Source organism: Centroberyx gerrardi, chromosome 13 (assembly GCF_048128805.1).
Source record: "Centroberyx gerrardi isolate f3 chromosome 13, fCenGer3.hap1.cur.20231027, whole genome shotgun sequence".
Taxonomy (NCBI): domain Eukaryota; kingdom Metazoa; phylum Chordata; class Actinopteri; order Beryciformes; family Berycidae; genus Centroberyx; species Centroberyx gerrardi.
Genome location: NC_136009.1, coordinates 18,657,558 through 18,729,646, shown reverse-complemented (window position 1 = coordinate 18,729,646; position 72,089 = coordinate 18,657,558). Strand labels below are relative to the sequence as shown.

General features: G+C 39.0%; 3 protein-coding genes across 4 annotated transcripts; 2 read left to right on the top strand and 1 right to left on the bottom strand.

The window, feature by feature from the left end:
• Positions 1 to 25,725: 25,725 nt before the first annotated feature.
• Positions 25,726 to 42,778, top strand: st18 (ST18 C2H2C-type zinc finger transcription factor). The gene is made up of 18 exons (XM_071926498.2): positions 25,726 to 25,906; positions 30,061 to 30,777; positions 31,650 to 31,784; positions 32,667 to 32,757; positions 32,852 to 32,944; positions 33,551 to 33,762; positions 34,150 to 34,349; positions 36,368 to 36,610; positions 37,608 to 37,720; positions 38,392 to 38,454; positions 38,789 to 38,857; positions 39,107 to 39,169; positions 39,847 to 39,927; positions 41,417 to 41,638; positions 41,799 to 41,887; positions 42,065 to 42,168; positions 42,262 to 42,408; positions 42,559 to 42,778. Exons 1-18 carry the CDS (start codon positions 25,732 to 25,734, stop codon positions 42,697 to 42,699), a joined length of 2,958 nt encoding a protein of 985 aa, XP_071782599.2. The 5' UTR covers positions 25,726 to 25,731; the 3' UTR covers positions 42,700 to 42,778.
• Positions 42,779 to 47,399: 4,621 nt separating this feature from the next.
• On the top strand, positions 47,400 to 55,286 carry pcmtd1 (protein-L-isoaspartate (D-aspartate) O-methyltransferase domain containing 1). 2 transcript variants are annotated; one of them, XM_071926504.2, is made up of 6 exons: positions 47,400 to 47,590; positions 50,229 to 50,694; positions 50,912 to 51,014; positions 51,302 to 51,473; positions 52,036 to 52,159; positions 52,519 to 55,286. In XM_071926504.2, the coding sequence occupies exons 2-6, from the start codon at positions 50,388 to 50,390 to the stop codon at positions 52,890 to 52,892; spliced, it is 1,080 nt and encodes a 359-aa protein (XP_071782605.1). In that variant the 5' UTR covers positions 47,400 to 47,590; positions 50,229 to 50,387; the 3' UTR covers positions 52,893 to 55,286. The 2 variants fall into 2 exon arrangements, with proteins under 2 accessions (XP_071782605.1, XP_078143983.1); XM_078287857.1 differs by lacking the exon at positions 47,400 to 47,590 and adding an exon at positions 48,436 to 48,501.
• Positions 55,287 to 58,120: 2,834 nt separating this feature from the next.
• Positions 58,121 to 71,738, bottom strand: sntg1 (syntrophin, gamma 1). The gene is made up of 17 exons (XM_071926524.2): positions 71,712 to 71,738; positions 70,094 to 70,228; positions 68,966 to 69,022; positions 68,685 to 68,742; positions 68,557 to 68,600; positions 68,112 to 68,153; positions 67,693 to 67,795; positions 67,016 to 67,098; positions 66,571 to 66,701; positions 64,661 to 64,790; positions 62,232 to 62,270; positions 61,384 to 61,500; positions 60,691 to 60,762; positions 59,955 to 60,107; positions 59,679 to 59,771; positions 58,433 to 58,543; positions 58,121 to 58,303 (listed from the first exon to the last, which is right to left on the bottom strand). The coding sequence occupies exons 1-17, from the start codon at positions 71,736 to 71,738 to the stop codon at positions 58,121 to 58,123; spliced, it is 1,578 nt and encodes a 525-aa protein (XP_071782625.1).
• Positions 71,739 to 72,089: the final 351 nt, after the last annotated feature.

Below are 72,089 nucleotides of genomic sequence, written 5' to 3'. Positions count from 1 at the left end.
TGCCAGAGGTGGCGCTTTACTCTGGATATCCTGGCTTGGGCCTTTAAGGGACATAAATTAACATGAATTAACACATGCATGCAATAAGAAAATAATTAATTCAAGTTATCAGTCACCTCTTCCATTCCAGGAATCTGATTGACAAGATAAAGTAATGTGCAAACTGCTTTTCAAAGCTAACAGCCTGGAGCACCCCTCCTATTAGTTAGTCATTCCCTCAGTATCACACCCGGAATCTGTCATTTCACAATTTTCTCCTATAATGCATATGTGCCGCTCTCACCACTCCACTACAGCAACTGCCATCTAACAAGTTGACACAGAGAATGATACAATTCACGTCCAGTATTCAGTTCCATATACAGCAAGCATCTGAGGCAGACGGGTCAAGAATATGGTACATTCTGTTCTCTCTCAAAATCGCTTTTCCAGGACTCCAAAGAAGCTCGATAAAGCTACTATGGTATCCTCCAATCACCTATGATGAGTTTTAAGGATTTATAATGCTCCCCTCAGGCATAAAAATAACTTGTCTGAACCGAATTATGCAATTTGTCCTTCCTTAATCTTAATACCTGATCTCTTCTCATAAATCTTGTTGTGACTGTTGGTACTCATAGGACGCTATTGCAGCCAACACAATGCCACAGTCAAGTGAATACTGCTGTATTATTAGGTAAACATTAAAGGGAAACCCTGGTGTGATGTATTTTTCAATGAACATAACATTATCAAACATTATTATTAAAAGGTTTGTAATGTGCACAAACGTGGAAGAACATGCAGTCTTGCCAGTTGAGTCTAACACTTGCACATTTTTTGAGAAATAGACAATATAATGTTTAGGATATGATGTCACTGCTGGATCTCCATCCTATTTAATAGTGTTGTCTGCTCTGCTAGCTAGTATAGCCTGATACGTGATCACGTGTCCTAGCAGGCAGTATGATACTTATGATGTTTAAAAGCTTGCTACATTCATCTTTTTTAATGTTAATGAAGCTTTATTTAAACAATTCGGTATTGTCTGCTTGTAGCAAACTCATTTGATGAACTTCAGCTGCAAGTTGACCTGAGAGAGCTAGCTAAGTATCAGAGTTTCAGCAAGTAAGCTAGTAGCTGTCTATATCTTAGTGTGGAATATCTGGTTGAATGTTGTGTTGTTTAGTTTCAAACAGTGTAGTGTGTTGGAATGACCTTTAAAATCTAGACAAGATGCTTAAGTAATTTATTTGAAATCCTTTGGATGCTATGTATTTGCATGCTTATGACATTCTATGTAATTGTCAAAGGAAGGTAGTTACATTTTAAGGGGTGAACTACTATCAATTTAGTTTGCAACAAAAGCTATTATTGTCAGTTAAGTTTGCAACAAGAAGTACTAGTGTTTGCCATGAAAGACTACAAACATGTTTATGGAATATCACCAAAGCAGCTGAGGTAACCGCCAAAGCAAACTGCAAACCAAAAAGCACACTTGTCCAAGTTGGGTCGAAAGAAAAAAAAATGCCCCAGAGGAGGATAGTGTGCACAAAAGTTGTTCTGTTGCCTGAGAGTGTGGTGTCAGCCGGTCCCAGTCCCTGTGGCCCTCACCGTGCGCTGTGCAGCCTGATGGGAAACTGACTGCAGCTCAGGACATGGCCTCGTTTGTTCACGGTCCCCCCTCTCTGAAAAGAGTTATGCTGTCTGTTTTGAATGGACAGCGTTTTTCTTTGTGTGCCCGATCAAAACAGAGGGCAAAGTTAGTCAGCAAGTTGCATAGCTTCTGCATTCTAATTCTTCAAGCCTCTTTTGTATGAAGTTTGACACAATGTTTTACACTGTGTTTGACCTGAATGGGATGCTGGAGGTAGGAAAATTTTTCCCAACTACAAAATAGAAAGAGGTAGAATGTAATTTAATGGTCAGATATTTCTCCTACTATTAGTGTGCAAATGTATCTACTGTAGAACTACACAAGTAAAATGATCATATGGGGTAAAAACTCTAGCTATAATACACACAATGACACAGTGCAGTGTTGCTAAAATATTTATATGCTTTTATCTGATCTATTTCCTAACCACAAGGTATTTGCCTGTGAATCCCTGGCACTTTTGATATTACCTGAAGGCAAATGGTATAGATTTATACAAGTTATTTACAACAACAGCCAAGCCATTCCTCTGGAAACTAGGCTGCAGATCAAAGGATTGTTTTGATCTCTACTTAGCATATTTGTTTAACCTAGCCAGTGATTCTGAAAAGTGCACAAGCTTTTCGGTGATATGCAGAGCACCCTTTATCCGTCTTTTTCTTCTGTTAGCTCTGGATTTAAGTACTTTCTGTATTTAGGAGACAACTGGATTTGCCAGCTTTTGAAATTTAGTTGCCCACTGCTAGCAGTCTTGGCACTCAGAAATAGATAACTAGGTATGTTCCACTGCTAATCCTGATCGGCCTTGTAATAGTATTTGCGGACTGTACAGCACTCAATTAGGGCATAATGTGCTATTTTTATTTCCTTTAAGTTGGATTAAATGTGAAAACATGTTTGTTTTTTCAGTTTCCATCTACTGTTTACTGTGTGGGTACTTTGCAAAGTATTGTTTTATACTGTTTCAATCAGTACCATTCTCTCCACACAGGATTGCAAAATGTCAGGAGAAAAACAATGTCCAAGCGCTCTCTAAAAAAGATGCCAGGGCAATCAGGAAATTTTCTGGAATGCTTAAGAGAATGCATATGCACACAATGCCCTAATTCTCTCTTACTTTGGGTTTGGGAAAGATGAGCCCAGGTTTATTGAGAGCCAAAAAAGGGGGCAGATGGCTCACAAGAGGGATAAACCTGGGAAGTCATGCTGTAAATGTGTTTTACAGAAAACAATGAAAGGAGCGGACAAAGCGATTGTGGCAAAGTCCTTTGGAAAATGGAAAAGCAGCTCTCTAAGGTCCAGGACCATGGAGAAGCCGGATGAGCCGTCCGAGGAGAGTAAGGAGGAGAGCCTTTCCAACTGCACCTGTGAAGCCGCACAACTAGGCAAGAAACCAGTTGGTAAAAGTACCTCATTTTCTTATTTCATGTCCATGCATAGTCCTGTGTCTCTCAGCTTATTTTCTTGTGGCAATTTTAATTATTACTGTGGTGACTTGTTTTTCGATTTGACTCTGTGGCCTGCCATATCCGGTGAACAAACAAACCACATTGTTGGGCAGGAGAATTCCTTTTGAGGCAAAGTGTGTCTCCAATGATACAGTGTTGCCAGAAAAAGACAAAGCAAAAAATAGCAAACACAAAAACAGTCACAGGTGCATGGGAAAAAGAGAGAACCGAGTGAATGGTCACTGCGGTCCCCAGGAGGTCTTTCAGTGTAAGCCAGTGCGGTGGGTGGACTTCTGACAAGGACATTGGTTAGCAGCCAGGTGGAGTGTGTAACTGAGAATGCTCCTGTTTATTCTTTTCACATGCTAATGTGGCTCCTATGTGACTTTAATGCGGCAAAACTTTTTCTTGGAGTTAACATTTTTGTTGTTTCAATACCTGCTCTTGTATCACAATGTTGCGCTGATTCAAAGGCTCCGTGTTCTTTTATGTAGGTTAGGGACTGTGCCAGGGATAGAGATATATTCAGTATATTGTACTTAAAGTAAATTTTTTACTCTGGTGGAATATTTTCACTGTTTAGGACATATAGTTCATTTTGGGTTCAGTAACATTCAATTTCTGACATTAGACTATATTTATCAATACATGCAAACAGGTACATTTGCCTGTTAATATTTGCAACCATGGATACAAAAAATAATCAAGGTTCACATTGTTGTAGTCATTATATGCGTTAGAGGTATGAGTATGAGATCTGGCTTTCAAAATAAAAGCAAATGAATAATATCACTATGGATACCTGGGGGAGACAGTTTTGCTGGTTGACTGTTCATGAACACATATGGAGATATGCACAGTACAGAGTGAAAATGTTCCACTAAATGGAGATATGGCTTTCAACCTACTATTTGTAATTGCAAAAAAGAAAAGATTTTCACTTGCATTGGTCCTTTTGTTAATTTACAGCCTTCTATATTCTTCTATACACTGCATAATGTGGACAATCTTAAAGTTACAGATGTTTGTCTTTGCAACATAATGAATCTGGTTTCCAGCATTCTGAAATGAATAGACACATTAGGGCCCAAGTTCAGAACAAATGCACCCCTATGTGGACAAAGTAAGAACAGTGGGGTATTTGGATGAAACAAACAGGCCATGCAGTCCTTACTGGACCTATTGTCTCTCTTTACCACTATGCTATCTTGCTAGTTTACAGGAGGGGCTACCGACATTACAGTAAATATACTTTAAAATATACCTTAAGCTTTCATCATAAGTTCATGTGCAAGTCTAATGTCAAATCCAGTTCCATGAAAGAGCAATATGGCCTCACACTATGGATCTTTCCATACCTTGTAATGTAAAATCTGTAAATAGCATCAAAGGCATTGCATCTGCCATCTGCACTTCTAGGATCTCTTCTGCATAACCATTAAAACAAGCTGTCTCAGAGGACATCATTCGTATTTCAGCCTCAACCCTGAATTACTGTGTGTTCATTATAATTATAAGGGAGGAGTGTTGCCAGGCTAGCCTGCAGAATGCCAGGTGCACACTTCCATAGTCTACCATTTTAAACAACTCAGAGCATTAACAACAGTATCCACATGCTATTCAGCTATCAGTTCACTTTCCCTGTTATGCTGAAACTCAAATCAGTCATCCAAGCATTTTCTATGCTGTAACAGACATACAGGAAGAAAGTGCAATACTTTGTAGTGTTCCATTTTCCTAAGCCTGCTTAGGTTATGTGACTGAGCCATGCCGCTGTGTGAAATTTTATCCCGATACTGGCACTGTATCCTTGTGAGGGAGTCTTGTAAAATAGGTTTACTTAGCGCCTTTGCTGGCATTTTCCGAAGATAGCAAATGCACAAACACTGCCCATGATCGGATTAACTGTTCAACAAAATGATGTAACTCTTTGTCTTTCTTGTGTGGCATAGGTTTCTCTGCTTAAGTTTAGTGGTCATCCAGAAGAGAACAGAAACATTAGAGAGCCAAAAGTCAGATCATGATAATCCATATATTATAACTATACCAGGTGACAGCATATCAGCCTTGTTAATCATATTTGTCAAAGCCCAGAGCGAAGCACTCATCCAGTAATTCCCCAGCATCACTAGAATCTACAGATACTATCCCAAGCTGCATCTGATTATTACAATGTTTAATTTGTTAGACATTTAATTTTGAACTTTGCCTGACGTTCCTTAAAATTACATGTGATAGGTGTGAGAGATTTTTGAGTTATGCCAAGTACACAGAGAATATGAATTTATACCTGAGGACATACAGCTATACATCCAGAGTCACAAGGTGTGTCAAGACAAAATGTTAATTACACAATTTATGAGAGAAATCAGTTGAAATATCTCCATGGATTGTACTTATTTACATTTTAATTACTACTATTACTTATTCTTATTTTTTGGATGTGGCCATAGCAAGCCCAATTCCTCCCCTACACTAGAAAGAAGCAAAATGACTGTTTTTTTCCACTGGAGGTTTAGATGCTTGTTTATCACTTTTAAATACCATCATCTTTGCTGAAATCCCCTCTCAAAAGAACCTTTCACTTGCTGGAATAAATTCAAATTAAAATTTAAATCCCTCTTTGCATTTCTTCAGCCTCTTTTAAAATAGCTGCCTCCTTTTAGAAAGCTGTTTATGTAGTGATCTGTTCATAATCCAGTTTGTTTCTCAACAGCGAAAAACACAGAAATCGTATTATCACTATCTTGGAGAGATGATGCGAGAAATCAGGAAGTATAAATGTCTGGATCTGTGGAAGTTTTCAAAGTTATAAAGCTGAAGAAAATGGCAAAAGCCTTTCAATAAAGTAGTCTGAACATTGCAATTTGACTTGCAAATATGTATAGAAATATAAAGTACATTGTACTGATAACTCAAAAACATTTCAACAACCTTTAGTCAGGTTCAGAAAAATAGACAATATATGCTCATTCAACAAATACCCAACATTTTGCCGTGTGCTCTCAGATAATAAATATATGGCCTGTAGACAGTATGTTTCATATGGATAGATGGCTAATCAAAAATGTTCTTGTGTGTGACGAGCAGCTTTTGAAGTGAGCAGCTGAAGATTAACCCTTGGCACCATGGCTGACAAGTCATGCAGATCTCTGTAAACAGCCCTTTCCAATCTCATGAGGTGCTCACCTTCCAATATTTCGAGAAAAACAATATCTAATCAGAAATTTAATAAATATAAACAGAAACAGCAGACATTTACATGCAATGCCTTTTGATAACAATCCATTTCAAATGTAAAATGACTCAGAAGAGGCCATAGGGAAATTTAATTTGCTCAAGCTAGATTGGATTTATTGTTAGGAAACAAATTATAATTGTGTCTCCAGAAAGTTAACCAAGATCTAAACAAAAGGAAATCAATGACCCACCCCCATTAATCACTCAAAGCGAGCTACTTGTGCTGAAGAAACTTACTTCATAATCAATTTCTTTGTTTTGCTCAAAGGGCATTTGCATTTTGTTTCATGTCAGCAAGCTTCCTGTATCTGGCGCAATCAAAAAAAATTGCAAGCCATCCGCATTAATGGAGTTTTTTTTATTTTTTTTATTTCAAGTGCATATCTCTGAATGCTCATGATGATTTTGGCTTGTCATGCAAACTGCCCTAGAAATACTTAGAGGAAAGCACACATTCCTGATGACAGACCTAACTTTTCTGATGCTTCAACTAAAAAGTGTCAGAGTAAAACATTTTGCCAGTTCCCTGTGCATAATGATCTAAGATTCTTTTTTAGTTTAATGACTAACCAGCCGAAATCTGCTGCTGAAGACGAAGTGAGAGTTCTGAGTCCAGACAAAATGCCTCCTGTTACTTGTGTCTAGACATACTACTATAATCACCAAGGTCATTATCAAAGCCATTATACACACCTGTTACCATTGTTTAGGTGTTCGTTTTTTGGCTACCCATCCAAGCTCCTATCTAGCCATATGTAGGCGTGTCTGTTTCATTGTCTGCCTGGCTGAGTAGAAAAGACGGGAAGAGACCCCTAGAGACCCCAGATCTAGACCTAACCTCTCAATGACACAACACAATGAGTTCAAGGCCTGTGAACTACAAAAGACAGACCTTGACTGACCAGCCAAGCATTGATTTCTAAAGTGTAAGCCATTAGATGCTCACATTAGAGGGCAGAAAACCAGTAGTGATCACTAATGACTAATGTATTTAAGTTCTCCTGATGAGCTGATTAATAGGTAATTTTTTTCATATGACCAACTTTTACATAGGTGATTGCTTGTTTATGTTTAGACAGAAAATGCTTGTTTAACAACATATGAATGCGGAAACAAATTCAACCATATTAATCCAAATCTTAGGAATCACTAGTGATCTTTCGTGTTTCATGTCCACAACATACAACCTTGATTGTGATTTTTCCACCACACAAGATGAAAGTCAATCACATCTTGTAAACTTATCATAATTAGTTGGTCAGTCATTTGGCTTGTTACTTGTTTTATCACTTTATGGATACCGTCCGAATGTTTCATAACCCATAACCGGTGGATTTAGTGACTTTGGACATTGCAAGTAAAACCAAGGCCGTAGCTCCAAAGATTCAATTCAAGGCAGAGATAGAGAACATCCTATATTTGTCCATAAAGCAGTGAAATATTATTGAAGTGTCTTCAAAGGACACTGAATAAACATATTGTAAGGTTGCCCACGGTCACACACAAATCACACCAAAGGGGATTGTTGGGAAGTAATCTAATCATTTCTTTCAACTGAGACACAGTGACACGCAGTGTAGATAATGATCCCCATGAAAAATGTACTGTATTTTCAAAGGAATATTCCCTGTCTGTTGACATCAACATAAAGATAGTTCTACATCCTGGAGCCATATCAACAACATGTACTTATGTTTGGTTACTCGTATTTGCATATGCAAATTGATTTTTTAAAAATTTAATTCAGTCCTTTTATGTGACTTTCTGTGATGAACAAGGCATCAAGTGGTTGCACAATGGCATGGGGATAGGGTTGCACTACCACCAAGAAGAGGCATTTGTGTCATTTTAGACCGATCTTAAAGCATTTTAGCTGAAATTTACCACAGTTTAATATAGATTTTTTTTTTACACTTCTATCATATTCAATGGCATAGTGTGAATATACATTATTGTTTGGGTGCAGTGGCTGCCACATGAAATTAGTCGTGTTGCTTTGTTGAAATTGTGGGGTGGGGTGTGAGTGAGGGACGGATTTGTTGAAGTTATACTGGTGACATTTTGATCTTACAGTGCATTAGAAGAATCCAGTTAAACATATTTGTGTAGGTTTCACAGGAGGAAGGTATAGTGCTCAAAACAAAGGGGTGCTGTGACATTTCACTTTGCTTACATAATTTGCAGCAGAATGCAAAAAGCTTTTAGACACACAGATGTGACCCATTGTAATACCTTTCTAAATGCAATCAAACACTTTCTACAAATATGAGCAGGACTTTTTAAATGTGAACCCTTGTTTGACATGTAATTTTATCCAACCCACTCTTTCATTTCTCCATCAGCTCTCTCCAGTTATGCCCACATTTTCTGTTGATGAAATAGCTTGACAAAACACTAGTTTATGTACTATGTTGGCTGTGAATGAGACCTTTTTTTTTTTTTTTTTTTTTTTTAGAGATTTCCACAGATGTTAGGGCCAAAAGAAAATGTTACACATTTGTACAGCAGTGTAAGGGAAACGAGAGTCCGTGTTACTCTGTGTTCAATATGTTCCTCTCTCACAATTTGTCAAGATTGCTTTACATGACTTGATCCTTTTTATGGGTCTGTGTTTTCTGCAGTGGCCTCCTCCTGCAATACTGCTGTCTAGTTCAGGACATGAAATAATCAGCTGGAACAAGCCCTGTTGTGTCTTTACACTGAGCTCGTCTGCATCAGCGAAGAAAGAACATGTTTTCGTTATTTGATAAGATGCCTAGATAGATTGTTCTTTACTTCCATATTTTCAGACCATTATCAAGCACAAATGGTGAAAAGAAGGGAAAATGGAGCAGGTCTAGTCTCATTGTATGTCTCTTTCACAGTGTACCATGAATTGGCTCTTGAAGACAGTTACAAATTAGACTTTCAAATGAGGCATTAAACAAGGTGATGATCAACTGCCAAACCTTAAGTAATGATATTCTCCATCCTCAAGTCCCCAGCCTTGCATAACCAAATGCACAAATCACAAAAAAAAAAGCACTGAAAATACATTATTACACATTGTGTTCACACGTCAGTCCCTGGAGACTGGGGGACATAACCGAGAGATAAGCATGTTTGGGTGGCCCCTACCATCAGCTGGGGAAGGGCTACGCTTTGGATCTTGAGGGGGCCCCTTATGGGTATCACTTATTTTAAATCCCGAGCCACACCACCCCACCCCCTTGCACCCCCTCGCCCCAGGCTCCACCCAGAAGTGTGGCTGCCTTTGTCATTGTAATCTGGCCCTGTTTGCTAAACGCTTCCACTGTTTACTCTCTGCTATGGGGGCTTGTATGAACAGGAGTCAGCAGGACGCAGGGTGACATCACTTTGGCTGGGGCTTTTGAAAGCTGCATTTGTGATGTCTCGGGGCCCCTTTCTTCTTTTATTCTTCTCTCTCTCTATCCAGGCCTGTCGAACGCATGAGCTAACTCAGGAGGCTAACATGGCCTACAGGGAGGAATTACACCTAATTACTTGAATAACTGCTAGGCAGCAGCCTTCCTTAGTCACCAAAAATCATTTCCAGGTCTCTGCCTTTTACTGATAGCCAGACTTCTTGTGACAGAAAATCTCGGACAAAAGCTTTTACATTCAAATTGTCCAGGAGAAATGAAACAGACTGACAGGTACTAACATTCAAAAGGGGGAAAATCGAATTAACAGACAAGGATTTCATATCATCTATTTTTGTTGTTGTTGCCGTAGCGATAAAGTCGCAGACATTGAAACTGGTCTGTTGAGCCATTGTTATCATCCCTGGCCATCTGCTGCTGAGGAGTGACATTCCCTCTCATTTGCATGATGAGTGATGTATGAGGAGCTTGGGAGGGCATATGCCCTAGTCTTATGACAAAGCAAGAGAAAGTTTTTTTAAACACATAGAATAAGGACTGATAAAGGAATAAGGCTTGATAAAGAAAAAAGAAATAAATCACCTGTGTGTGTAAGTGCAAGTGTGTGTGTGTGTGTGTGTGTGTGTGTGTGTTTGACTGCCTGCGTGTGTATCTGTGCCTGTGTGTGATTGAGCGTAAGCGCACACGAATCTGTGGTGTCTGTGTCCGTCTGTGCATGTGTCTGTGCGAGTGTACGCGCGCATGAGTAGAAGCTAGTGCATGCATCTGCCTTCTTGTGTGCCTGTTTGTGTGTTTTGCGGATGTGGGAGTAGAACGAGGAGGGGGGTTGGAGACTGTTGATGTGCAAATGTGCATCATGTTGAAGGGCTGTGAATGGGGAGGTGTGACGTAAAAAGGGACCCGAACGCAGGTGCTTATCTCGAGGCTGTCAAAGGCACAGTATGTCATATTCCTGGGGACTACCTTTCAAAGCCACAGCACCAGCTCAGCTATCAAGAGACTGGGGGAAAATCAAACTTTTTGGATCACAGAACTAGGTTTGTGTCAAAGTTCTTTTTATTTAATATATTGTCAATTTGGTCAGTGTTTATTGTCACTGATACTAGGATCGGATGTGTGAAAGACAAGCCTTTTAGCTCATGCTGTCTGATGCTGTCATATGAAAATCCAAAACAAGAGCTGAAATGTACAAGTGTTGCAAAGTTAATGTGCTTGCTCACTACTTTGATTTACTCAGCTACTGAGTTTAACATATGTGGATTTTTACATGATGATGTGAAATAAAATTACACCGGCAATTCTCTTGCACTATGTCAGAATGTATGTGAGTATATCTAGAAAATATTTTACGGATGAACATTGTTTGCGTGATATACGTCAGTGTTCTTAAAAAAAAAAACATTGCTGGAAAACAAATGCAGATTCTGTCCAGGTTTCAGACAGTTTGAGAGGAGATTAAATGGCTCAAACTGTTTTTTGAGAGGCATGACCTATTTTTGATCATCCAGATAGCATGAGATACTGTCTACCTAGATTAAATTCACAGCATTTGTGTGGAGTATAAGCTTGTCTTAGAAGAACACATGCTTGTATTGTGTGCGGAGACAAAGCATTGTCAGGTTGTGGGTGGCTTTGACAGTGACAGCTGTACATACAGGACCACTGAGCCTAATGCACTTAAACTTTGACTCCGTATTCCAACAACATATTTGAATAGTCACTGAAGTATTTTATTGCATCCTTTTCTGGCTTTCTGTAATTTGCATTGTAACCCTGGTAAAGTTTGAAAACTATATGCAAATGCAGAATGTAGTATGATAGTAAAGTAGTCCAGAAGTGAGCTTTTCTGTTACACATGGACAATCTTACCTTTGAACAAATTCTGAGGAGCCAAAGCACTCAACGGTCTCCAGAGCAACTATTGATTTAGTTGGAAAGATGCTGGTTAGAAAAGTTCATCATTTACTAGAAACTTGCAGCACACACTTGTGGCTAAGAATCAACTTTAAGGGGATTTGCTATTAAGCAAAAGTACGATTGCTTTGATTTTAAATGAGAGCAGATCATGAATGCATTCAGGTGTTTAGGCCTATAGGTTAGGAGATGAAGTCACTTTAAGGCACAATTCATGATATTACTGCTAAAAGAAGCCCAACTTTAATGTCTTTTGAGATTTGTTGAGTTTTTACTGTTCCTTTTTTTGCGCTTTTGGTTTGTTGAACAAGTGTAACTAAACATATAGTCTATAGCCCTAAAATATTTTTGTAAACTAACATGAACTGTTATATTTGGCATTCATATGTCGCCATGCCTTTCAGAAACATTATACTCTGTGATCATGGGGGTTAAAACATTTTCAGAGATTTGGAGATTTTCAGACATTACCAATTTTCAGGGGTAAAAAAAAAAAAAGTCAGTTGACACTCTGCTTTTTAGCCTCCATTTAATCATAACTCCATCAGCTTATTTCAGTCAGCTCTCATCTCCCAACAAACAAGAGATTTCTGAAAGAGCAATAAAATGCATATGAAAACACAGCATCATGCAACAGTATCACTTGACGATAATCCTTTGAAAAGTTTGATAAGTTATTTAGAGATGATGACACATGAAGAGCAGAGGGAATAACGTCTAACACTGTACCATTAGACTTTTGTTTATACAAAAATACAAAAGCAGCAGTGGCTTTGACAGGGATGTATGGTGAGGCAGTGATAAGTAAGAGGCATTATTCCTCTCTGCCCACTTAGATTCATCCCCCCCTTCCTTTTCCAAGCAAAGGGATGTTAGTTGCTACACAACACACTAATGTTGCCTCTGTTTGCCTCCACGCCAGGCTGCCAACAGGAACTGTCCATGGTACCTGCTGCCCACTAACTTAGACCGTGTTGTCATGAACACAACTGGTATCACAAACTTACTCGCTTAGTTCAAACACACACGAAACTTGCTGGACGGAAAAATGTTATTTCCCTCTATTTCCATTTATCTCGCAAAGACACGCAAATTAAGTTATTCAAGGTTTTGGTACCTTTTGCTTTGCAATAGCTCAGTTTAATTACAAGTCAAATATGGATGAAAGTTGCCGTCGGGTGCACACATTGGAAACCACAAATCGCATGAAAAAGCTCAGCATACATGTCTATCTAATATGCATTGTGTTACCTGTTTTTCCCCCCTACTCAAACTTCACTTAGTTAATCCAGGAAAATGAATTATGTGGATTTAATTCAACAAGGTTTCAGAAATGATCCATCTGCTGTTGAGCAGCTGGTGAAAGGATAAATGTAATTAATTACTTAACTTTTGAACAGTATTCCAGAAAAACAGTGCTGTTTTGTGTGCGAATGGGAATGAGTTGTGCTACTGTAAATGTACAGCAACAGTGTGAACAACAATACCTTTAAACTTTTTTTTTTAAAATCTTTTCTTTGTACATGGATTTATGTTAGGTCTCAATAATATAATTTGATTTTTTTCAAAAACTGTCTCTCCATATTGTGCATGATATTGGTGAAAATTAGGTCTTTGTATAATCCATGTGGATACGGTTTCAGGAATTAGTAACAATATATCACCATAAAAATAATATATGAATTTGAAACCCATAATATAATAAATATAGTATAATAATATAAAGCAAAATGTATGTAGAATTTTATATAATGATAACAGTAATCCTTACAATATCAATTATCTAGGCCTACATTCTAATTTTAATGAATTTCTGTGGTTGGTTGTCTAGTCCTAACCAGACTCTTTGACTATTTGACCCATATCAATAGAGATAAACTGGGCACTTAGTGATAAATACAGAATTTTGAAAATCATAAAAATATCAGGGTTGTGTCTTATGTCAGACAAAATATTTAACTTAACACTATGTAGCCAAATAATCTAAAAATGTGAACAAGGATGAATCAGGTGGGATTTCTCTAAAAAGATAATAAATTACAACCGAAAATCCCTTTTAGTGAATAGTTATATTTGCTTGACAGGGCAGGACTATGAAATGTTCCCAATTAATATTACATGGAATTTTTTTCCGCTTTTTTTTTTTTTTTCTAAATATATTTCTGAATTTACCTTGATTGTAATGTACCTCATTGGCTGTGGTTTTGTTTGTTGGCCTAACTATAAAGGATCTGCTTGTACCCTTGTGGGTTGGGAAGAATTAGGATTTATGAATTTATTTCCTCTGTTGTATTGTTTAAACAGCTTTGGTTTAGTTTTGATCCCTTCCTCTTGCCTTTGAGGCTGTTCCACGGTGTCAGCTGTTGACTGATAGTAAGAGAACTGCCTCACAGTGTGAATGAAAGAAAACTAGCGGTTGGTAAACACTGATAAGGGATAAATAGAAAGCGGTCAGGCAGAGATAGTTCTGTGGGAGCCCAGATTGTGTGCGGTCTGTTAAAATGAGATTCTGAGCCTGTCCTTTTTATTCTTCCTCCCCTCCCCTCCCCTCCCCTGTGCTGCGTTTGTCTGGAAAATCTCCAGTGACCCGGCTCGGCAGTCCCAGGCTGCAGTATTCTCTTTTTGTATTTGTTTTGTTTTCTAACAAGGGTCAAGTTGGCCAATAGACATGTCCCTGATGCTTATAGACAGCTGTCATGACTTCAAGTACTTACAATAATTCATTTTACATGGAATCATAGTTCTGCTCTAGAAACACAGCATCAGGGAAATGGTGCAAAAATTGAATCTGTATATAATTTTGAAACATGTAGTCTTTTATGTCTGTTGATTGGCTATTGTCGCATAATTTATCTCCAGATTCCCTTAAAATTTAAAAGAAATGGCTGAGTATGAGCAGTTCTGAACTGAGCATCCATCCATCTATCCATCCATCCATCCATCCATCCATCCATCCATCCATCCATCCTCATATTACCAATTCATATACATATCATTCTTTGACATGCATTATTACGTATACAATCAAGGTATCATCACTGTAAGTCAAGGCTACACACATATATATATGACCATGTTATTAATTACAACAAAACACTTTATTCACATTACATCCTAAGAAATATCAACCTCACTTCTCAACTGAATATAGTCTAAAAGACAGTTTTATTGAATTCAGTTCTTTTTTAGGGGCAATCTGTTCTTTCCTTTAATCATTGATTTTTTTGGGGGGAGAATCCATCTTTTATGTGATTAAAAAGACCTTCAGAGGTCTTACCTTGAGGGTCACCATGTGGTGTATTTACACAGAAAATAATTCAGCCCATTGTAGCCCAGCAGCTAATGAGATTGGTTGTTAAGTGAATGACACAAAGGCTACAAAAAAAGCTTAGCGGTTCGGGTGAATATCACAGTGTCCCTGCACACACACTCCAGCAGCAGCGAGACTCTGGACTACCCTAGACCCCACCTCGGTCTCCTTCTACTCCGTCTCCTCCCTGATGTCACTATGAAATGCAAAACAAAGGCTAAAAGGGGCATGGTAAGTCAAGCTAAAAATTCTGCCCTGTCGGAGATGTTAACACGGCTGCGTTTAGATGTAGGAGACTGTGAACAAGTGAGTCTGTGTCTGTTTCAGCATGTGCTGTGCTGTGAGCCTCAGAGTAAATTGCTCTTTAACAGATAAGTAGATTCATTGAAGGGGTTGCTCCTGTTTCTTAGGAGGCTGTCACTAGCTGAGATGCCGTCTAATGTGACAGAGAATAAGACCATTACATAGGTTTTTTTTTTATTTATTTTGACTAGTAACTTGTAACTTGCTGCTAACACTCTTTTCTCCATTTCTTTCTCTTAACCACTTTCTTGGCTTGTACTTGAACTTTATGTTAGTTCATTGCCACTTGGTGCTACAGTCAGTTTTGGATTCAGAATATTAAAAGGTTTTTTGTTTGTGCATTTGTTAATATTGCGTGTTTCTGAAAATTAGACTCTCAAATTTGACTCTGTGCTGTTCAAGGACTTACTGAAAAGTATTGAAAATTAGAATAAAGTAAGACAAGACGAGAGAGCTTCTTGTTGAATACCCAGTTAAGACACTACAGCATGTACGACTCATATTGTGTGGCTGGAATTTGTATCTATTACTTTACTATTTAGATAGTCACTCACATGTGAATAGATTCTGTTGCTATACACAAACATGCACATTTTGAGCACAGATATCTGTACCTTTCCTCTGATTCTGCCTCTTTGTGAACATACAGAATGCTAGTGCTGCTGAACATCAGTAATGATCGCTGTAATACATAATTGTAAGTGCATTAGCTTATCATACTCTACTGTCAGACTGGAAAGTGGGTTAAAGTCCATCGTGTATATTAAACCCTGGACTTAAGTCAAATTTACATTTTGTTAAAGATTACTCCTTTTATTGATGCATATAATCATATTCATGGACCATCTGCTGATTTGGCAAGCATGGATCAAACTCACAAAACAGCCCTGCTAACCTTTTAAGTACAAAATAGTCTGGCTTAACTCTGCTATCCCAGTGTGTGTACGCGTGTATGTGTGTGTGTGTGTGTGTGCGTGTGTGTGTGTGTGTGTGTGTGTGTGTGTGTGTGCGAGTGTGAGAGATTGTATGGATATTGGATAATGCTTAATTTAGATCCTCCAGGCTGCTCATGCCATATTTTATTTTATCATGATCGCTTTGGTATCAGACCAGGGCATGTGTTTGAACAACTGAGCAAATAATGTTTGTCTGACAATACGCAAAGCAAAATCTTGCTATAAGGAATCTGATTACACTCTTGACCACAGCGTACAGCTCTGAGTTTATATCCATCGCCATGGTTACATGGATTTCACAGCGCAGTATTGCACACTTCCACCTGGTTGTGAACGGAGGTTATGGGCCTTACCTCTTTAGTGTAATAGGACACTGCTTAAGGCTGCTCTAGTTATGCTGATAACTGATTTATAACAGTTCTTAAGTATTTTCCAGTGTATATTTCAGTGAAATAGGAATTCACCATTGGGCATCTTTACCGCATGAAATACTTATGTTCAACTCATTCCAAACAAAGCTTACGCAGATTGAGAATTCATATGCCAGAGGTAAATCCGAGTTAACACGGATTTATACTGGCATGAGTTAAAGGACTAGAGTTTGTAATCCAGGTGGCCAAGGGATTTTACCACACAGTGGCAAAAATCACTTAAAACTCCCCCAACATCCTGAGCCACTGAGCTCAGTAAGCAGACAGATTTTTCAGAATTGATGACAGCACAACTATATCAGAGCTGAACTCTGTGTGTGTGTATGTGCACGTTTTTGTGTGTGTGGGTGTAAATGTGTGTCTCTGTGTATGCGCACGTACATGTGTGAGTATGCGTGTGTGTATATGTGTATGTGTGTGTGCGTGTGCGCTTGTTTGTTTGTGTGCGTGCATGTGTGTCTGTGAACATAGATGTGTATGTTTGAGTTTATTTGGATCATTTGCTTCCTATATATACTCAATTAGTAAGAAAGGGGCTCGCTCGAATAAGACCTTGACAGATTGGTATTATTTTCCTTTAACAGGGTAGGAGAGTAGGACTGGGAATACTGCCTCCCATCTGCATAAACATGAATCGATGTTTGTAGCATAAAGAAAAGGACAATGACCTCTATTTCAACAGCCATTGACTGCTCTTCATCATTAGTAAAATGATCAAAGTGGCTATGCTATCCTAATTATTTATATTCTACTGGTCTTTAGTTTTTGTGACCATACTTAATGCTTTTTTAAATATGGGGAGAAACAAGCAAAGGTGTGTGTGTGTATGCCCGCGCGTGCACATGTGTGTGGAGGACAGAGGAGCAGAGATAGAGTGGAGTTGTTTAATGACAGGAACAGCTGACTCATTTAGAGAGAGCAGTGAAAGGTAATTAACCCTGGGAAAACTACAGCTGCCATGCGAGCTGTTCACTTCAGCGCAATCTGATTAGGAATCACTGCTAGAGTCCCTGACTCCTTTCAGACACTGTGTGTTCGAGGTAAACTTTTCCCTTCGCCCTGGAGAGCCCCGGAGCGCTGGAGACCTGCCTTTTGTGACGGGGGATTAGCTTGAACGGTTACTACGTTTCTCCAAATTGCCGACCACCTGGTAGCATTCATGCAACCTTCTCCATGAAAGGGCCTCCTTGGGCAGGAACAATGGGCAGGATTACTCTGTAGAGATGACAGACACCAGGGCTGGAACTTCTTTCTCCCCAAACACCTGTCCCCAAATTAGTCAGGTTTGAAAAACCATGTTCATGACAAAATTCAAAGATTCAAACTAACCTGAGAGTGGTTTGGCAGACTGGAGACAAGCCAATGGATAAATTGTCTGCTGTTTCATTTATTATGCTATTGATGCATAGAGTAGTGCAAGAAGATACTGATTTTATTTGCTTCAATATTTTGGTGTTCTTAATTGGATTGAAATTCACGAATAAAATAGCATATCATCTAGTCCCCTTTCATACGATAAGGGAACTAAAAGCACCAGAAATTTGGTCAAAAACAGAAATTGGCTCTTTGATGTCAGAAGAAACAATCTGGACTTGGTGCCTCTGTGTGGTCCGGCTCCAGATGAACTCAATTTAGAGGGAAGGCTTTGGGATGACTTTGGAAAGCGATTACAAGATTCATAAATCACCTCGGCAAAGGTGTCACCATCTGACTCTTTTATGGGAGCCTTGCTAACTCCGTCCAATAACAAGTTTCCCCTGTAGTTATGCCATCATAACAAATCATTGAAGCGATAGTGGCTAGCCAGGCTCCTAATTGTCTGTTAAGAATTCTGTGAGCTGTGTTCTTTTATTGAAGCATCTCTGTCTTGGAGAAGTGATAAGATGCCAATACGCTCCTCTATAAAAGTACTCTTTGGCAAAAGGCACAAACACTTTGCTTGGCCGTCAGGGTAGCTGTGAGGCTGTTATATCTGAAATCGCAGTTGACTTCAAGATTTTGACTGTGTCTCTAAGAATCCAGAAGCTCCATAAGAAGGTGGAATGCTTGCAAACTGCTGGAAAATTAATTTTCTTTCCGATTTATATTTTCCTCCTGATGTGCTCCTTTATATATAAAGGACATATACATAAACATAAATACAATACATGTAAAGGATAATTGTAGCTAACACGATCTCACTGTTTTTCTGTGGTCTTTTCTGTAATAATATTAAATAAACCCAGGCTAATATTTAAAGCATTCAACGGTAGTAAATTTATCTAGGACTGTTGATACTATTGAAAATATGAAATCTTCTTATATAGGTTCACCAATAATCAATCATCCTAAAATAAAATAAAATAATTATTACCACAACATTTTAGGCCAGGCTTTGATATGAATTGGAAATCATAGAGCCCTTCTCTTTCCCCTCCCCCTCCTAAAACCTATCTTAGCTGTTATTCTAATGTCCAGCTGCTAGCTTTTTAGGCAGAGGGCGTCTGATGGCTCCCTCGTCACCTCGCAAATAGAAAAAAAAAAAGAAAAAGTTGTTTATCTAAATACTTTGTGAGCAGAAGTTGATTTTAATCTCTGAGCAGTTTAATTTACTCACCATGAATCCATTTGCATCTCAATGAAAAGTGTCAAAAGCAATTTTGTGCTTTTTTCTGTATAGAATTTCACTTGCTTCCACAGACTAGGTGTGAGCACTTTTCCAGCAAGTATATTACAGCTAGCTCACCTTTTGTTTCAGCTGGACACACTTTTATGTTTTTTGCTGATTCCGAGCACAGTGGATGATAACAAACCTCACACCTCTCCTATGTTACATATAAATCGTGATCAGTTCGCCATATCCTCAGACATTCATTACAAGGAAATATGAAAGTAAATTGTGCTATCTCTTGCCGTTTGCTCTTTATTATGCATAAACAGAAAACACTTAGCATGTAAAATTAATGTGAAAATTATTCCCGGGGTAAACTATAAACACAGAAGTTACCCCGCACATTTACCCTTTTTTTCTCCTTCCCCTAGATCAGAGTGTAATTGCCAGTAATCAGGTCTGTTTGCTGCTGATAAAACCACTCTGAATGCGAGGAACCCTCTTTGTGTGATGACTCAATTATGCCAGAAGTGGCTCATCAAACCTGGCCCATCAGCTGCTTTAATAAATAAGGAGGAAAACTTGCTGCAGGCGCATTATAATTCCATTCATTCCATAATTAAATCCATTCCAGTTTTAACCCTTCACTCAGTATGCCTCTGGAAGAGGAAACAAAAACAAGCAGGGGGGGTGAATACACACCAGACAGTGACCTTGCACAGAGCGCCCATCCGTTCCCCATAATTCAAAATGATACTGCTGAAGAAAGGTTAAGAGAAAAAGGCTCATGGAGAAAAGGATGGGGATCAGTTAAGACACAGCTCCTGTTTTTATGTATGCATTGTTTCCACACACAGCCTTAGACAGTAATTATATTAAAAGAGTAATCTAATCATAACAGTTGGTTGGGTGAGTGTGCGGTACTGACATTTTGAAATCTTATTTTGTGTAATCTCATTTGCCTCTATCATCTCGCCTGTACCCCTATCTAAAGGAAATGTAAATAATGTAATTAATTTTATGGTCTCCAGAATCTTACTTTGCTGCACTGGCACCGCTTTATTGGTTTCAAGATGAAGTATCAGTATAGCACCATGGAGTTTTACTCTATCACAATAATGTCTGTGTTAATTACATGAGAGTGTCCCAAGTGCATGGATAAGCTGGGAACAAGGGGGCACAAAGACTCAAGGTCAGTGATGAATATCCACAGCAGCTGCGCGGTATTAATAAGGCATTGTAAAAAAAAAAAATAATAATAATAATAATAGCATCAACTGCAACAAAATGTGTGAACAGTTGTGTGGTAATAGTAATAGCAGCAGCGTCTTAGGGGTATTTCGCAAATGTTTCAGTATCCTCTCCACCATCTCAACTTGGATCCAGCCTTGTGATAATGGTGTGAGGCGATGGTTATTCATGATTGTTGGACTGGGAAGGTCTCTCTCTCTCTCCCCCAGTCACAGCCCATTCTCTCCTCTGTGGTGGGAACGCTAGCAGATGGGGTTAGGGGGAATGGGCTGGGCTCAAGGACAGCTAGCAGCCAGATTAACACATAGAAAATCACATGGACCCTTAGCATCAGGCTGCCTCCATTCCCCCTGAGAAATCTGCCCTATACACAGGAAAACAGTCCTCTGAGATGCATTATTTGTGTTGGGCTGGGGTGGGGTGGGGGGTGGGGGTGCATAAATATGATTCAGCAGATGACGAACCAGCTCAAATAGTAGTGAGTCTTTTTTCTTATGCTAATGACACTGAGCCCCACCTCCCCCCTCCCCTAGTTTTGTTTTCTGGGGGAAATGCTCTGTGAGCTATAATTAAGAAGATGTGTGTTTTTTTTTTTTTTTCATTTTTTTTTTTTCCAAAGCTAACAGAAATAAATAATTCCGTAATAAGATCTGTGAAGTGAAGAGGCTTAATGTACTCATTGTGTTCATCCTTGTTTTCCCTCTTGGATGTTTTGTATTAATTAGAAGCAAGCAATTTGATCTCTGTCAAGCAATCAATTTGCATCGTGTTTCTTATTCCTTGTGAGGTATTAAAATGTTCTCTCCACCTTTTTCTGACTGCATGTTCGCATGTCTCTTCTGATAAAAAAAAAAAAAAACTTTGAAAAGAAGCTTTGGGGAGATACAATTGATTTGCCATAACCTGACATGTATTATTGTTCATGGGCAAAAAAGTAAATTGTAAGATACAGTTTTATTCACGCCACACCAGTAATTTATATAGATATATTTATGTGTCTGATGTGATTTTATTACAGAGAATGAATTACATGATCACCTCCTGAGAGCAAAGAATTGTGAACGCATCAACCAAGGTGGACAGAGTGGATCTGGCAGCTTTTCCTACAGAGTGCTCGGAAAACTACAATCAAAGGTAAATATCCTCAAACAAATGTGAGACACATAGAGGGTTGGCTTTCTAAATATTAAGTGGTAATATCTTCCCATTACTCTGGACCAAAATAACATTGTTGCTAAAAAAAAAAATAGTCTATCTAAGAGATAAATTATTGTGTAACAGTGTTTTGGATAAGTAGCATGTTTAGTGGTGGAGTGTCGATGCTCCTTTGACCATGGTGATCACAAACTGAGATTGCTTTTACTTATGCAGAGCTGTGGGTGGCTGCTGGATAATACACTCTGGAAATCATATTGCTGAGTCTGCTGTTTCTAAAGTGATGATTGCCTTTAGTTGTCAGGTAGTCTTCTCTGGGTTGAATTTTTAACTCACAGAAGGTAGTCTCTGATTCTGAGACCTTGTCACCCTAATAAAAAGTTTAGATTACTATATTTTCTCTGCATCTACTCATTACAAAGCCTTTAGATGGAATAGCAAGAATTTTCTGTAACAGTGTACTTTACAGTGGTCTTTTTCCAGTGTATTAATGTTTTGTAATTAATCTGTGGGAAAGTGATGTTCCAACGTCCCTCATTGTTTCCTTACTAATAGTTTTAGGCAACTAGCTGGCAGCTACACACAATTTGATACAGAGAAAACACGCCAAGATAGCTCAGTAAACAAAATACTGTGGAAACACATATTGCCTTAGCACTCAGTGAGACACAACATAGCATCATTTCAGTAAAGAAAACAGGGGAAAACCTTTTAACATCACTGAACAGCACTTCAAATGATGGAGCTCCTTTGTCCATTCTTATTTTATTATATTATGTTTGAATACTTTGTACTTTTGTTGCTACACCCTTGGAAATAGTAGGGAGATTTTCTACTAACAGAGTATTGTTGTGTACTTACTTTTCAATAGGTTAATACACAGGTTAATACACTGGAATATGGCCATTGTAAAGTAAAGTGTTACCCATTTTTTATTTCCACTGCTTTATATGTATGACCAAATCCTGAATTTCATTAATCTATCACCATACACTGAAAAATATATGATACATTGATCCATGTGTTGTTTAGTGTCAAGAAAAAGGCACAGTATACAAAGTTCTCAGCCAGATTGTGGAGCGAATATCAAATAAAAGTTCCCATTCGACCCTGAATGTATCTATTTGTTCTGCTTTTGTAAACACTCAGCGTCATACAATCTCTCCATGTTGCCATATCAAGAGTACCTTTTATTACACCACAAGCATCTATTCAGGCTTTTCTTGTTGTCCCATTACTTGTGATTCCTTGTTTTAGAAATTAGACGTAGCCTTTGGTTTGTCAAGAGCCTTCAATAGCTTTTGTCGTCACGATGTCAAAAGTGCATGTGCTACGCCCCTTAAAAGCAGACGCAGCGTTTACATAAGAAAGGTTTTATTTTGCTTGTCAGACTCAGGCTCGCATGATATGTGAAATTGGATATACAGCAGCTCCAGGTCAAAATATCAGTGAACATTAGTTAAACATGCACCCTAACCACCTTCAAAACCATAAAAATTCTGGGTTTTGATATCTGTTTCATTGGTTGGACAGGCATAGGACAGACTCTAAATAGATGATTTGCACCCATTTCACATTTTAAAGGCTATATTGATTCGTATAGCATTAGGGTTTATCTTTTTAAATGAATTTTAGCAGTTCTGTTGTCATTAAAAACATATTAACCATAATTAATCCAGAGTAATAGGTAAAAAATTGATTAGTCCAGTGTAGTAAATGAAAAAAAACTTTTATGATAAAATACTTGACAGTGTTTTTAAAACAAGTGGATTTACATAATGAGGAGTGCTTCTATAACCCATGGGTAATGTACAGTGAGTCAGTGGTGATATTTAGATAAGTACACCGACAACATCATTTGAATTCTGATTAATTTCCGTGTTATAATCTCAGGTTGTAGCATGTAAGAGCAACATTTTACCTTTTTTTTTTTTTTTTTTCACGAGAACAGCAAATTTATACCAGCCCATGCAAAATGTTGAAGCATGTCTGTGTGGAAAAGTGTTACAAACTAATGAGGTACATTAGTTTTTACAGAATGTAATCTATAGTGTTTGGGAGTTGTTTGTCTCAATAGGCTCTAGTAATCAAAAGTAATGAACCTATTATGAGCAGGACCTCTGAGGGCCCGGCGTGGCATTAAGAGTGTGGCACATAAAAGGTTTATTAAAGGAAATTAAGGTCCATCACTGCCACACCTGCTCCCCTATTATAAATGTATGACAGGTCAGTGCCTTCAATCACAACAGCAAACGAGAGAGAGGAGTCATGTTTCCCATTACCAGGGAAAAGTAACAGCATATCCTATGACTCACAGATTTCACTGGCCTGTGACCACTATACACCACCATCAGCCTGGAATAATTATGTTTAATAGGTTTTATTTGGGATCCACAAGCAACAGCCAGAGAGAGTGGATGGATTTTAGCAACTATTTTTGTCTAAACACATACTGTGAGGTGCTGTCTGCACTTTAATGTCATTATTTTGTATCAGTACATTTTTTCTCACCTTTGGAAGTTTGTTTTTGTTTTGTTTTTGTTTTTTGTTTTTTTTGTTCTAACATCACATGCGTTTGCATATTATTGGATTTTGGTAGCGTTTTGTAATGTTCTCGTGCAAACGCATTGATATAACGCTCTCTGGCTCTGGGTGGCTCCGCATTTTTGATGAAATCACTAATAATAAGGCCATTTCCAAATCCAAGTAATTAAAATAAAATAAAAAAATCCAGAAATCAATTATTCGGTGACATGTGTGCTCTGCATGCTTTATTTACAGATGGATTCTGAGGGCGAGGAGCAAACTCTGCAAACATGTAACAGTAGCACAGGTGAGTACCGCAGCTTTTACTTTTTAGCTTGCTTTTTAACTACACACACACACACACACACACACACACACACACACACACACACACACACATACACACATTCCATCCACTTATCACTATGGGTTAGGGGTATCAGTTCAACAATCCAACTTTGTAACTGTCAGTTTTATATATTATCTTACCAGTTTGAAGAGCACTGCACTGCCATTTCATTATTCAGAGGGGAATAACTTCATTAAATTGGAACATTGGCTCAAATTAGTTAAGGAGTGTGTATATATTGTGTGATTGAAAACCTCTAGACTGGATATGTCATTATGCAAGTGTTCAGGGCCTGTGAGGCCTGCCTGCTCACGCTGGAGCTATTACTATGGCTGGGAAATTCATGGAAGTGTTATTATTGGTCGTGCTTCATGGGAGTAGGGTGGAACTTGTGAATGAGATTTGCATGGGTCTCTGGGAAAATTGATTTACCCTTTTAGATCATGTTGTCAACGCTGTCAAAGGATGAGCTACTGTTGGTCTCCCAGAGAATAAGCAGATTGAATTTAAAGCTTTTTAGATCAATGAAGAAACCACTTCTCCATCCTTACACTGATTACATCTGATGGCTTTGTAAAAGAGAATAAAATCTTCTGTTAAAAGTGGATAAAACAATTTTAGCAGAGGCGGTGAAATCCCCCAAAAAACATTTTGTTCAATATTATCCGTAAAATAAACATGTAGAGTACATTGTATAATTTCATGAGCGATTGTCCAAAAGTAATAGCCTGGACCTTTGATCAAGAGTATGTCTCTGTTGACAGATGCAGTGCCTGAGTCACCCACAGTAGTGGAAATGCAAACATGACTATTTACCTGTCTTTTCTTGGTCTTTATTTACAGTGCTGGCTGACTGCATCACCGAGACTCCCAGGTAAAAGTTAATGACGTCTTTGTGAAAATGAACACTTATGAATCACTTCGAATTTCATCAGAAAATACTAACAAAAATGAAAAGAAAAAACTTTCCTGACCACAGATATGATAAAATAAGAGGCTTTTATCCTCATAATGTAAGTGAATGGATGGATCTGTTCATATCTCCTCTGTTTTTAAATACATCATTGACTTTTTCACAGTTTTAGTAATCAGCACTCTAGTTTTTGCTTCAAGCCCTCACATTTTGATAGTTGGAACTTTCAAATGAGCCAACTGTGAGCCAGACGAACCACTGAGGCCTCTGTTGACCCCACTGTGCTTTTTGTCCATTCTCCTCCTCCCTGCAGCCCATATGGGTCCATGGCTAGGAAGAGGAGTGCCCAGGAAGGGGTGCAGGGTGCCCCCGTCAACAAGAGAAAGTCCCTGCTGATGAAGCCCCGCCACTACAGCCCCAGCGAGGCATGTGAAGAGGAGAGCGAGGACCTGGCACCGCCACAGGACAAAGAAGAGCTGAGGAACATTGACACTCCAGCAGGTAAACAGATGTCCTGTTGTTTTGTCTGTTTTGATGAACAATTGACGCTGAATTTTAAAATCCCATCTGTTGCATTCATATTTCCCTCCCTCTGCCATCAGCCAGCAGCCGCAGTCATTGTGCACTGGAAGTGAAAGACTACACTGCTGGGTCCACATTAGTTGTGTCTCACGTCCGCAAATTGAAGTTTTGACAGCTGATCTGCCATGATATTTTTGGCATGGCTTTACCCCCTTTTGATGAGGCCAGATTTCAGACCCCTCATCTGTCTTTTTTGAATAGCCATTCCAAATCCATTGAATCCATAGAATGAAAAACTGAATGGGTGAGTGCACCGGCTCACTTCGATTTAAATTAAAGTTATTCCATTTTCTTAAATAGATTTTTATTGAAGTTGTACATTGTGAGAAGCAAATGAGTTGCGGGTGAGGAAGACATTGCCTTTGCCTGATGTTCCACTATTTTCCTACTAGTAGGATTTTACTCAGATGCAGGACCATTTCATCAACAACAGTTGAAAATTGTCTTTTTCACGGGCAAACATGTTTTTTTTTCTAATGAATTGAATTTTGTGCATTTTGGCAACAATACCCATGGTTTACATGTGCATTCTCACCCACTATAATCTGCACTGATTTGGTATATTTTTAACGATGTAACTAAGCAACAAACGTAATTGTCCCTTTCAAAAGCTTTTGTTAGGCCCTCTAACACAGTCTAATACATAATTAGGCATAATGTCTACAGCTCATTATAGTACACATGTGTGTAGTTAAATGGACCAGGAGAGTAGCTCACTGAATTGTGTGGATTCATTGGAAATGGAATTTATTTGTTTCCTGGGTTCATATTACATTACAATTATCCTAGTAATTCACTGTGCCCCATCAGTTTTTCCTTTGTTGTTGTTGGGTTTTTTTTTTACATTCTATATACTTTTTCTTTTGCTTTTATCAACCAACATTGATTGACTATATCTTTCTTTATTTGAACCTGATATTCAATTAACTAGCCTTAAAACAAAACACTGTCAAAATGAAAAATTGCATGTATTTATAATGTCAAGTTGTAATGTCTGAAGAGTGTCGAATGGACACATGGATATTGATAAAACATTGTCAGAACATATTTTGCCATCACTGTCAGATTTGGGGGGTATTTTCTGCAGAAACAGGATGATGGGAAGAGTGGTTTGGAAGCATTAAGAATTTTGCAGTGGGAGGCTGGTCATATCTGCATTTTAACAAAAAGAGAGAAAAATAAGCCTCTCGTTTGGTCGAGCCACACTGCGTTCAACTCCAGCCAACTCCAGCCCTGCTGCAGAGTGCCGGTAATGGCTATTCTGGAGTACAAACTGTTCACCTGTTCCAACACACAAACCACCGGAGGGATCCAAGTTTTTTTCCTCCGTCTTTTTCCTTTTTTTCACTTCACTTCTGTGTGTGTGTGTCTGTGTATGCATGTGTGTGTATGCGTCTGTGTGCTTGCACTTGCATGTGTATGTCTGTGACTGTATGTGGCTGTGTCAGGCCTGGGAATCCATCTGGATGAAAAACAAGTCCTTGTTGCCTGCCTGGTAAATGTAACTAAGTGTAACTGACTTCATTTTTTCATTGAACAGGGTTTGTCTTCTCTGTTCAAATAAAACATTTTGCCCAGCAGGGAATTGATACTAACACATTTTAGTTTGTTAATAATAAATTCCCGTTGAACGTAGTAGTGTTGTCAAATCAAAATGCTTATGAAACCAGGCTAAATAAAGCAGATGTCAAATTCCGTTACGCACAATAGGCAACAAAGCCATATATTTCCAAAGACAGTATGCTATTTTATCAGTGGCACACAATTTATGCCATAGATTTTAAAGCTCTTTTGGTGCAGATTAAATTTTTCGTGCTGTGCCCATTAATAACTAGTAGCTGTCTGATAATGCCTGTATCTGTATCATCCTCAGCAGTGTGTGATCTGATTCTCAAAATCTATCTGTCTATCTTCTCAACCTATTGAATCCCACTTTTGGTTTTGTCTGTGACGTGCAGCCACTTAAGAGGATAGACCTACAGTATAGCCTACTAAAGCTAAAAACCCTTATAGTCCAAAGAGCCTTAATAGAGCATAAGTTTGAATGGTTTTGGAGGATCAAGAGAGATTTTGTCGAATCAATCCAGATGATAGCTTTCCATTGTTAATCATTGACCATGACTTAATATAATCAGTGGCGTTAATAAAGTGTCGTTTCAGATGCATTTTGAGGGATAAAACTCCCTTTTTGTCTGTTCCAGTGATCAGACTTTCCATGCATGATGCTTCACACAGTCTTGTGGCTCGTAGGATTTCTGGATTTCCACTGAAAAATAGAAGGCCAAAGGTCAATGCAAATTAAATTATTGAGAGCACTCAGCAAAATAAGTTGGAGCAAAGAGATTATACCAAATGAGTGTAAAATTTATGATGAAAAGATTTTTTTTTTTTTTTCTTTTTTAGCAATTTGGAATTATTGTCGTACGTAGTTCATATAGACTTTGCCTCTATCTCACTAGAGCTGGGCCAAAAGGCTTTAAAAAACAGCACAAGTAATGAGCTATATATTGTAGTTTCATCAAAAGCCATCATTCTGGAAGATAAAAGTGTATTTCCAATGTGCAAAAGAGCCTTTGTTCTAAAAAAAAAAAAAAAAAAAAAGATATATGACAAGAATTATTGGAAAATGATTGCAGAGCTTTAAAGTCCTCCTAACTTTGTCTGCCAAGCCTCTCCTGCAGCATCTTGCATTTAAATGGTCCATATTGGTTTTTTAAGAATTATTCTGAATTTTTACCGTCTATTGTATTGAAGCTGAATGAGCAAAACCCACATAAACTCTTACTTTGCAGATACTTTATAATGAGATTCTCATCCCTGCATCTCAGAGGTCAATAGGAAAAAAAGACATGGGAAATGTCAGTGTTAAATCTTTTTTTTTTTTTTTTTTTTTTTTTTACTTTGAAAAACATTTTTTTATACACATTGGTAGATCAGTTATTGTTTCGGACAAATTTGCTCCTGCTGGGTCTTAGTGCCTTGACATTTCAATAGCCAATCATATACAGTAGTACACATTAGAACACAGTAAATTATAGTGAAACCCGATTGATACCCTAGAAAACAGTTCTGAATCTTATCCACCATTACACCATATTACAACCAATGCAGTAAATATTGTGGCAACCATTCTTTTTTCAGTTAATCACTAAAAAGGAAATCATTTTTTAAACAACTAAATTAAAGAATACAATTTTCTAAATTCAGCTGATTACTAGCTCATCTTTGCTAAGAAAGCCAATTATTTGGAGGACACTGTTGGCTTTTATGCTCCTATCACATTTTTCTAACAAAATTATCTTCACATTTGATGACTGAAGTGCATGATTGGCTTCTCTTAAACCAAGTTGTCAAAGTTCTGCCATACAGAGGTAAAATGTTCATCGTATCAGACCTAGTTTTTTGCAGAGCCACAGCAGCAGCTTACAGAGATTTTTTCTTGTTCTATCCTCATTTCTGTTGCTTTCTCCATCTGTGTTTTCAGGAATCCTCTCCACTTTCCATGCTCTTATCCCTAGAAACAAATATGTGTTTTCAAATGAGTTTTGTGTTCAAATGACTTCATGTCACTGCTTGGCTTACACTTACAATACGCATAACTAATTAAAAACTGATGTTCACTGTCCACAGCAGTGTAAATCCGTCCATAATCTTGTCCTAAATCTATATTTGCGCGTTGCTCTGATTGGAGACATTGAGGAAAAAGGAAACAATTGCGTTCCTCATCTCCAGGTCTCATGTTCAACTCGCAAAAAAGGAGGGTCATATATGTTATCTAAAATATACTTGAGGAATTGCTTGGAAATCTTGCAACTGCTGACTTTATGATTACCATTTCCACTGCAGCATGTGTTCTTGCAAATCCTCTTGATGGTTTTAAAAAACATGTTTTTCTCAAGATATTATTCATGAAAAAGTGACACAAAATCTAAAACCTTAAATGGATTTGCAGAAGATTACCAAGGACATACAATTCTTATCCTGCATGTGACGGAAGGGTCACAAAAGAACATGTCTGCTGTGTTAAGGCTTGAAAGCACATAGAATAACAAGTGTTTTCTTCTCCTTTTTAGATGGAAACTTGAATGCAATCAATGGAGTGGTCAACAGAAATGGTTGCCACGACGCAGCAGCAAAGTCCCATGATTCCCTTGGATGGTCCGAAGTTACATCGGATGCCTCCCCGCAGTGTGAGGCAGAGCCATCTGAACCTCTGATGGATGAAGACGAGGAAGAGCTCATTAATGAAGAGGAAGACCAAAGTCAAGACAGGATGAGTGTTACATGTACTTCACCGCCGCAGAGTCCGTACGGAGACATTCGGGAAGCAGAGTGGGAGCCTCTGTCTCTGTCCATCAAGGTGAATGGCTCCAACTGCAGTCCTTCTCGAGCCTCAGAAGACCTTTCGGGCAGGAACGGCCACATGAGAGAAGACCCTGACTCAGAATTATGCGGTCCGATGGGTCGAACCAGCATTTTTCAGGCCGAGGCGCTGCGGTACAGGCCGCTCCCCGCAGAGGAGGACAGCGAGGGGGAAGCGGAGGCGGAGAGGCCACACCGGCTGGAGGGCTGGGCGCTGGGCCTCCAGGAGAGAGGTCTGGAAATGGGCCGGGGTAGAGTGAACCTGAGCCTGTTGGAGCAGGCCATCGCCCTGCAGTCAGAGCAAAGACAGGTCCTGCACCACGCCTACAGGGAGATGGACCGCTTCCTCATGGAGCAGATGACCAATGAGAGAAGGCACCACAGAATGATGGAGATGGACAGCAGACTGACCTATCATGGAGGAAAAGGTGCTCATACTTCATAGATTGCTAGAAGTTCAGTAGTGATGTTGATATATTGAAGTATTCTGATACGCTGTTATCTTTTGGCCCATGACTGTTTATGTGAAGTTGATCTGAAGTCAAACAGACAGTCATAAGAATGAACAGTTATCAGTATTTTAATTCAGCAATGAACCTTGTGAGTGTTTATCCAGTATAAATCAGACAAACCACTTGTGATTTGGATGATTGGGTGCTCAAAAACATTAAAGGAATAAAAGAACCATACTCAGGGGGAAATCAGAGAGAGGAAATCCTCTTAAGTACTAAAAACATTTTGGCAACAAGTGAAGTAATAAATAACCAGACTAAAATAAAAAAAGAACAAAATTTTCTGATGGAATTGCTACTACTCAGAATATTGGATTTTGATAGGAATCAACTGGATATTTAACCATGACCATAAGTCTTAAATCCTCCTAAAGTACCTCTCATGTTTTTCTCTGATTCTTCAAATGACTGCAGCTAAATGTGTAATCCTAGATGTAATCTTTCGATGGATGGGCATTAAGAAGTGAATGCTCTGTGTTGAACTGCAGCCTTAACTAAAATGACAGATTAATATACGCATTTCATAAAAAAGTGTCTGGCTTTGCATGATATTGCAATCTGTATGGACTTATGTACAATATGTTACATACTGCGATGTATAGAGCACAGTACAAGTGCATTGAGATATTTCCCCTAACTTCCACCACTCATTTCTACATTTCTTGACAGAATGCATACAAATTGAAGCAGAAAACCCAAGTTCAAGCAGAAGTACAGTCAGATCTCGCTATTAATTGTATCAAAGGCTCATTATATTCAATGGGATATTCTTTTTATTGTGTCCACAGATTCCCCTCGGACAGATAAGAAGGATATAAGGTGCCCAACTCCCGGCTGTGATGGCACTGGACATGTGACTGGCCTGTACCCCCACCATAGGAGTCTGTCTGGGTGTCCGCATAAAGTCAGAGTTCCCCCAGAGAGTAAGTCTGTGGATATATATTTTGGATAATATATAGTAATGCTTAAAAACAGTCACAATTTCAGGATTTACAATCAGCCATAGTTACTGGAATCCTCTTAGCATGGGCGCAAATACCAAAAAAGCCTTGCTTATACTCTCAGTTCAATTCAATGATGTGTAAGAAACTTCACAAATAAACTTAAAGGATTTTTTCCCCTCGTAATGTGTTGTAATGTGTGAATATTGAATTCTTTTTTTTTTTTTTTTTCAAATTGGCGATTGTTAAGTCATTTCAATATAACTCAACAAACATTCAACATTAAACAGTAATGTTACAAAAGGAACAGAAAAAGTAATTAACTTTTTCAAAAACGCGTGTGCTCTTAGACTGCAGGCAGTATTTGCAAATCAAAGGGCTAGCTAACGCAGTATTCAAAAATAAATAGACAACTCCAACAAACTAATTGGAGAATATGCACAGACGAGAAGTTTCTAAGGATACAGAGCGGACCTTTAACAACGTGGATGTTTTGAAGAATATAATCAGCTGTCTTGTTATATTCCTCTTTGCACTAAGCTATTTACATTTCAGGCTACCATGCAGCATTTTCACACAATGAACCTTTTGCTTTTTTCTCCAGTTTCTGTCTCTATAGGATCTGTGCTCTATAGCTCTGTAATGTACTATAGTTACATAAATGTATGGATAGGTTGTGTGCATTTTTTCCAAAATGATAAATATTTACTTCTCAATATATATATATATATTTTTAGTTTTAGCATCTTATAGTGTTTTAACTTGATTATGTTGGACCTGTCGTACACATGTTGAATCATTAAATCATTCTGGACATACGAGCCCACTGTCTTATCTCCTCTTTGTCTGTCGTTGTCTCCACAGTCCTGGCCATGCATGAGAACGTCCTCAAGTGCCCTACACCTGGGTGCACAGGGAGAGGCCATGTCAACAGCAACCGTAGCACCCACCGGAGGTACATCCACAGGAGCAAAGCCATTAGAAAACTGCATCCTGTTCATAGATTAGTTACAGTATTAGGCTAATGTGTTTGATTTCCTCCCAACTAGTCTCTCAGGCTGCCCCATCGCTGCTGCAGTCAAAGTCTCCAAACCTCAGGATGAGAGCCCAAAATGCAGACAGACACCTGACCGCTCGCCGAGGTATGACGCCAGATAACAGTAGAGGCTTTCCTGAAAACACAACACTGCTATCAATACGGTGACATGTGCAGAAACATAATTACAAAGAGGCTATGCAGAAACCATAAGTGACTCTGCGGTGAGCTTAAGTTCTAAAGGCATAATTAAGGTTATGTAAGAAAGCGGTAAATGCTATTATTGTCAAAGAGAATATGGGGTATTTTTATTCACTGATCCCAACAGAACGCACATTCTATTTCAAGCTTTTCAAGCAAGACTTCTCCGTTCTCACTTAAAGCAATGGTTGTTGGTCCTGTGAGTTCCTTTCTATTAGAGATGATAAAAGAGCAGAACTCTTTGTTCCCTGTGGATATATCACGGGCAGGATGCCCACTCCTACTATATTAATTAGTCTGGCAACCTGGCTGTGGATCTACAACACACATCAGATCCCAGACTCTATGTAGACAAAGACATTGGCATCCCTGAATGATTCTAAAACAATGTCTATTACTTTTCTATCCCCTTATATTGACTTGTTTGACACTTTATTTCACAACATTTTTTTGCTATTTCTCACACAATAAAACAAAATCTCCCTTTTTTTTCCAATTTGTCTCCTCCTAGAGCCATCGGCCTGATAAAGAAGTTCGAGATGAACCAGTTAAACTATAGACTCTCCCATCCAGTAGCGGCCTTGCAAACGAACCTCACCAAGGACATGGACAAGTACAGCAAAATCCGCTTTGATTACGCTAGCTTTGATGCACAGGTCTTCGGCAAACAGCCTCTGATGGGAGCCAACCAGGACCAGGACATCTCTTCACATTTCCCTGATTGTGAGTTTCAGACATTTTACTAGACTCAAAAGAATAAGTCGTTTGTACCATAACAATGTGTTATGGCAGGTAGAGATATGAGTGAAGTATGGAGCATTGTAGTTAATGTCTATGTACATTTTCAGCCACAACAGTAATATCAGTTTTATCAGTCCACAACAAATAAGCGGTCCATGTGTATAGGTCACATCCACTGACACACCAACTCTTTGAAAATGTCAGATTTTTCTTTTCTTTCTTTTTCATTTTTTAATCAGTGGTTGATCCTGAAACAGATAAATATCAACTTGCAACTTGCTCCCTGTGTATCACTAAAAAGGGATTAAGCTGGGGTAAATCATCTGGTTTCTCAGTAACCAAATTATTTGGTAATTATTTGTCTTTTAGCACCTCAGCAGTATCCTGGCTTCCTTGGTGCTCCAGGTGGCCGCCTGCCCACCTCTGGTCAGCACAGCCCACCAAGTCAATTCAAAAAAGGAGACGGTCTCCAAGCCACAGCAGCGACCGCCGCCATCCTTAACCTCTCCACCCGCTACCGGAAGAACATGGAGGCTGTCACTGGCCGGCCCTTGGCAACCTCCACAAAGGTAATCAAATTAGACCACTTGGAAAGGTATTTAATGTGGTCATTTTAAAGGAACTCTGATTTGTGTATAAAAAGGAAAAACATCAAAAGACAGAATTTGGCAAAGGGAGCTTGTCTCTCTGGTGGCAGAAAAACAAGGAGGTTTCCACTCCATAAAGCTTTAATGTACACAAAAGAAAATTTGTGTAATCACATCAAAAGAAGGAATACAATCAGCCTTCTTTCCCAATTACAACTACTCATCTTTTTTGTAAAACATGTGGTATTGTATTTTGTTTCTACATCGGCTGGCATGTACAAAAACCCTGAACTGTTGTCTGAAACTGCATCTTGCATGCTGCAGATGGTGGAGGATATTTTGCCTAGTTATATGATCCAGCATAGCCTGTGTCTACACCAGATAGTCTTTAAAAGCCTTTTAATGGATTAAACCAATCAGCTAAAGGAGTTATTATCTGAAATCTTTAATTCACTCAAAATCCAAACTCTTCTTCTTCTTCTGCGATGTGTGTACTGCTTCAAAACCTTAAAACCTCCCAGATCCTAAATCTTTTCTGCTAACATTGGTATTGTATCAAAGTTTTTCTCAACTCACGTCATATGATTATTCTTATTTATTCGCATTTATTCATCAGTACATAATATTGATCACATTCTGTGGGTTATATACGTGCACACTGTACTGTAGATGATTCAAGGTTTCCACACCTACACAGCACAGATCTCTGTCTCCCAGCTTGTTGAGCTGAGAATGTGGCCCTGTACCAGGTACCAGCCCACTGAATGAATAAAACAGTGTTAGCAAGTTAATCATCTGTTCTCATTTACAGCTTAGTTGTCTTGGAAAGATGTACAAAATAAAGAACAGCTTTCAAGTCCGCAAAAAAAGGCCATATTTAGAGTGTTATCTGTAGTTGGATGGTTTAACGTCTCTGCATATGTATGTTACACTTGGAAATATGACACACAAACACACACAGAAAGCCACTAAACATACGCAAAAAGACGGCTTTTATGAACTTGAATACAAGATGACTCCACTTTATCGACAGTGGGAGAGGCCTAAATTAGATCATTAATTAATCAGTAATAGCAAAAACCCATAAGTCGTAAGTTATAATGCGTAACAAAGGTTTTCGGTTGCAGCTTTGGACGTTAAGTAGTTAACAAATCACAAAATGAGAAAGAGAATCAGTCTCGCACGCCCCTTAGTTTTACACTGGTGTTATTTTGATTAGGTACACACATCATCAAATGGCTGGATAATTAAAGTGGACAGCCACATGCAATGTTCATGAAAATTATCCCCTTTAATTAATTTGAAAGGCTCCCTTTTGTTACAAAAAAATAATGATGTATAGCGTTTAATGAGACATATGTGTTGAATAATTGGTTTCGTTTATAGAAAGGATTTCAACATTTAATGAGGTAAAACTTATAATACCATAAAACAGCCATAAGTCGTCATACTATTGCATTTCAGCACAAAATGAGTAACACATCTGTCAGTGAGGAAACTTATGCCACATTAAGCTTTTTAATTTTTGTTATAATAATGATGACCTAAAACCAGCAACCCCCAGCTGCCATCTTGGTTGTGTGTCCTAGAAAACAGATGACACAGCTGTCACTGAAAAACTACACACCAGTGATTATTTTTATTTTTTTTGTGTTCAGCAGAATTAATGCTGGCTTAGTTTGGTACTTTGTCCTGTGTTAGATAATCACTGTATGTATTATTTAAATACACTGATTGTTTGCTGTGTATTTCAATTCATTTTTCATGTTAATAGAGAAAAGTTGTTGTGTGATCGTAGCAATGAGGCCATTTTAATGAGACGTGTGCATTGTTTTATTTATATTCCTTTAAGGTTAAATAAGAATACGTCCTATTGTAATATTCTAACTTTTCTGATTATTTTGGATTCATACAGTAGCACTGACTGGAATCACATGTATTTCATGTAACCTTATGTTGTAACATGCACTGATGCGAGGATTGCGCCTCTTCACCTTTAGGACATGCTCATAGAGGTGGATGAAAACGGCACCCTGGACTTGAGTATGAAGAAATGCAAGGAAAACGTGAAAGCCCAGACAAAGGTGCCTTCGGAAGACCCGCTGTCTCCTCCTGAGTCCGCTATGGCCAAAGGCGGGAGTGTGCTCATCAACCCGGCCTTTTACCAGCCGCTGTGTGACAGGGACAGTTGGGAGACTCCCATCCCTATCAACTTCAGCAAAGCATCCGTTCTACAGGACGAGGTAAACTTTAAACTACACAACTTCATGAACAACCACCACCACTAAGCTATGCATTAAGCACACAAGGAATGTAAATTATGTAATAAGAATTTGAGGGACAAAAGGTGCACAGTGGCATTTAATCAAAATAAGCAATCTCAGTTACAACAAGTGTGAATAAAAGTCAGTTAGTGAAGACATCCAAGGGACAAGAAGACTAAGAATAAGGTTAATAGTTTTCCCGTTAAGAAACATTAAAAGAATAAAGAGGAAAGTGTGGCTGGTTGTAACATGATGGCTCCCAGTTGCCTTTTCCCCGTTAGGGAAGCTAAAACTTACCCAAATAGGTTTTCAGAGAACAATGTTACTGCACTTTATATGAATAGTTTGCTTGGTATGAACATTTCATCCCTCAAGAAATGGCATTCAACAACTACATATCTGACATTTCTGTAACGAAATTCTACATGAAAACAACACGGTGAGAGAAAGCAGTGGCTTCTGCTCTCAGATCTTGGAAATCTATAAAATCTGTTAAATATATTTACATCGGGAACAAGGGCTAATCTGGTCTCCACAGAACGTTCTTGCCCAGAGGCCCAAGGGAATCTTAATCTGGGCTTGGGGGTGGGTTTTCCTATTTTTTTCACAGGTGGTATTCTTTTGTAGTTGATATCAAGAGGCCTCACATTTGACCTGCTTCTCAATCATACACAACATCTGGTGGTTACAGAGTCTTGTCTTTGGGAAAAAAGGAAATCTAAATGTCACAGCTATACATCATAAATACTGTGCGGATTAAGTATGACTTTAAATGGATGTATGGTTTTCCTACAGTATAAGTATCCTTAAGCATAATCGCTTTGCCTTGCTCTCTAACCCTGGGGCTTGTTTTAAGAGTATTATGTGGGGGCTTTTGATTGATTATTCACTTTTAGGTCATTGCAGATCGTGGTCAGGTCTGAAATTTTGAACAGGATGTGTGACAGTTAAGGAGATGTATTCCCTTGTTCCTCAGCAGGAGGATTTTGATGAGGTCTCCCTGGAGGACCAACACTATCAAGGAGACGCCAGCATGATAAGCCCCAAAACCAAGCTGCTATTACGGGACTCAAAGAAGGAGCTAATGAGGTACATTGCGTTAAACACTGGGGTTGTTTTAAAAGGGGAGGAGTGCACATCTTGAGGCATCTTTGTTCAGTCATCTGTGCATAATGTGAGTTTCCCTTTAAAAAGGTCAGTGGACAGATGGTCAGTATTAATAACAAAAGTGTAATTCCAGACCAGACCTTTGCTTAAATAGGACAGTATAATACAAGTGAGTCGAATCGCACTGAAACTCACTGTCCATGTTCTGTCCCATCATCATTAGCTATCCTATTATCCGTGATATATCACATATCGCTGTGACTGGTATGCCTGCAGGTTCATGTGGAGAAGAAATGTATCTATTTGAAAGTGAGTTTTTTTTACGTGTATGTCCTGTACAAGCTTACAACTCTTGACTCTTGTAGTTAGAGTGCATGCACTGCTGGGTTTCCTCTTAAAACCCCCACCCCCCCACACGAGAAAGTAGGATTGTCTAGTTCCCACAGCACACCTCCGATTTCTCCAAACAAATTCAGAGATATTGTTAAATTGAATGTTGTGCAATATAATAATTTTCTACTAAATTTCCCGCTGTACTAACTCTTCACCTCGGTGCCCATGAAAAGGTCTCAGTGTAACAGAAAAGATTCAGCACAAGCTTAGCAAGTCTGTGCGAGGTAATCTGTGTATTAAACGCTTTCTGTTCTCTGCAGCTGTCCAACCCCAGGCTGTGACGGCAGCGGCCATGTGACGGGAAATTATGCATCACATCGAAGGTACCGTAATTAATTACACTCCCATTAGCGCCAGCTAGTAGATATATGGACGAGGGGAAACAATGTTGATTGTTTAATTGTGATGATCATTACAGTTTAAAACTTGCGAAGTAGCTTGTAAAATTAGATATTATATCCTCTGTCATTTTTTTTTTTTTTTTTAATTGTTGACATGGAGAGTTTTTATGAAGAGTAAGTGGAATTGCGTTTGAGAATAATCTGTATAAATATGTATTGAGACATTGTTGCATTGTATTAAGATCACCCTCAGTTTTGAATTCAGCTGTGATCAAAGAGTGCATTGAAATGACTGTTAGCTCTTTATCCTCTCTAGTGTGTCTGGATGTCCCCTGGCTGACAAGACACTCAAATCACTGATGGCAGCCAACTCTCAGGAACTAAAGTATGTGTTTTGAATTAAACTCCTGCGATTGTTAAAGGATCGTTCACGTTAAAGCAGGCGGCTTGTTTGTATTTCATCTTGGGTCAACGCCGTCCTTTTTTTTCGCGCAGTATACATTATGCATGATCTCTCTCTGCTTAACGTGAATGTGTGAAGTATTTGTGTTACTTTCCTGCATATTAGCATGAAGCCATTGCCCCCGGTCTTTGCTGTAAAAAGCACCTGGTCTCTGTGTCTCTCAACCTGCAGGTGCCCAACACCTGGTTGTGATGGATCTGGACATGTGACTGGGAACTACGCTTCGCACAGAAGGTAGCCTGTCTGACCAGAAATGCAGAGAAACACACACATCGCAACTGAGCCGGAATTACATTTGTCAGAAACATGATACAAATTTTGTTACACTAAGCAATGCAAACAGATGAAGCAACGATAGAAGTCCCACTTTCTACTGCAAGCATGCTGCACTGTGGATTCATTCATTCATTTATTCATTCATTTTTATTTTTATTTTCAATGTTTATCTGTTATTATTATAGTTTATTATCTATCTATCTATCTATCTGTCTATCTATCTATCTGTCCATTTATTCATCTATTTATTTATTTATTTATTCATTTATTTATTGTCTTTCAATCTAAATTATGTTCACTTCCCAACCACTGAAAGCCACAAGGAATGGCTTAGTCCGTTTGATACACATTATTTTTACATATTAGTATATCAATATAGCTATTTAATACCACTTTACAGCAAAAAGGATAGGTTGCTATGTGCTAATGCGGGTATGATAAGGAACTTTTATGATGATTAAAGCTGTAAGCAGCAGACATCTAACAGAGCGTTAAGGAGTTTTTAGATTTGCTTAAATACAGTATATGCTGTAGAAACTCGATAAACTTCACACCTGACTGTGAGGTCTATTTTAGCTTCAGCCCTGCATGGTATTCAGTAATGTTAATCCATATTTTCTCCAATCATTTTTTAGTTTGTCAGGATGTCCACGTGCCAGAAAGGGAGGTTTGAAGCTCACACCAAACAAGGATGAAAAAGATGAGCAAGAAATGAAGTAAGATAGTCTTCTCATCCCATGCTGTCATGTTTTGTGGAATTCAAAAATAAAGCGGAGAGTATCATGAAACTGTGTCATGGTTTTGTGCATGAGGGCATTATACCTGGAAGCCATTAAGTTAAACAAAGAAAATAATATTTCTCTTGTCGTAACATTAGTGAATTATTTTTCCAAGGATTAGCAACATGTTTATGGGGGATGTTTCAGGCTTTTGTATTTTTCGCTATTGTCTGAATGGAATATCTGGCTTATCACTCTTCACTGAGTGCTTTCTTCTTAATTATACTATATTAAGAAAATGTTGAATTGCTCCTATGCCATTGCGCTCAGTTGAAGCTTAATCATTCTAGACTCCAGTTGTCTCTGAAAGTGTTATTGGAAAAAAAATAATGTAATTGATTTGCTGCTTAAATCCGAAGTCAGATATGTGACCCCTTGTTTACTTATACATCTGGACACTGATTTTTTCTTTTTAATTACTAATGCAAGGGCATGAGCTTAGGAATTAGACTGGAATAGATCTCATACACATTAAGAGAGAAAGGGAGAGAAAGGGGGAGGGTAGCAAATGTCCCTAGATTATTGTAAATAGTGGGCCATATGGCATGCCTCCATTGTCCTGGTGCCTTGCATCAAGCTACCTACCTGTGGTAGATGTAAGTAATGGGACTGGTGTTGTTTTGTCCTCTAAGTGCTGCTGTTCTGTCGAGTAACAAAATGCTGAAACAGGCTTTTTGCAGCAGCACTCCACAGTGTGTGTGCCATTTGTATCATCTCAGGTGACCTTTCACCTTTATCAATAAGGGAAAGGGTTAGCAACCTCAAAATTACATTCTTTCACATGAGGGGAAACATGACAATTATCTGTAATTCATGTCACTCCATTACTGACCTGCAGAAAACAGACCTGGAAATGCAACTGACAAACTCTTAATAACATTCAGCAAGAGTTGTGCTTATGTTTTCAAGCACAAACATCTGTAACCTCAAAATGTATGCACTCAACAGACCATTAGTTCTACCTAAAGTTTTACTGGATTAGTAACTTATAGCTAATATGATTATTTGAGACCATTTCTAGTTTTGGTGACTTCATTTTTAATCAGCATTTGGCTGGATTAATCAACGTAATGGTTACACAAATCTTCCGGTCTAGTTATTGAGAGATTTTCTCAGAGAATGATTTGGCTTCAGCATTTTTTAAATATTCTTTGTAGTTTAAGACTTAACTGATTGTCATTTTTATGTGCAGTTAAATTTCTTTGCTCAGTCTGTGGCATGGGAAAAGTGTGGTTTTTCAGTTTTATTTAGACGCAGGCTACTTTGCAATGCAAGTTAGTGACAAGAACATTGTCCCTATGTAATCTAAGTGACAAATCACTTCACATCATCTAGTGTGAATCAACCAAACCACACTTACCCTGCGTAATATGCAAGCGTACAACAAAATGTACCAAATATGACTCTTTGTTTGTCTCTCTGGCAGGTGTCCAGTAATTGGATGTGACGGACAGGGCCATATATCGGGAAAATACACATCCCACCGCAGCGCAGGCAGTTGTCCACTTGCTGCCAAGAGACAGAAGGAGTCGTCCATCAATGGGCTGCCCTTTGCCTGGAAGGCCAATAAACAGGAACTGCCCCACTGCCCCTTGCCTGGCTGCAACGGCCTTGGACATGCCAACAATGTGTTTGTCACTCACAGAAGGTGAGGCCGCTTGTCCTCCATTTTATCTCTAAACAATACTGGTGGTCGACATGTTGCATTCTCACAATAGCGCCTTTATTCCCATTCACCGTCTCTATTGATCCTAAAGTTTGTCATATTCTGACAATCTAAGATTGCCATTTATTGCCTTTTGAACTAGCTTGTCTGGTTGCCCGCTGAACGCACAGAGCATCAAGAAGAAGCACTCAGGAGAGGAGATGATGACTATCAAACTGAAAGCCAGTAGTGGTAAGCTATTCTGACATGGTGTGTGGTATGAGTGTTTTACAGCGTATGGTAATTCATTTCACCGAAAACGTTTATCTTGGCATCCCAAAGTGGAATTCAGCTGTTGATTCTCAGGAATGAGTCGAGATTTTTTGGTTTGAACATTATAAATCAGATTCTCTCTTTTAACCCTCTAAGGTGTTGAAAACAAAGATGACGTCCAACACTTGGATCATGAAATAAACGAACTGAATGAGTCCAACCTGAAAATAGAAGCAGACATGATGCAGCTCCAAACCCAGGTAAGGATCTAGACTGAGAAGTTTGTTTTAAATACAACGCGGCTTTGAGATTTGGGCCCGCTCAATTTGACGAGTTCCTTTCCTATCCGAAAGCAGATTTCGTCTATGGAATGTAACCTGAAGACAATTGAAGAGGAAAACAAGATGATTGAACAGCACAATGACAGCCTTCTGAAGGAGCTTGCCCGCCTTAGCCAAGCTCTCATTAACAGTCTAACAGACATTCAGCTGCCTCAAATGGTACAGTAAGCCTTGACCACGGTCCCCACTTCCACTCATTATCTGACCTTTGCATTTATTTCTAACCTTTCCTGAAAGAAATCAACATTTTCTATCAATTGTCATTTTGCTGTGCTTGTTTACTAATAGTCAAACATGTTTTTGTTGCAGGGACCCATCAGTGAGCATAATTTTGAAGCCTATGTGAACACATTAACTGATATGTACAACAACTCGGAGCATGAATACTCTCCAGAGTGCAAGGCCCTCTTGGATAATATCAAACAGGCTATTAAGGGCATCCATGTTTAAGCTGTAGAGCTACCAAGAGGTTTCTTTGACTTGGGATAATGGCACTAGATAGCTCTATTTTACTGAAGAGTGCTGGCTTGGCTGCATGTATAAGACAAGGCTTTTGGAAATGTGTTCGGCGTTTCCCCCCGTAAATACACTGCACTGAGAAAATTACCAGCCAGATTTGTAATGCTTTTACCGTTTCTGCATTCACTTGATATGTTTATCCTGGTGAGATTTTTACCCCTCTTGCACTTAATTATTTTGTATGGTTTGCTTGATTTGAATCTGTATGTGTTCATGTCATTATTATATTATCGCTATTTATTATATTTGTTCATCAGTGTATTTATTTCCTCGATTTTTATTTATTTCTATGATTGTAAATGCTTAATATTGATAAATCTGTTGACTTTCTGCACATTGTAAATTACATAGAAGCACATTCCAATTTCATGGCATACTTTCGCCATCTAGTGTTGAAAAACTTATATCAGACCATGAGTAGGATCTCCCTTCAAAGTAAAAACCTACCAAAACTACCAAGCATCAATATTTTTTAAGCATTGCTTTTGCTTTCTATTCTTTATTGGAAACTGAATGTATGGTAAGACAAAGTGAACACAGAGATCAAAAAATGCAATGCACCTGTACTGTACATTTTTCTTAACCAATAACGTTAAAGGCTGAATGCAACCAGGAAGTGGCACCGAGCAGAATGCAACATCATTCAGTGACAATTTCTTTCAGTGAACTGAATGTCAGATTCTGCTTTGCATAACCTGTCGCTAGAACTAAGAAAATCAAAATCCACTTTGTCAAGATGTCTTTCTTTTTCTTGAAATATATAGATATTAAACTGCCTTCTGTGCACACACCTGAGAGTGTGCATATAGTATGTGCCTAAATGTATATGAATCCATAAAAATATACGAGTACTATGTTTTGTGGTAGGACAGTATTATGTGGATGGTGTCTAATTTATTATACAGTACAATTATTTTCATAGGAAATGTTCCTGATGACTGTTTAAATTCCATTGTCTCAGTAGCTGTAATCTCAAAGTCAGGTTTTGAAATATCACAGTTGAGATTGAAAAGTCTGGTGTTTATTTTAACTTTTGTTCGCATGGAGAAAAAAAGCAAGGAGTGAATTATAAGAAAAGTAACGCCACCGTACGAAAACATCTATTCCTACGTTTTTCAGTCCTGATATTTTACTCCTGTTTATCTTAAATTGCTCACAAGCCTTTACGTTTCGATAAGTCTTACAGTGTGAAGATTCCAGTAAAACTTGGGGCAGATTTGAAAAGTAGCTATTTGAAAACCTGAGCTGACTGCCACTACAACTTGCAAATCAGTTTCAATCATTTAATGCAAAAAAAAAGAAAAGAAAAATAAATCGTAAAGACAAGTGATATTTGTTGGCTAATCAGTTGTTTGTTTGCATCAATTGCACTTTTGTATTTCAATTATTTTGTATTTTAGTTCACCATATTGCCCTAGACTTCAACAAAAAAAAGAAGGAAATGGGACATTGTAGTCATATCACTGTACTTTACATGTCTCAATTTCACATGAGGTTAACTCCAAGAGAAAAAAAAAGATACAGTAATTCATTTGAGCAATATATTTCTCATTTCTGCAAAGGAAATCAAAGACATGTAGCCTACCGTACATTTAGAAGAAAAAATGTAACAGCAAAAGAGCCAAATTACAGAAAATGTAAGACCCTGTGTTTTATCCAAATACTCAATATGTTTTAAAGAATTTTAATCTTTTAAAAATTGAATCAAACATTCTTTAAGCCTAATAATCCTTATAATAATTTCTTATATTTAATTCCTATACCACACATTGTTTGCTCAGGAAGTTTTGTGAATAATATTTATTTTTTCCCTGTTAGTATTTGATGTTTTGTAATGTGAAATGGTTTTTTTTGTGGAACGATATTAGTATGATATGAAATTGTATTGTATTTTCTTTTCTTTTACATTAAAATGTAATGCTTTTTCAGTTCAAGTAGTTTGTAAATTGAAACTTCCTATTACTTTTACTATTTCATAATAAGCAGATATGCGCTGTGTTGTACAGTTTGTGTATGGTAGAAATAAACTTTTCAAATGGTTGTGTGGTTTCTCAAGTGTAAAGGTTGACTTCCCATAGTAAGCCACCAAACCTCATTATGGTCAACAAGGAATTTACAGGCATCAGCTTTCCTTAGGCGTTAGCGCCACCTGGTAGTGAAAGTTAGGTATTACATCCAAGAAAACCAGGAAGTAAAGCTGCAGACCAAGAGCTGTTTGGGGACTGGGATCAAAATACAGTATTATATATAGATATACAGTATATATGTGTGTTAGACGTAGACTATTTTTAAATATTCTATTTAAGTAATGTTACAACACCAGTGATGCAGACGTAAATAAAAAAAAGTCATGATCTCCAGTCCAGTCAGTGATATTCATATACTGTAGGCCTAATAATAAACAAACATCAATTATATTTTCTGTAAAAACTATATATATTTGTCCTTAAAAGACCTTATCTTAATTTAACTTCCACTAGTTTGATACTATTAACAATGATGTATACTATAAATTCATGCGATAGAGATTTATGTCAGTCTCATAGAGTAAGCAAACTGAATTTAGGTGGTTTAGGTTTAGGTTCACCCTCCACCACATGCCTGTACAACACTCTTCAGCGTGATTCTACACCATGTCGGCTACATGGTTCAAAGATCATGTTAAAGTGACAGAAAAGCATGTTTCTGCACATGTTCTGGTGTGTTTTTAACTTTTCGACATGATGTTGAACAGCATGTAGGCTAAGTGGGAAATGAGAGTCACCATGTTCAAGGTGGCACTAGCCATGAAGTGAAACAAAGATGGTTTATGAGCCAAACTGAAGCTCAGTTTGTGGGGGGAAACACGGACACAGCATTCAAATCACTTAATTTCATTCTGTCAAAATATGAGACTGTTGGCTGACACTCAATCTAGCACTCTCTGTTTCCTGTCATGTCACACAGGGCCCTATCTACATTAAATTGATGCTGTGCGTGGGTGGATGTGGTCGGGTGTGGGGGGTTGCAGATATATAAAGTTGCTTGACAGCCTCATACAAATTCTTGGGTACTGGCCTCAGCTAACCCTGCTATCTCTCTCCAGCTAGTATCAGAACCAACAGTGGCCAAATCAAGGATCCTGTTTTTATGTGAACTTACAAGTGCAGAGTAGCACTTCGCAGAAATGCATAATGTCACGTATTACATATTGATTTTGATGCTGAAAGCAAGCTTTACTTGGAGTAGATTAATTGTTTGATTCTTGACTGATATATCAAGTTCATTACGGTCATGAGTAACATGATCCTCCATTAGCAGGTATCCCTACTCTGAGAAACTTGAATGAACTCAAATGAAATAGTGTGTATTCTTGTTTACTCTGTATATACAGTATATAATAGAGTTCTTGAGCATGGTTGTATAATCAAAGACCTTTTGAACAACATTAGACTAAAAACCCAGGGGGTCTCAATACCTCAATGTTGACATGATTAATCTACCTATTAGTGAGGAACAAGGTAAACAAATTCTTGATAAAGAAGAAAACCCCAGGCTTACACTGCAAAAAGTGCTTAGATATTTGCTACCTATATACTATAAGAGAGTGTGAAATCAACAAGTCACTGGATGAATTTTGGTTGTTGCTGGTGACTCTACCAGCCGCTTTGGCAGCTAACCACCCCAGCTCTTTTCTATTCTAAAAAGCAATTTGGCCGGTGAATCAGTAAAAGTGACTCTTGAATTTTGGAATCCAACATCCACAAAAGTGCTGTGGATGAAAATATTAGTTTACTGCCCTCGCTATGAATGTGCAAGAAGCACATGTTCAATTTAGCCTATAATTGCATTTCTGATGCACCTCCATATGTTGAACAAAGAGATTGATTGTTCAATTGTTCTTGCTCTGGTTATTTCTACTCTTGCCCTGATTGATTCCAGGCTGAAAGCCGTCTGGTTTGAAAATACATAATTTTCTTGAATTGATTGCATATTTTGCACACAACCTTTTCACTAAAAGTAGGTGACTATTTTAAGATGAGGTGAAGCAAGAAGTAGGATTTTTCCTGTAACATGAGGTGAAGCTGACTGAAAGGTAATATATAGGCCACTGAAGAAACTTAACAAAAATACAACCTTGTTGACAGAAAGTATAGCCTTGACCTGCTTATAGCCTATCTGCTGTCCACCACAGATTCCTTATAAAAACTCGTGATGCTTTCCTACACTTTCGTTGCTGGCTGGAAACCAGCTGCAGGCTAAATTTAGGATTTGCCTATAGGGAAGAATGTGCAAGGTTACAAGGTGAGTTAAGTTCTCCAGGAGCTTTATAATTTAATTATCTTTTTAAGGCAAAGTTAAGGCACTGATAATGAGCAGGCTTTTCACAGCAGGCCTGTCAGATTATTCCTACACTGAGAGAGGATGCAGTTTATTGCCTCTCCACATTGGTGATTTGTCAAACTTCATCAATAGTGATGGTTTATCAGTTGAGCTGCCAATGAAGGAAGAGATAGATAGATAGATAGATAGATAGATAGATAGATAGATAGATAGATAGATAGACAGAGTGCTTGCAGTATGTGCAACAGCGCTTCCTTCCATCAACAACATTTTGCACACCACGTGACCTGTGTTTACATCCTCTCTCAGCTGTTCTTTCTTCTTCCACTTCAGCGTTAAGAAACAGCGGTTCGTCATTAGTTTGTCTTTTCACCCAACTAGCGCACTAACTAGCACTTGCTAGATCGGCTGTTATCGTTTGACATCCACTGTCACTGACCATCGCATTGCATCCGAAGTGCATCCAGTAATACGGACTGAGTTGATGCGACACGGCGTTGTGAGTATTTTTTTTTGTTTTTGTTAAGTAACGTTTTTCTGTCGTTTAGCGTTAGGCAGTTTATTTTTGCAAGAGCATATTAACAATTTTCATTAGCTAGCTAATGTTAGCGTGTCACATGAGAGTAGTTACCGTTAACATATCGCTTGCGGGCTGCGTTGTGCTAGCTATGTAACGACATTATACAGCGAGCTTGCCTAACCTGCTTTGTCTGTTTTGATGATGGCGCACTCAGGCCCGCACAAGCTAACGCTAGCCAGGTTAACTTGTCCAAGACTGCGAGCTAACTTCTCTAGTTAGCTCGGGGTTTACACACATTAGTCCAGCTGTCACTTTGACCAACGTTTGCACAATTTCCATATTTTTGTGTGCGTCTTTCCTTTTGATGTTTGATGTTGTTTAGCCCGCGAGCTTGGGGAGTTTAACACTACAGCAGGCGGAACGGCTCCCCTGCAGCCAGTGTTGTTTTGTGGTGTTTTGTGGCTCTAGCTAGCGGAATTAGCGAAACCTTGCCGTGCTGATATTTCAGCCTGTATTTAACAAACCGGTTTAGCTAGCTAATGTTACTGCTAAAGATTGAGGTTAATCGCACTGCAGCGAGCTGGCCAGCAACTGTGTTTTGGTTGACTAGTGAGAACAAAAGCTGGTTAAAGGCACACACATTCTCAGCGTGTCAGTTTGTGAAAGATAGCCTGAATTACCATGTGTTTCTGACACATAAGGGCAATGGCGATTAAGAAACAGCCATGAGTAACGTTTGACAACATTTCATAAAAATCTGTTTTTGTTTTGTTTCTATCGTCACACGCAGTGCGAAGAAAGTGTTCAGCAAGGCGATTGGCTGAAAGACTCCTGTCTGTGTGGCAACTGCAGCACATGATCAGCTGATAAGCTCATTGGCTTCATGAAATGTCAGTTGTGGGAATGAAGAAACATCTGTGAAAGCCAGTACATACAGTGAAGAACACAGAGTACACTTCCTTTGTTACCACTCTGCAAAAAAAAAAATCTCTCTGCACAGAGGAATGCTCTGCTGTATTTGACTTAGGCACCGTATTCTTTGCTGAAAATACTGAAAAATGCCTGATAAACTGTATGAACTTAACTGGATTCATGCAAATCATCATAACCTTCTTGATTATCACTTTACCTCAAACTGCCCATTGATGCATAGCAGTCCTATGGGAGTCCTATCAAGAGATCAGGCCCTTGTTATTGAGTTTCAGCAGTGTATACTTGGTCTTGTGTTGCCTGAGGATCTGTTACGTGTTTCGTCATCCAGCAGGTTCAGTGAGGTGTCCCTATCCAGTTCATAGCCAGTCATGTCCTGAGATGGCATACTGGTGCTCTTTCCATATGTGGGGTCAACCCAGGCCACCCCATGTATTGTAAATAGCCAGTGGGCTCCTGTTTAGGAAGCTGCATTTTGCTGTGTGACACTAGCCTGGCTACAGCAAGAAATGCTATTACCTAGCTAGTTGTTTTTGATTTGTCTTAGAGGAATGAGTGAATAATGACCCCTATTTTTAAGACTGTGGATTATCATTGGTAAGACTGTACTGCAGTGCCCAAAAGCAATTTGCTTGTAAAATACCTCGCCTGACCCATTTTGGTGGCTTTTATTTCTGCTGCAGGAAACTCAAAGGACTATGCATTACAGGGAGGTCAGAGGAAAAAAAAGAAAGAAAAAAAAACTAGGACAAAAAAAACACCGCTGTACTATCACTGATGGTGAGCGAATCAATGATTCCTTTGCCTGTGAGAAAGAGCCAATGGAAAATTACCTCACCGGGCCCCAACCACTACAAAGTCACCTCTGAATTTAATCTTTATTAGCTGAGTCAGATGTGGAGATGCTGAGAAGGCAGAGAGGGAATTCAAGACTCGTCTCCCTCTGCTGCATCTCCAGCCGTACCCATTCATCTAACTCTGCGGCGGTGCTGGATATTTTTTTATCAAATCATCCGTAAAATGTTTAAAAAGCAGCATGTTAGGGCCTTTCCTCATTTTTTTTTTACTATGATGTGGATTTTATAGTGAAGTGTTTCACAGCCAGTAGCTTATTATTACACACAAGTGAGTTGAATCTCTTTCAGAGAGGGTCACAGCTATAATACCTCTATCTGTGTTCTCCACTATATCCTATCTAAGGAAGAATATACATGGAATAAAGAAGAATATAAGGAGTGTGTGTTTGGGGTGGTGATGATAGGGTGGAGTGCTGAAGTTAAGCCAAAATAAAGCCACAAATCATACTATCAGACTTGAAATAATTTGGCCAAGGCCTACATGTTTTCCTAATGGATTGTGTTCAAAAATAACAATTTGGTTAATATATTGTATCTAATTAGATATTGTTTCTACGTATTTCATTCAGCTTCACACAAGGGAGTTGCAAAACGGGACGTCACGGCTGACATTTGAATCCTGAAGAAAAACTACATGGAAAAACACTGCTGTAGCTTGTCACTTTTTTTCGTTCTCCCGCCTGTTTCTCTGACATTTGTGAAACATCAAAATACTATCCTCAGTTGTGGAGGAAAAGTGATATGTCAGCACTCTCCTTGTAGGTCTAACCAGATAGAGTATTCTCTCTACGAGGCTTATTGCCGTAACTTGTTCATATTGTCTTTCTCAGCTCCCTTGGTGCCTGGACACGGCCATGGTCTGAACTGACCTCACAAGAGCCGCAGCGGCAGGATCCTTCAGCCGGCCCGTTCATCTCCATGCCACTCTGAGAAGACATCGCTCATCCTGAGTAAGAGTTCTGCCCTTGTGTTTCCCTTTTCTTTTCGCCATGGGGGGAGCCGTGAGCGCGGGGGAGGACAATGACGACCTGATTGATAACCTGAAGGAGGCCCAGTACATTCGCACAGACAAAGTGGAGCAGGCTTTCCGGGCCATAGACCGCGGCGACTACTACCTGGACGACTACCGGGACAATGCCTACAAAGACCTGGCGTGGAAGCACGGCAACATCCACCTGTCCGCCCCGTGCATATACTCTGAGGTGATGGAGGCCCTCAAGCTGCAGCCGGGACTCTCCTTCCTCAACCTGGGCAGCGGGACCGGCTACCTGAGCACAATGGTTGGCCTCATCATAGGTAAGCGCGACGTCTGCTTTTTCACAGTGTGTGTTTTCCGTGTGTGGGAAGTGTTCGGATATCCTGTGAAATCTAGGTAAACAAATTTACCGTGAAAGTATAAGCCTGGAAGTGGACACTGATGATACCACGATAGGCGGTGTTAGGACACGTAACGCTATGTTATCGTTGATTTTAAACAAAAATGTTGTTGTTGTTGTTGTTTTTTTCTTTCAAGGGCCATTCGGTGTGAACCACGGAGTTGAGCTCCATAAGGATGTGGTGGAATATGCGAGAGAGAAACTGGATGATTTCATAAAGAATAGTGACAGCTTTGATAAGTGAGTACATGCTTCATGAGATGCTGTAAATATTTCAGTGTACAGTGGATGGAAGAGAGTACATGTATTCAAATCTACAAGCGCTAGCAACAATTTCGCCTGCCAATTTTCAAACATTTTACTCCTGTTCGCCTTAAGACTGTCTTGCAAATTAAATACATCTGACTGCGTTTAATTCTGTTCATTTGTTTTGCATAATTTGCTCACAGTTCACGAATGCGGTGATGAGCCTGAGAGGGGGAAAATATTTTCCATGGTTGTCTGATGCGTTTTATTCCACTCCGCAGGTTTGAGTTCTGTGAACCTGTCTTTGTGGTGGGGAATTGCCTTGAAATCTCAACAGACAGTCACCAATATGATCGCATTTATTGCGGTGCAGGAGTGCAGAAGGATCATGAAAATTACATGAAAGTACTGCTCAAAATCGGAGGCATTCTGGTGATGCCTATAGAGGATCAGGTGAGTGGCACAAAGCATCAGAATAATACACAGTAAACGCACCATGATTGATATTCAAAATGCTGGCCCATGGAGTGAAATAGTGAAATAGCTCTGACCTGCAAGACTTGTTACGCAACATTCACATGTATTATTGAGCCACAACTGCTCCTGGATTTTAGCAACTGTGTAAGGAAATTGTGCTGTATGAAAAATACATTTTATAGAAAATGTTAGACGTTTGAATATGGAGATACTGCGGGGCACGGAAGAGGGCATGCGGAAAATGTGGTAGAGAAAATACTTGGCAAGAGCAGGAAACATTATCCTGAAAGGAGGGTAAAGATTTTGACAGATTCGGGGGTCGACGATTTTGTGCAACTTAAGGCAGCTGAAGAAAACTGAAGCAAAACTCTGGTCAGATATTGTCGCCCATCTCATCTGTCTGCCAGCGTCCCATTACGCTCTCTGAAGTGGCACATGCGTGAAACAAATTGACAGCCTGTTGTGCGGTATTTCATTCTTCATAATTAGTCGGTGTTGCGTTCAGTTTATGTGAAGCTCTTTGTCTCTCTGTGTGCAGCTGACCCAGATAACCAGGACCGGCCAGTGCTCATGGGAGAGTAAAAACATCTTGGCCGTGTCCTTCGCCCCCTTGGTCCAGCAGAGCAGAGCGGATGGAGAGAAGCCTGATGCTGTCCAGCTGCGTGAGTTCTCCGTCCTCTGTCGTCAGCAAATAAAAAAAACCCCATCTCAAAATCTTATTTTTTTACTATATATAACTCTTTTTGAAGTGTAAAGTAGGCAATATTTTAAGTCAGACAGAATATTCAGAGTGATGCGATAAGACCATTCTTAAAACGACATTTGCCTGCCCTGCAGCTGGTTCATAATTCCAATTATTTCCTCTCCTTGAAATAGTAAGATACAATTTTCCCTTTTTTAACCTCGCATGTTTATGCTGACCCAGTTGAAGGACTGATACAGTTGTTTGGATTATTCTTATCTCTTTTTTTTTTTTTGATGTGTTGCCCTGAAGGTCTGTGTCATCTTTGTTTGTCCTCAGCCCCTGTGACTGTCAGGAGCCTTCAGGATCTGTCGCGGATCTACATACGCCGCACTCTCAGAAACCTGGCCAACGAGGACAGTCAGGACAAGGGGCTGGTGCAAAGAGTCCCGCAGAAGCGCAAACGCAGGCGCTGCCGACGGCGACGCATCAATACCTACGTTTTTGTAGGTAACCAGCTGATACCCCAAACTGTGGAGAGCGAGGAGGAAGAGCCGGCCGAAGAGGAGCACAAGGAGGTGGAGGAGGAAGAGGAAAGAGACATTGGCGACATTGAAATCCTTAAGCAAGTGAACGTGTTGAGAGACCAAATAATGGCTTTACCTCTGCCCGAGTCGCTGAAGGCGTACTTGCTGTATTACAGAGAGAAATGACTGATTCACTGGGTATCCATTCTCCATGGGTGCAGCACCTGCTGAAATGCTTTTCTTCACCCTTTTCAGTACAAATGTAGCATTATTTCCATTTAATCTTGATGGCAAAACTGTACTGGAGAGAGACTTCATAGATAATATTGGATAATAATGTTATGATTGTCATGACAAAGTTTCTTTGTTAGTTTATGTTGACATTTTTGATTTGTATATCAAAAACCTATGTAAAAAGTCTACTAAATGGAAATCCTTTCAGAAACCCGTTTTGAGATTCAGATTTTATGACAATGTCGATATCTCTGCAAAAGTATTGCAGATAAAAAAATTGTATAAAAAAAAACAAAGTTCTTACTATATTTGTTAAAAAAATATGATCATGCTAAGATCAAAACTTTTACTGCACCTTTTCTAGAAGCTTTAAACTAACATTATCAATATCTGGCAATTTCCTGATGCTGAACGGACACTGAAAGGCAGATAGAGCCTCATCCTCCCATTTGAGTTCAAGACTTAAACTAAGACATCTTTGCATAATCATGAATGGAGCACTTCTGTCATTATTCTTCTTGATGTTCTGTTTGAAGTCGGGGTATTTTTATACCTACTAGAGATCAGTGAGAGAAGAAATCGGTTTATAATTTCCTCTGCAGGGCGTCTTTAACTAACTGCAGTATTTCTGTAGGATGCAACATAACATGAGTTAAGTAGCTGACATTAGGCTTTATATGATAAGGCGTTTTCATTTGATTAGCAGTTTTGCAGCCCTTGAATGCCCATCCATCAGAAATACCCCTTCCCTCTGCATTTTCTTTATTTTCCTTCGCTGACACACATAATTATTGTTTAATCATATCAGAGGTTAGAGTCATGATGAGGCTGAATTATTAGGATGTTTAACGGTGATTCACATTTTCACAGCTTTTTTAGAGGGAACCGGGAGATGTTTCAGGGAGGGGACTTCAAGTCAATAATGATTCTGCACTCATGAATATATAAGTCTTAGGTGTTGCTCACTTTGGTTCACATCCCATCATTGATCACTGGAGGTGATGTCCCAGGTGATCGGGGAACTGAAGTGAAGAAATGTTTTAAAGAACTTTGATAAATTAGAGGGCCTTGAGACAAAAAAGAAAAACCCTCTCAAATTCTATATAGTACATTTTTTTATTCACAGCAATGCAAAATCAGAGTCACAGAGGATTTTGAAGCCTTTTGTATTCTGGATTGTAGAAGTGTCCAACAAAGCACCTTATTCTGCAGTCCTCGATTGAAAAAGAGGTGCCATTTTTTTGGCTTAATTTGTATTGTGGACTGGATATGTGATGATGTAAGTCGTGTGTATCAAAGTACAATTTGCTTACAGAACTTCCTTAATGGTGATGGCTTTCAAGTGCCAACATACCCCATCACATTAGGACTTCTGTGAGTTTTGTTTTTCTCTGGCACAGTAAATTTTCCCAAAATGATGGTATGTTTCTACAGTACATTCCGCAAGTAAAAAAAGAAAAGCACGCCATTGATAGATGTCACGTTTTTGTTTATGCTTTACAACTGTCACAGACTTGGAATTTTCTTCATCTTACTTTGAATGCATAATTTAGAATTCCAAAAGCTGAGTTGAATGTTGTTGATATTAATTCTATTCAATATAAAAGTGATATATATGTATGATTATCATATGGTTATGCATAAAGGTTTAATTTACATTTGGTTTGTTGTAGCGCCCTCTTGCTGTACTGTATCTTGACACTGGGAACTCTGTAGATCAAATCTCCACTGCTGTCTGTTAAATAGATATACATATTAGTGCTCTAGGTCTTCATTTTGTTCTGGTGTAATGTAAAATATTTTGTTTTAAAACGGGGCTGATTATTCTATTGGTTGTTTTTGTGTGTGAAGAGGTAACATTTATTTTCTGTAAGGTTTTTACACTCAGTGGAAAGCTTTTCAAGTCAGCAATAATGGCAGTAATTTCTCTGCTAATAATTACCAGTTAACAACTTGGTCCCATTTGATATGTACAGTATCCATAAAAAATTCAGATGACAAATTATTGGCACGCAACCATTGTCGCAAATATAATTGCTAATTAGAGAGCACATTAGGAATTGAAAGCAGGGGACCTTCAACCTAGACTCTCAGGTCATGCCTTGCACCAAAGTTAATGGGACTGCTATGATTACAGTAATGTGGATAGGATTGATTACAAAAATGGCACCCAGTAAAGACCAATTCACGACCAATTTTATGGTCTTATATTCAGTTAATTTGTAAAGAGCCAAAACTATTTTGTTGCTATTTATCAGGCCTATGTTGATTTCTCATAGAGTGTGCAGTTCATTTTGAAAATGTGTTGTTCCTCCGTAAATGTTTGGCACAAAAATAAAGGTCACAATCACATTCTGCCTCTTTTAATCATTATAACTTAACTGCTCTTGGATATCTTATTTGATAGACGGGTTTCCTGCCCAAGTATGTCTAACATGGTCAAGGAGTCAAATGAGTCACACTTGGCAAGTAGAAGTGGAGTAGAAACAGTGCCAATCTGGCATCTTACAGAAATAAAGCGATTACTTTTTTTTCTTTTTTTTTTGGCTGTTTTTACTTGATAGTATACACTAGAGAGACAGATGGGAAAGATATGGGAGAGGACATGTGACAAAGGTCCCAGGCCGGATGGAAGCCCATGGTGTCACTGGTACATGGCACGCTCCCCAGCCAAATGACGGTAACCAACGGCTAGATGATGGGTTAAATCTCAGGGAATTTCATCCTGTCATCTTGGGATGCTCTAACCAACTTTTGAAAGCTGCATTTGTTGTCTGACAGCAGTGTGTGGTCTGCTGATCCACGGGAAGATTTACTAGAATCAGTGTCAGGCTGTGTGCGTGGAATGAACAAATAAACTACACTCACATCTCATCTAGTTACCCGTTGCCATGTAACCTAGTTACCAAAAGTTCCCACTTCCACCTGTAGTCCAGGTGTTTATTCATATGACAATCAAAATGACCAGGCAGTTAGAAACAGGCCATTGATACAGACGGGCTCTTATTTCATCTGCACATCAAAACCAGTTTCTAGTCTCCTACCTAAAGACCTCAGCCTTTGCCTACAGGTGCAATGAGAATATCATGGGTGCATGATGCATGTTTTGATGGTTACAAAAGCTGTTGTGTAAAATGAAGAACTGTTTGACCATGCATTTATTAGAGACAGGCGTTAATGTGCAGAAATATGAAAACCCGCCAGGCTACTACTATAGACAAGCTACTATCTGAGACCAGGCATTCATAAAGTTTCAGGATGTAAAACCAAAATAAAGTTAATCACAAGTAAGCCATGTTATAAAAGGTCTTATTTATTAATTTATTACACAGCGTATTTGTTAATAAAACATCTGCAAAAAAATAAAATCAAACTCACTCTCTAGATCTTGTTATAAGGGTATGCGACCAAGATAATTTTAAAGCACAAACGCATCACTCAGACTTTCTTTGCATAGACCGCACCACCATTACTTTCCCCGTGACACTGGTGTCAGCTTAACTAGCACATACGAAGCACTTCAATGACCCCATTTAATTTTCTATCCTCTTGAGTTCACTTACCCATCATGGCCCTCTCCTTTTTTGAATTCTACTTTGGAAATGGAAGGTAAGAGCATGACTAATTGCAATAATTGACCTGAAGTCTTTTAGATATATGTTAGAGTTTTGGTTGCCACTCTGTAACATGTAAAAACAGTTTAGTGCAGAGTGGCGAAGGACTTCAAAGAGGCATCTCAAACCTTTTGGAGGCCAAGGATGCTACATATTTCTATTTTCTTTGCAGTGTGTTCCTCATTGTCACGTGGACATGCCAACGAAAAGTTTTGATCATATTTCACTATTTACAAGCTGAATTCAAAACGATAAATATAAAAAAAAAAAAATACACCATAGCTCGTTTTATTCTTCTAAATTGGTCCATAGAGTAAATGATGACGAGAGCAAGAGGATATGAGCCATCTATTGTCCGGTGCACATCAAATTAACAAATGCCATAATCCCAAAAAGTAATCCCTCAAGTAATTGCCATAATTCATAATTCTTTTGAGTTCATTTGAATGTCAGTGTTTATTTACATAATCAATATTTTGGAAAATAACAATAAAAACATGACAGAAAGTGTTTTTTTTTCTAATCATGTTTAGAGCAGTATTGTAAGATTATGGCGGACCTGATTAAACACACCTTTCTCATCAAAGTGTCACTCTTGACCCATACCAATAAAGACTACATTTACACACAGCATCTGGGCTAATTCTATCCACTGACACAGCAGTAGTTGGGGAAATGGGTGTATTCTGACCCCAACACATGTGTACATAATAACTCCAAAGGCAAAGGTGGAAATATATTTCATATGCTGAGAGAAAGAAATGAGGTTACTCCTTATACCCGCATACACAGCTAAACCATTCATCCATCCACTATCGTTGCCAGCAAACTTCTAATTAATTTTGGTCAGAATGAAAAGAAATGTTGTTGCATTGCAAAATGAGATTGATGTTGCCATTTAGCCTTTAAGTGGAGCTGAATTATGTTTCATTGGCAAATAAGTTTTTAGGGATATGTGTAGCAAACAGAGTTTTCACCTCAGCTACACAAAAACGTAAGGAAAAAGAGAAAGCGTGATCATACTTGCAGTTTACAATGCCATAGCATCAACATCAATATTCACTTAATTTTTTATGTGGAAAGAAATGGTGTCCAGAAATATTCTTTTCTTTTATTAGGGAAGTTCAAGTAACATACTGGCTGATAAGGAAAACAAACTCTGTTTTAATAGGACTCCATCGAAGCTTCAATAAAACTATATAGAAAAGCAAATGTCTTGCCTTTGTGATGTGTTGGTTATAAGGACGTCTGAGGATCAGTAGAAGGACAAATTTGATTAAAAAACAATTTAGATTCACACACACTTTGTGTCCATGGGTACTGGAACATTTCAGTTGGCTACAAAGTTATTCAAAGTACAGTTTGATGTTCACGTCCACAATGACTCCAGAAATCCCAGGAATCCGCCGTTAATTTGAAAATCCATTAAAACACTTCCACTGCTGTATACAGTCGTCCTTCAGAATTTCAACTCACATTTCACTCCTGTTCTCCTGTCCGCCATTTTAGGCCACGGTCATGACTAAGTGCAGTGTCTTGGAAGGGGTGAGGAGGGAGCAGTGCCTGTCAAGTGGCGTATTTGAGTTTAGATGTCTGTGAATTACATGAGATACTGGTAAGAGACGGAATCCCAGTGGTCGTTGCGCTGCCTTGGCTCTCCACAAACATCGGGTCCAGGCAAGCAACTTTGGCAGCAAAGAAAGCGTGGATACAATGGAGCACGGCGAAGAGATTCGAGAACTCCAGCTCCTGCAACAGAAAATCAATATTGAAGTCGTACGTAAGTAATTCAGTTACCCTAACCTTGTTGTTTTGAGATCCATGTTGACTAACATTTTCCTTGGCCTACAGCATTATACATCTCTGTAAGTCTGTTACCTTAGCTTCAATAGCTTTAGAGTCTTGGTTTTGGAATAAAAATTTGATCTTGCTTTTCCCGTCATCAGATGATCCTTTCAGTTGGGAGAACTTGTATCTCCATAGTACTGCCTGTGTAGCAGAGGGGTAGAAATGATGATGATTAGATGATTCTGACTTTCAAACAACTGAATATACTGTATATCTTTATATATTTCACTCTTATTCCTGAATTTCTACATATCACAACTCCATGAATAATCCATGTTGAAATGCAGATTGAGCAAATGAAAAATGTGGCAACAGATCAACCTGTTCTATTCTATATATCTCTATATCTCAGCATTACTACTACTGTAATAATTACTGTAACACCAATCTCATTAAAGGTGCCATAAGTCAGAATGTTTAATATGCCATAAATAAGAAACTTTACTGCGCTGCATTTGAATCCTCTTTAAAGCAGAACAGCGATTCATTATGTTACGAGAGAGTTTTTCAGAGTGCCACCGCTTTGCAATTGCCTTCACAAAAAAATATTCTCCTTGGCTCGCCTTTACAGATGGGGCAATATCCCCATATCCTTCATGTCAATCACACTCACAAGCACTTAATATCATGTCTGTGAGGTTGGAGGCTCGGCCTGCACAGGCACGGTTCAGACGGAGCAGAGCGAGGGAGGAGAGGGGATGTTTGTGCCTGTTTTGAATTTTAACTGAAGTCTAACATTGTATTTGAAACTTGCCAATAGCAGCTTTAAATTATTGAGTAATCCCACCATGTCTATTGTTTGTGATTGCAGTTTACATATGGATTGTGGTTTTTTGGACTCGTCTCTGTACACAATACACTGGCAGCATTGTCACAGTCCTTGGGGGACATTGTTGCTTCCTATTGCAGGAATTAGGGCCAAAATCCCAGAGAACAATATGACAGTGCTTGTGTCCTGTTCATCCACATAATGTGTACCAGTGGAGTAGTCTGCATGGCTCTCAGACTTGGGGAAAGGCCAAAATGAACTGCAGGCAGGAGTGAGAGGTTTGAGCTGGAGGGAACCAGCCGTCAAAACAAATGTGCTCATACTCCCAAAATGCACACAGTGCAGAATAAGTTAGTAGCACCAAAAAAGAAAAAAAAAAGAATGCTGAAGCGTCATGATTAGTTTCATCAGACTATGTACAATACTGTTTTCACGGTATGAACTTTGTCCCTGAAAGGATCCATATTTTCCATATTTTTATTGACAATAAACAAGTCCTCCACTCACCTTTGAGGCAGCATCAAAGCACACAAATCCCATGCTGAAGTCAATGGTAAGTCCCATAAGGTGGCTCTCCATAATACAGGCATATGTTTTACACTGTAGAATCGGAGAACAAGATGTTACCCACCAGAGGTACGTGGACAGGAAGGCCTCTTTCGCTCTACTGAACATGTCACATGAGCAAAATCAATCTTTGTACTAAAACGACTGGGCTGGAACCGCATGGCAGATTAAAACGCTCACAATTCCCCTCATATTACCCACTGTTCAGGTACGGACCTGTATCCTCTCCACCTCCAGGAAAGTGGCCATCTGAAAAGCCTTTTCCCAGATCAGTAGCTCGCACTCCAGCTCCACGCTGAAGAACATGTCCTCCCCGCTCTCCGTCTGGACACTGAAGCAGTGCTTCCTCTTGTCCAGAAGGTCATTATCCTAAGATAACACAGTAAGGCTGCCATGCTGATCAAGTACAGATGAGCAGAGCGACTCGGAGATAAGGCAAAGCAACAGCAATGCAGTTTGTTGTTGTGCTCAGAGTTCAGGATAAGCCTGCAGACTAAAGCTTCAACATTTCAACACACTTTTATTTGTATACTTGTATATCCTCAACACTTGTATGAATGAAGCTAATGCATATGCAGAACCAGACAATCTTTTATTCTAGCTATACTGTAGCTTTCCTAAAGCCAAATGGCACAGTGTAAAAGGCACGGCTCTCTAAGGTCAACTTGTATCTGATTTACTGTCTGAATCTATATGAATGAAATTTGCCATAAGGGGACTTCTAGATAATAAATTGCAGTGAAATTCACTTCGCACAATCAAATTCAAAATGACCTAGAACCTGCAAAGAATGAAGAATACAATCTTATCTGCAGGATTGGAGAGGAATGCATAAAAATATGAGTTTTTCAAATTCGGTTTCTATTTTATATCATTCTCTAAAGACACAAGACTGAGATTTTCTCCCCTAAATTTTAAAAGGATGCCTCGGGCAAAGAATGGCTGGCCTTACCTTTAAAACCTTGCACATGATCTCATACACAGTAAAGCTTTTCTCTGCTCTGGTCCAGTCCCATGTTGTCACCTGAAAAAATGTTGGTCTGTGATTTAATACATTTGGTAAATATATTACTGAATAGCTCTGCTTTGATGCTAAAAAGGAAATAAACCAGCAGAACTGGCCTGAAACTAACATTTGGTCTGTTGTATCTATTTGTATAGTTGGCTCATTTGGAAATATAATTTTTAAACTAATTTTTTAAAACAAATAATTATTGATGAATGATTGTTGAACTGCCTTAACTTTCATCCTCACACTGTACAAAGCAAAGTCTCCTATTTCCATATCCATTTATATTCACAACAGGCACATTCAAGTTGCACAGACAATCTCACTTATCAATCATTTCCCATCTCTAATTCAGGAACATTGATAGCTTAACCCTCTTGTCACAATCACTTAAATGGCTGGCAAAATGTAAACAGATTTAATGATCATCATCAATCAAGAGAAAGATCAATGCAGCACAAATGGTTTTGTGTGAACCGCATCCATTTGCTAGCTGGAAAACATTTTGTCCATCAACAATATGGGAACATCACTTGTGAGAGAAACCCCTGCGGGGCCGGGCAATATCAATTCAACCACAGAACTTTTATGATTAAAAGTTGGTGTGAAACCAATAAAGATCAAGTGAAAACCTACAGGAGGTGCCGAAAACTTGAAGAGCGAAGAACCCCTCAAAGCGAGGAACTTTGGTGAATACATTCGGTCCTGAACGGAGTCCTGCTCCTTCTCGTCTACCCAGCCCATGTATATAATCTGTCAAATGGCAAAAAGAGAGAAACACGAACACATAAGAGAGATGTGGCATGTAATAAAAAAGGGGTTAAGAAGGTAGAAAGCAAACAGCCATATGAAAAAAAAAGAGGGAGGGGAGAGGGAGTGGGAGATGTAGAGAGAAAGAGAGCAATGTGTCCATAACTAATGTTCCAGGCATCAAGCATATCACACAATCGCTACTTGTTACAGTCAGGGTGATCGCCTCTCGAGTAAAACGTTTGCTTGCTTTCCTGTGTGGACATTTTGATGGATGACAAACCCAGTGAGTGAAAGATTCAGGACAAGCAGTCAGTTCTAATGCAGTTTAATTGCTAAAATGAAATGTCAAGTGAATTCACACTTTTGTCATGCGGCAGAAAGCAGGGGTTGAATTAATTTTAAAAACACCAAATTGGCTCTCCATGTCTAGACTGAGGGAGGACATTGCCAGTTAACTGAGTGAAGGAACTTAAGTTGCTTTCTGATGATTTCTCAGTGGATGGACTTTCATGATGCAAACATTCTCCCTCTTTTGCAATAGTTGCAAGATGCAGTCCTGTCTTTGACTGATTGACCCGGTTAGACTGACTTCCGTTTTAGGGGGCGCATTCATGAAAGACAGCAAAGCTTTTATACAAATACACAAATGAAAGCATACTGTAGCATCCAACTGAAAATGAAAAGCAAAAGAAGCAGCAGGAGCTCAGCTATTTGTTGAAACAACAACTTACCTGCTGGTTAACTGGAAAATTTCGATTTATCTTCTTCACCTGTTAAATGTAACAAGAACATCAATAACACATTAAAATATACCCCACTGACAAATAGACACAAATTACTGGCGCAATTTAGACTTTGGACCCATTAGGACACACAATCAGGCTGACAATCCTTCTAAGGACAAATAAACTATGCGACACTGCCCATCCAACATGTCCGTGTTCCCCCACACTGCTGAAGGAATACTGTTAAAACTACTTCATTTATTCAATGTATGCAAATTGCAAAATGGGATAGAGTCATTTCCACAAGGACCTGAGGCTCTTCCTAAAAAATCCATTTCTCTCTGTGGTAATAAAAGCAGGGAAACTACTGAGAGAGCAGTGAGGCTTTAAATTAAAACATTCTGCTCAGATCACAGGTATCAGTCCCTCCTAATCCACACCATACCATCAATATAACTCTCTTTCTCAGGAACACGACACCAAATTAGATCCTCCAAACCAGCTCCTGTCCTCCTATAGAAGCAAGAACAATTCACAGCTCCTTATTTTGAAATGTCACTGTGGGCCCAGGGAGGAAACAAGATGCTTTTCAGTGGAGTACCTGAAAACGAAATAGCCTGACTACTGTCAGGATATGAGGTGGATTGGGAGAATCACTAGACACATGACAGCGGGTTTGTACAGTTTCAGCTATAGGTTGTTGTGAGCAGTCTCACTGTCTTAAAGTCGGTGTGACTGGCTGTCTACCACAAATATATATATATATATATCATTTGCCTGCGTTCCTGTTTAAAGCTGCAATAAGTGAAATTTTCTGACCACTAGAGGGTGACGGAAACCGCAACACATTTGTAAATAAAGCACAGCAAAGCCACTGCACTACGGAGGCCTACTAAGGACAAACACTACAAAGCGCCGTGCATAAATGCTAATAGCTAAGCTAATCGTACCTACAGAGTAGTCTCGCCGTTTACCAGTCTCGCTTTGCCAGAACTTTCTCCAGAACTTTCTGCATTTCCTGCAGAAGGTTACATGTCCTACAATGACCAGTAAAGAGGTAGGTAGCAAGTTTACTAGTTTAACAAGGTTATTCGCTCTCTTCACCGATTCCACCATTAAGATAATTTTATTCAGGGATGGGAGTGGGTGAGGGCCGCTTTTAAACAACAAAAATTAAAAGCTACTGAATGGACCGGGAGGAGCTTCGGAATTTGACAACAAGCTTTAGAAAACAGGTGAAAACAGCAACACAGCTGGCTGCTGTGTGGATATTGGTTTATATCATTACATCTCAATGAAATCTCCACATAGCACACATTAGTTTCAGGATTGGTTAACTTATGAGGTCTGACATCACTTATTGCAGGTTTAATAGATAAGAAATTCATTGATGTTTCAGCCATTTAAAAAGTCAGACTACCTACTTTCCGAAATCTGTCCTTTTCTTTAGAAATCCAGATATCCTAATTCCATCTAGGTCGCAAGCTCGGTCACACACCTTGGTAAATGCCAACACCATTGCAAGAAATAACCTCTGAATTGTTCACGCCATTCTGGCAATGAGTCATCAGTGTTATGCTTAGTATGTCCCTCACTTTGTCCACTCGAATTAGCCATGGCTCCATTACCCCCTGGAGACTCTCTCACAGCCCTCACACACACACAGCCACCCCCAATGGCCGGATTATAATTACAGCTCCCTGTTTCTAACTGCTGGTTGCCCTGCACCATATTCATGTCATGTGGTACGCCGACAAAAGAGACTGTTGATTACATCTTTCCGGAGGGTGGCTTAACAACAGAATTAGCTTTCTTAAAACTCTCTGTAAGTGTATCTAATAGTGACATAAAAGTCGCATAGGAAAGGAAAGCAATACGCCCACACATGCCAATAAATGTGGCTAAATGTGCCGATTTTCTTGACTATCGTATGGGCCACTAAACAAGATTCAGTTTGTAAGCAATCTTTGCATTTGGCCCCCTTGTTGAGCACCACCCATCTGGAAACAAGAACAACTTGTGCCCCACAAACTCTGGTATGTTCACAAAGAGAAACTGAATATACAATTTCTATCTCATGAGTTTGGTTTTTTTTGCCTGCTGCCTCTTGGTATCATTATTATATAATATATTATGATGAATTATAGATAATACAAGTGCATGGGTTTAGCTTGAGGGAGTAAATGTAGTACAGCGCAAGTGCTAACACTGTTATTGTGACCCCAGGCTCTTAGAAATAAGTGTGTGCTTTACTCATAGTGTGAAAAGACCTTCGTTTGCATGGACTTAATGTGGTGACATTTGCAATGGTATATTTAGACAATCCATAAATTGAAATTCTATTACGTTAACACCCAACCCAGTAACTCATTAGTTCACACGTGGCTCTACAAGCGGCAGTAGACCTAACAGGTACTATTCTGTTTCATACTTACATTGTGCTTGGTGAGACTGGATATGTTGCTTGCTATTGCTTGAAGCCAGTCCAAGCATTCTTCAGCAGTGAGGCATTGAATGACCCCACTGCAAACCCCATCCACAGCTATGACTTGAAAAGCATTTTTCCTAAAAGAATCGGGACAAATCAAAAGATTAGGGAAAGTGATTTAAGTGGAAATCCACAAGATTCTTTTTTGTTGTTGTTTTTATTACTTTATTACTTCCCAGAGATCACCTGTCAATCAAACAGTGTGTCCAGTGCTGTGACGTCTTTTTCATTGGATTTTCTACTTTCTGAAGTTTGAGTTTCTTTGTCTGTTCAGCCATGGTGCCTATCGCTTCTCATGCTAACTACCCAGTTCTTCTTCTATTTAATCCAAACAAACCTCTGTTGCTGCTGCTGATAATACATAATGCATCATTTCCTGTACACCAGAGTATTTTTCCCGCCGCTGTGCGAAAATTTGTATACCCTAAGGAAATTATCATGGGGAAATGCTCTTAATAAATGACAAGTAGACTAATGTATTGCCTGACAACTTTCTTACAGAATCAATGGACACTTGTGGTTTGAGATAACGAGATCACAAACAAGTGTGAGCTCCGTTCATTATGAGACAAATTGGTAGGTTACTTTCAGTCATTTCATTTCAGTCATTCTTTATAATCTTGTGAAATGTTCAAAACAACTTTGTACTGCTGTTTGAAAAGCCAGCGATAGGTTAACAATGTACACAAATTTAAAAAAGGTCTTTTTCTACACTTGTCTGAAACCACACGGAAACACATTTTTTAGGGGAAACAAATTTTGGTATAACATTGAGAAACAGCTACCCGACCTGTTTAGAAAAGCAAATGTAGCAAATGAAAAAGCTTTCATGAACTGGGTATACGTTGAATCACTACTGTATTACATTAACGTGTCAAATTTATTTATTTGATCAATGGGTTGAAGGAAGTAGCCCGCACACTGACGAAAAATACAGAAGAGGCTCCTCAGATGTGAAAAAAGGGAAAATATTTATTTACATAGTGCCCAACAAAAATGGTGTATGGTATTGTATTGTGTAATGTAAATAAATATTTTCCCTTTTTTCACATCTGAGGAGCCTCTTGTGTATTTTTTGGCAGTGTGCGGGCTTCCATTGATCATTTGCTTGTCCTATGCACCTGACTTACATTTTTGGTAAGAGAGCAAACACTTCCACTTGACTTGTGAAATGTATTTATATGAAAATGTCATGAGTTATTACTTTAATCATTTAGCATTAAATAGGCCTGTCCTATGGTAGATGAACAGAACTTTTAAAAAAAATGTAAAATAAGTGACCAGTTTGTCTGATACTCACAGTCCATCTTCACATTATCCAAAACTGTTACATAATTCATGAAAAATATATACTAGGGATATTCCTTGCCAGTCACGTAAGGTACACATGAGGAAATAAAGGCATGAATTCCCCAAAGAAAATGTGTATGTGCCTTACGTGACTGGCAAGAAATATCCCTAGTATATATTTTTTAGATATTGTACCCGCCAACCACAAAGCACCTGTTTTTACTGTCTTCTATACCTCAGATCCAAGAAGCGCTCCTTTCTTATTCTTTTTTCAAGATGTTACATAATTCAGTTTGATCACTTTACCAAGTTTTACAGCAGAATTGTTTCTTATTTTTAAATGTCAAATAGTAAGAAGCTGCAAATACAGTATTTACACTGCTATCAGAGGAAGACCGCTCCATTTTAAAAAAGACTTCAGTATTAAGAAGGTAAGTGATCTTAGCACCGCTGCCCTGAAGAGCCTCACAGGGGGAAGAGAGGCCAGTGACCCTTCACCAGAAGTGACAGTGCAGGAAAATGGACCCCAGAGCCGCATTTTGACAAAGATGAGGTCCCCCGGCTCACCTGCAGACGTCAGAGCCCGGGACGTGCTGCGACAGGCGCGAGTGGAGCAGAGGAATAAGGCGCAGGTCCACCCATCTCTTCTCCCAGCGGAGCCCCGGGGACGTGGGCCAGGACGAGCAGGACAGCGTGTCCTGGAGGAGAGCGGGACGGCAGTTTAGAAGAAGAGCTCATCACTTCTCACCTCACACATTTCAAAACAGTTGACACATGTCAGGAGCTGAGTCCTGTTGCTGCAGGTGCACAGGCAGGGAGAGAGCGCGCTGCAGAGGAAGCTGATTCACCCTCCTCAAAGATAAAGATAGAGCATCTCCGATTATCAGCACGCGCTGGCAGTCGCATAGAAACAACTTCCTGGCGTTGGAAATGCTGCTGCATAGTTACAGAAGGACAGTTATAGAGTCAGTCAGTCAAGAGCAGCTTAATGCATGAAGCACAGAGAGCCTACCGTGTTGTTGGGATGGTAGTTCAAGTGCAGGCCGCTATCACACAGAGGAGAGGACGTCCCACTGCTCTGGTCACTGGGAATGCCTGAAAGCAGGGACACACAAAATGCCACATCTCCAATAAATCCTCAAAACCCAGAGCAACTACTCCATAAATCAATTTCATTAGTAATTGCGGTGAATTGCAGTCATCAACCAAACTGTGTTACTTTGTCCTGCTACACTGTATTCCTCTAGCTCTATTTGAATGCAGTTGACTGGTTAAATGGCCAGTCAGTCTGGCCTATATGTGGGTATGGCCGGGTTTTATAAAAGCTTTTATGTCTGATGAGGGGCTGATGACCTCACATGCAAGGGTAATCAATTGCACCACAATGCGGCATGTCTGTTTTGTCCAGTTTAGTCTCCGTTTCTAGATAGCACCTTTTGTGAAGCCGGAGCTGCGTGTTTTTCCTCTGTTTTTCTGCCATTAGCCAATTATCATCTTTCTAAGTCCAACAATCAGTGTGGCTATGCAGGGTGCAGTTTATGGTCACCACGACAACCAAACCTCGATGGATAATAATAGACATTATAAAAACTCTAGGTTAATTATTTGGCACAGCAGTAATGATGAATGACACAGGTCTGAAGCTCATAAACTCCTTTAATACTGGAGTCAGTATTGGAGGTTTCTTACATGTGCAATCCTCGCAGAGGGGCAATTTAAGAAAAGCTGGAGTCTTCTTTAGGAAAGAAACAGTAAGTGTCACTTCTTCACCAGCGTTTCTCAAAACCTGGACCTGGAATGGAAAAACATGTAAAAATATTTGCAGCTTAAAACAGTGAGGTTTTCCGCTGATTGTTTGCTGTGATGTATTGGATGAGACATAGTGTGCCAGTTCCTAGCTAAGAATGGAAAGCCCAGATAAGGGATTTACAGAGACTTGGAGTTATGCTCCTTACACATTTTTGGAGCTGTTACATTTAAAAAGGGATAAAACAGAAAATATTGGTTTTACATGTCCAACAGATAGGAATCAGAAAGCGAGTCAAGATAAGCTGTTGGGAGAGCTGTTGCAGCGTAAGTAAAATATGAGATATCAGATGACAGCTTACCACTTCCTCATGGCGATAGCTTCTAACATTTATTCCATTTATCTAGAAACAACAGTAATGGGGTTACTCAAAATAATACCGTTGGCATCATACTGTTAGTTTTATCTTCAAAATGATGATTAATGAGGCAAACACAATAGCTGTTATGTTATCTGCACTAAAAGCTGTAAACAACAGAGTGACATCCACAGTTTCTATGTCTAATGCTAGCTTGTAAATGTTTCAGACTGCAGCGGTGCATGGCTGAGTGAGATGAGATGGGTTTTTTCTGCAAGACGTATGCAACAAATAAAGGACTTGACATTTACCTATAGAGCTGCCTAGTTTTTCTACACAATTCTGCTGATATATGTCGCATGAAATATTATGTATCGCTGTATTACAGAGTAGGATGAGATGTGTAAACAAGCATTTAAGTGACTTTTGGTATTTTTGATCAGTTTACCTGAAGGATGCCATCTCCAATGAAAAGCAGCCCAGAGAGTTCAGCTGGCGAGAGAAAAATCACTTTGGTAAAAACACACAAAGGGATAGAAGTGGTAAGAAAAACTTTTACAAAAAATGCGAGTTTACCTTTTTGCTCTTTTGATATTTTTGATATCACAACGGGGATTTTATGCTCTGCTCCACCCTGGGAAAGAAATGAAATTGAGTTACCAAGGAATCACGAACACAGAGAGAAGCAAAGATACTGGAGAGCAATTCTATTTTCACCGAATCCCCCCAGCTATTGCTATTATTGCAGTTGGACAGAAAAAAGAAAAAAAGAAAAAAAAGAATCAATAACCTTAGGTGACAGTGAATTAAAAAAAAAAGTTGTGAGGAGCAGACTAATCAGCTGAGATCTAAATTACCTTGATGCTCAGGCCAAACCCTCCGATCGTCTGCCTTCTGATCGTTACAGTTCTCTCCTGTGAGAGATTCAGGTAGAATAACAAAGTAATGAGTTCAGGGTGATGCTCAACGAGTGGGAAAAGGTCATTTTGTCAAACATATTAAAATGATAGACAGCATCACTTGAAATTAGCTGTGTTTCTGCACACCGTCTTTAGAAATAGATTTCAAAAATAATATTTTCTCTCAATAGCACTACTATCACAAATATTCTAATTACCCATGACACTACCAACAGGCAAATTTGACCTCTTGCATCAGTTTTACACAAAAATGCCAACGATGAAAAGTTACACATCCTTTGTTTCTATAAGCACATTTAAAAGAATCAATACACAGCAGCCTATGTTGCTGATAACAGCTATTCATCAGCACTATCAATCACTGAATGGTAACAGAGCGTCACTGCAGACTATTATTCTTATCCGCCAGACAAAAAGCAAACAAAATTGTTTCTCACTAGAGTTTCACTACTTTAAGAAAAAATGTAAGATGACATTTTGCCCACTTTTTAAAATAACTAGCAGTGGTGAGTAAAAGCAGGCTAAAAATGGTCACTGAAATTGAACATTTTTGCCCAGAATGCACAAGGACACACAAGGTTGTAATCACATGCTAAGGTTGTATGAGCATGTCTTCGCCCTTTTCGCTAATTGCTAATCATGTTTCAGCGGACACAAGGGCTACGCCGCTTGTCTTTGGAGATTTTTTACCCTGTAACATGATGAATACTACCATTTTGGGAAAGGTCATGCACTGGGAAACTCAGTGGGGTTCATCTGAGAAACAAGGCGTTTATTAATGTGAAGAAAAAAGTGCTATCAGTAGTGAGACTTGTTGCCAAGGTTGGCTCAAGCCTTACAAACTACAGTATCTGTCACGTTCCAGTAAGTGAAACGCTATTTAATAACTAAGACTGAATCACAAGCTATAGATTATCTGAAGTAGGTTTGTCATGCACACACAGACATCATCAATATCTTTGTATAGTCTGTTATTGATTTCAATGTGTGTGTGTGTGTTAGAGAGAGAGAGAGAAGTATATGACATCAGCCTTGAGTATTTATTGGACAGATTGGGTTACTCACACTGGAATAAAAAGGCTCTCCTGACACACAGATGACATCTTGCTCTTGAATGGTCAGAATGTCTTTGGCCAAGTGCAGTCGAATATTGAACGGCTCCTCATTACCTTCTTGCAGCAAATAAATCCCAGTCTTTGTCTGCGAGTAATCAAAAAGATGAAATCATTCATCATTCCATCATGACTAAATTAACTGGCCATGAAATGAAATGTCATTGAAAATACTCGTTGCATGATGAACATGGAAATTACAATACAGACTTTGGTGATGAGTGTTATTCCATTTTTTTTTTTGGGGGGGTTCTCGGCTTGTTAATGCTAGTGTTGAAACAAATACTCCCATTCACGGCTCTGAATACTACACACATACTCTGACACAAACGCTAGAAAATGAATGATTTATGGTTTCAAATTATGACTAATTCCCTCTCAAACAAGCGGTTATCTATGTGTATAGTGCTAACATTTGTGCCCAAGGTGTGCTTCATATTTATCAAGCCTATAGAGCTCCACATTGAGGAAAAAAGGATTAGGGATATGGATTGCTCAAATTATATCACCTCATTTATTCAAAGTGTACAGCTGAGGATGATGCCAAATTAAGAACCTGTGAAATTAAGTGATTGGGATCGTGTACACTCTATATTTGAATTTCCCAGCATCAAGCAAGTAAGTGTGAGAAATGTACGTTTCCCATGATCCATTTAAAACATGCTAATCCGCATACATTTGCATTCTGCATAGCCTTTTCTTCCCTAGCTAATTGCAATGCCTGTCCTGCCCTTGACTTAGAAAGGTCTAAATAAAAGAACCACCTTCACCTGACAAGATTACTAATAGAAAGAAGCATCAATGTCAGCATCCTTGTCACCCAGGACACATTAGTCATCACTTACAGTAACAAGACAGTTGCATGGTTGCTATTCTTAGAAAGAATATCTCAAATTTCAGGTGAAACTTAAATCAAAGTCAGTCGACAGAACACGTTATCATTCACCCTTAGCGAGGAACGTGTGAAGGCATCTTATTCGGGTTAAGAAATGAGCCTGCGCCTGCAGCTGCACCATGAGAAATGAAATAACAGCGGCATTAATTCACATTATTTGAAGAAGCGTGTGTGTGTGTGTGCCTGTGTGTATGTGTGTGTGTGAGAAAGAGAGAGGGGGAAAGAGAGAGAGAGAGAGAGGGAAAAAGAGAGAGCGTGTGCATCTGAGAGTCATTAGCCAAGCAAAATCAGGGCAGTAGTGCCATAACTGTACATTGCCGGGTCAGACCACGTCTCATGTGGTTGAGCATTGTTTGACCTGTTGTAGTGCTTGTACTGTACATAATTGGCCTTATCGCTGATCCCATTTTATGTTTTACTATTACTCTCCCTTCCTAATCCCCTCCATTATTATCTACATCATCAGCTCCAATCAGATACTGCCTGCATGACAATTCACACTGCCGACAGCGCCGTATTTGCAACAAGGACATCTCTTTCTAACCACTTGCCTTCAGATATCGAATCTCATTCAATGACACTTAATGCTGTCCAAACGCCCACACACACACCGCCACCTGAACATGACATGGCAATGTCATAGTCGTGGTGACAAAAAGAATGTATTGAATCCTACCTCTTCATTTGAAGTCTTGAAATCCATGTGCTACTATGCAGTGAGGGAAACTGCCAAGGGAAAAAAAAAAAAGGGGGGGGATTGAGTTAGCGTGTGGAAGCAAGCACTTAGCAGTGACATGGCTCTGACTTTCTGCAGCAAAACTGTAGAACTGATTTAAACATAAACACCACTGTTAGCAGTATGCCTATTTTCATTATAGTAATCCCCTTCTTATAGGAACTTAGCGAAGGCAGAGAAATAGATTTTTCATTGGAATTTGCTTCTTCTTAACTCAACTCGGTGCACAAAAATCCCCATTGAGCAATCTCGGGAGAAAACTAGAGACCATTAAGTCGTAATGAATAATTCATTAGCAAAGGTGAGAACCCAGGTATC

Excerpts from the sequence above, each read along its gene's own strand:
- st18 (XM_071926498.2), top strand. The coding sequence starts at position 25,732 with ATGGCTAGGAAGAGGAGTGCCCAGGAAGGGGTGCAGGGTGCCCCCGTC. Across the intron at positions 25,907-30,060 it reads GAACATTGACACTCCAGCAG|ATGGAAACTTGAATGCAATC; the intron begins GTAAACAGATGT and ends TCTCCTTTTTAG. Across the intron at positions 31,785-32,666 it reads AGTCAGAGTTCCCCCAGAGA|TCCTGGCCATGCATGAGAAC; the intron begins GTAAGTCTGTGG and ends TTGTCTCCACAG.
- pcmtd1 (XM_071926504.2), top strand. The coding sequence starts at position 50,388 with ATGGGGGGAGCCGTGAGCGCGGGGGAGGACAATGACGACCTGATTGAT. Across the intron at positions 51,015-51,301 it reads AATAGTGACAGCTTTGATAA|GTTTGAGTTCTGTGAACCTG; the intron begins GTGAGTACATGC and ends TCCACTCCGCAG. Across the intron at positions 51,474-52,035 it reads TGATGCCTATAGAGGATCAG|CTGACCCAGATAACCAGGAC; the intron begins GTGAGTGGCACA and ends CTCTGTGTGCAG.
- sntg1 (XM_071926524.2), bottom strand. The coding sequence starts at position 71,738 with ATGGATTTCAAGACTTCAAATGAAGAG. Across the intron at positions 68,154-68,556 it reads TTGGAGATGGCATCCTTCAG|ATAAATGGAATAAATGTTAG; the intron begins GTAAACTGATCA and ends TGTTGTTTCTAG. Across the intron at positions 60,108-60,690 it reads TCATGTGCAAGGTTTTAAAG|GATAATGACCTTCTGGACAA; the intron begins GTAAGGCCAGCC and ends GTGTTATCTTAG.